Below are 72,089 nucleotides of genomic sequence, written 5' to 3'. Positions count from 1 at the left end.
GACTCTCCCAATGAAAGAACAACATATATACAATGAGGATAAATCAAGGGATGGGAGGAGGGAAGAGCCACATAGGTGGTAGATCGTGCATCTGAGCACACCCTCGACAATGGTGTAGAAAGGCCCAGGGCGCCAGAGTCGAAGGAAAGCCTCGCGGCGCTCCCGCATGCGATCGGAGCTACCTTGTAGTCTCTCAAGCTATCCTCTGAGAGTATGGATCAGCTATAGCCAAAAGTCACAAACAGTCTCTGCTGGTGGCATGGAGCGAGCCTCAAAAATGTGAAAACAGCGGGCCCGCCAGATGAACCAAAGTGTCAGGCCACTGATGAGCTCCCAACACTCCTCTCTCTCACTGCACCACTCCTGTGGAGTAAGGTCTGTAGCAGGCTGGAGTGTAGGTCGCCCCCCCTGAATCACTATCATCCTGCTAGTGGAAGATAGCTCAAACTCAAGTGCCGGGCCCGTGAGAGTAGACCAAGCCGCTGCCCCCCAAGTGTATTGTCTAGCTGTGGAGAGAGTAGGAATCAACCGAAGAACTCATAGCCACACCTGCTGGGCTGAGGGGCAGTCCCAAAGACAATGACGCTGACTCTCCACCAACTGGTCACAGGCTGCACATGGAGCCGAGAGACCACTATGCACAAGCCAGCTCCCTACTGCTATAGCTCTGTGTGCAACCAGCCACTGAAACAAAGTGACGCGCCTTGGCTGTCTGGAGTCCCACAGCCTCTGCTAGAAGGCTGCCAAGAACTCGACTGTGAGGCCCTCCTCCTACCAATGACGTGCTGCAGTGGGGTGGGCCTCTCTCTGTGATGCAAGTATATGACGTCCAAGCCAAATAGTGTACTGAAATAAGGGGACTCTTGCGTGGTCTGCAAAAGAGAAGGGTTCCCGCCATAGCCACTGACCAGGATCCCACTGTACTCGTGTCAGTCCCACGGATGCCCACAACTTGGATCCTCTGGAAACAACACTCTACTACCTGTGAGGCCTCTATTGCAACTCGCTGTAATCGTCCCCCACCTTGAAGCACGAAGAACAGGACCGGGATAGTCTCTGAGCAGGCCCTGATTGAAATAAGAACCTCTAGTCATGTGAAGGCTCCCATCCACCGGGGTACTACTGGATCGAGAGGCGTGAGCCACTCAGCTGGAACTGACTCTGAGATGTCCTGACACATGATGTGCACCCCTCTCATGCCCTGCAAGCAGCTGGAAACCCTGCACCTCCTCTGACAAACCTGTGAACTCTAGCTGGTCACCTAGAGAGCGCGCTGGACCTGCTGCCATGGGACCCCATGAAACATGAGGCAGACTACCAACCAAGTGGCCTCTGTGAGTGCTAACCATGGGGTTCCAGATGAGGGGCTGCTGTAGGCGCTCTTCCATGCACATCGGCTGTCGCTGCTCCATGCCACGCCGTAAGAGCTCCCAAGAACAAAGCAAACTCACAGTGAAGGGGTCCTCCAGTCTCCTGCTCAAACCAACTCGACGCATCTCTGTAAAGATCCATCTCATCGAAGGTTGACAAGGGCCTCTTGACTGAGGCACCATAGCACGAAGCCTCTGCAACAAGAACTCCTTCCAGGGCTCCTCACCTAGAAGAAGTCCTCTGACTATGAACTTCCCAAGAAGGGCTCTACTCTACTGTGTTGGATCAATGATCCCAAGCCCTCCTTGAGAACAAGGAAGCGTGATGACCGACCAAGCCACCTTGGCTTGGGCCATCTGAGTGTCACGTCCTGACCAAATAAAGTTCCTGATTAGCCTCTCTACCTGGCTGATACAAGAACTCGAGAAGATCCAGCATAAAGTGATGTACCACATAGTCGCCAACAGCACCTGGTTGGCAACTACTACTCTACCAGCCTGCGAAAGTCGTGCTGAGCTCCAATATAACAGCTTTCTCCTGATGTACAGGAGAAGAGGAGCAATCTGCTGCTCCGGAGACAAGTCCAAACCAAACTGACAACCCAAGTACCGAACTGCAGTCCCTGGGGAAATCCACCTGAAACCCTCTCCTGGCATTCAATCTGGAACATGAGCACTACCAACTGAGAAATCCATTGTCTTTCTCCAGTTGATCAGTGCACTCGATGCACAATAGAAGGTCTCCAAAGTCTGCTCGCATCTGTGAAGATTGGTCTCCTAGCCATCTAAGTACAAGGCTAAGTCATCGGTAAACTCAGCATCCAGTAGCTCATCTCCCTGAATAGGGAGTGCTAAGCCCCGAAGACCAACCTGCTGTGACACCAAAACTCTGCTCATCACCTCCGCATAGAACAGAAAGAGAAAGGGGGCAAGAGGAAAACCCTGTCTGACCGAGCGTGTGATCATGAAGCGCTCACCTCTCCCCCCTGCCAAAAGCACCTGACTGTGAGTCTGTCTGTACAAAGATGACACTCCTCTGATCCAAGCATCTGAGAAGCCCATCCTGCGGAGAGTGCCCTCTAGAAAGTCTCAGTCAACTCGATCGTATGCCTTCTCAAAATCGAGAAGAAGAATCACTAGGTCCTCACCACGGAGCCGTGCCAGGGCAGAGGCCTCCCAAAAAGTAAAGATGTTGTCAAGTATACTGCGTTCCTTGACAAAACGTGTCTGAGTCCCATGTATAAGGCTCTCTAAAAGTGGCTAAATCCTCAAACTCAGAGCCTTAGCAAGAATTTTGTAGGCTGAGTTGAGGATGGTGATGGGGCGCCACTGTCGAATCTCATCCAAGGAGCCACCCTCCTTGGGAATGAGGTAGATCAGGCCCTCACTCATGCTGTCAGGCATCACTCCTGTGTGCAAAATGTATTGAAAAGCACTACAAAGATCTAGGCCAAGCAGGTCCTAGTACTCTAAGGAAAAGTTGGGAGTCAACCCATCCTCACCTCGATAGCTACCACAAGCAAGGGCCCTAAGAGCCGTGTGCAGCTCCTCAAGCTGAAGTGGCATCTCTAACCTCTGGCGCATCTCAACCGACAATAACTCACAGTAAAAGTTAGTAGCAACTGCACGCATATCCTCGGGCTCACAAGCAACTGACCCATTGGGCCTCCTCGACAGAATGACCTTGGCATGCCTGTCGGTGAAAGGCAAACTCATGACGCCCCTCCTCTGTGCTAGCAAGCTTCTGTCGAGCCTGCTGTAACTACTCCTCCAAGCATGGACTCTCTGGATGATGCTCCTCCATCCTCTGTAGTGAAGCAATGCCTCGTCTGAGACGCTGCTCCGCCTCTCTCACTGCAGCCCGGCGAGCCAGAGACTCCTGAAGAAAGAAGTGGCTAAGTTGAGCTAGGCCTGAGGCCAATCTGTCTGCAGGTGAGACCTGGCTGTCCATGCCCTCTGTCCAGAGAGCCTCTACTCTCTCTCTTAGTGCTGAGTCCAACAAGACCCTCTCTAAGATGCGAAGCATCGTGCTCCCACTCCTCTGCCTGTCTGCCACGGAGAGGATCACTGGTGCATGGTCCAAGAAGAATGTCCCTGCCAGGATGCCCACTGATTCCCCCAAGTCACTAAAGTGGTCACTAGTGTAGAAGCGATCTATCCACGATAGATTCACTCCTCCCACTCTGCCGTCCGATCTAGAGAAGGCAAGACTGTCTGGGGGCCTCACAAAACCAGAGTGCTGCCATGTATCCGAGACCCTCGAAGTCATACACAACCTCTCCCAAGCTGCCAACTCGACTCCATGCACAATAACATGGCTTCCACCAATCCTGTCAGAAGGGTATCGTAGTGGCGAGCAATCTCCATGGAGCTGTGAGCTATCGTGTGAGAGCTTGGCGGTGCTTCCAGCGCTGTGCACGAGTGGCAGGGGTGGAGCCAGGTAGCATTCTGGCCAGGAGGGGTGGCACACGCGGTTCGTGCACGCGTGGGGAGCCAGTGGTAATTCGATGGCTATAGTACAGTGAACACGTGGCAGGCGCTTGTGCCTGCAACCCTTGGGGCCCAGCTTTTTTTGAAGGGAAATTTCTCCCCCTCCCCAATAGCAATATCGCTAATTCCATGGGGTAGGGGAGGTTTCATGTGAGCAAGAGAGAGAGGGCCAAAGCGGCCCGGAGATTAGGTGCTAAGGGAGCGGTCCCGCAGTGTAAGAGAGAGAGAGAGAGAGAGAGAGAGAGAGAGAGAGAGAGAGAGAGAGAGAGAGAGAGAGAGAGAGAGAGAGAGAGAGAGAGAGAGAGAGAGAGAGAGAGAGAGAGAGAGCCCGAGGGCCGCCATGTGTACAAGGAGAAGGCAAGGACCATTCCAAGGGCTGCCCAGCAAGTCCCAGCAATGGTGAAGGCAGGGCCAAGCAAGGACAAGCCAAGGCAAGAGCAAGGTGGGAGCCGGACCAAAAGGTGAAGGAGGAGAGAGAAATAGAGAGAGAGAGAGAGAGAGAGGAGGCTAGTGGGAAAAAGGTCAAGGGAGCCGGATAGAGGTGGTCAAAAAGGAGCCAGAAGGGCAGTGCAAAGTTTGGGTAGCCCAAAGCGTAAAAAATGAAGAAAAAAGGAAAAAATAAAAAAGTACCTATGGGCAATAGCGACATCGCTAATGCCCCCCCCCCAAGTGCAAAAGATAGAGGAATTGAGCAAATGAAGCAAGGAGAATAACCCTTCCAAGAGATGCTAAAATTGAGATGCCTGGTGTTCAAATGTGAGAGCAGTTTCCAAAGTTGAAACCCCCCTATAAAAGTCAAATTTTCATCAAATTAGGGGCTTTTTTCCCACTTTTTTGTGTCGTTTGAAGCCTCAAAGTGGAGCTCTCTGACAGAGGAGTGTGCCTCTCAAAGCCCTTTGTATTTTTGCCTTAAAATGGCCATGGCGATGATAGTGCAAGCCAATGTACATGCCTTTTGAAGTGCAATCAATCCACTGTTGCCCCTTCTTGCTGTCGTTTCCCCTTCCCGTCTTCTCTTTCTCGTGCTTTCATGTTTTTCCTCGGTGCCGGTTGTGTGGAAGTGTGTACCCCCCCGGACCGACGATGTTTTGTGTGAGAGAGTAAGATTGAGTGGCTGTGAGCGTGTGCAAGTGTGGAGACAGACCCTGGTAGCAGGTGTGCATTGTGTGGTGGATTTGTGGAGTGTGTGAGCTGTAAGAATTGAGCAGGCGGTGGTCTGCTAGTGAGAAGTGTTTCTTTGAAGGTGTTTTCTGAGAGGATAGGGGTGTTGTGGATACCCTGAGCTATAGAGAGGCCCTTGTGTTTGTGCCGGGTGTGTTCCCCCTCTCCGTCGTTTGGTGCCCCCACGAAGGAGCACACTGATTGCTCCCAGCTCATGGAAGAGAAGTAGTTTTTTGCGTTGGGAGTCATGGCAGCTAGAAGCTATGGACCGATTTTCACAAGTGAGGAAGCAATTGGCGAGTGGATGTCGGATTTTGAGTTGTATATGCTATCGTTGCGTATGCCAAACAAGGATAGCAAGGTGCAGGCTTTTCCTTTGGTGATGCGTGGTTATTAGGTGAAATTTGGACTCACAAAGGGGCCCTTTAAGGAGTTTGACTTTACGTCTCTCTACCAAAACGGGCGTATGGATAAATGTTTGCAAACAAACTCCAAAGTTGGCCGAGGTTTGGGAATCTCATGGCGTGCTATATATCAATAGATAGAGCTTGAAGAGGACATTCTAATTGTCAAACCTCCACCAACTTTGGAGTTTGTTTGCAAAATTTTATCCATGCGCCCGTTTTGGTAGAGAGAGGTAAAGTCAAACTCCTTAACACTAGAATGGTAACCTAACAAGACATAAAAGTGTCCTTTCAGGGTTTTGGGAAAAATTTCCAAAACCATAGTAGATCCACTCATTTTGAAAAATCCTTTCATGAGCTTATAGTTCAATAAATACTACATATGGAAAAAATGAGAAACTTGTAATTTTTCTCATCCCTTGGTCACTACAAGCCTCAACAGTTGATGGACGAGTGCATTTTGCCCAAAACAACAATTTCTTATGGTTGATTGCATATAAATAACAGTGGAGATTTTTGTAGGACATGAGATAAAATGCCCCGTTAACTTCAATGGGTTGGTGACCAAAACATATGGTTGATTTTACCTCACTAATTTTTATTGGGCAAAAAAAATAGCTACAAAAGAGTTGCATTTTTGCCATTCTGTGGACCTATCATCAAAGTTTCTATAGTCACGCTCAATATAGATACTATATACATGTTTTCTTAGTTCCCTTTGGGCCTCTGGAATCAAAAGGATCCATGGAGCATGTCAAAAGGATAATGGATCTCTTACAATTGGAACCTTGGGGGCAATGATAAAGTGCTAAATACAACAAACATGAAAAAACTGGGTTTAGCATTATGATTTCTAGAAACCCATAGAAACTACTCAATATCTAGCCAAGTTTGTAGTCTATGATTAGATATGGTTACTACCTACAAAATACACACAATTGACCTAAGAAACTAGCAATATTGAGAAAGTTATACTTGCTACTCTAAAATGTATCGTATTCTTCAACAATAAAAAAACTCAACCATCATCATGTACTATGCTATATAGCATATTAGGTCCCCCAAAACTCAAGGAAGATTAGATTTATGTTATACATTACACTTACACAATCAAAATTGAATTTGGATATCAAGAAAGACACCAAAAAAATCATAAAAGTGCTAATTTTGGCCAAAAAACAGGATTATGCAATTCTTGTAAATTGGTCATAACTTTCAATTTTAACACTTAGCTCTCCCTACAAGCATCAAACATGTTGAGAACTATAAAGGCCTAACCTCTAGCCATCTAAACCTCACAAACATGAAGTTTAGGGTGGTATAGTTGCCAAAAATTGAACACGGTTTAGGTTCAAAAATGTTGTGCAAGAGTAAGGTTAATGGTGAGATCGATACTCAAAAAAAAAAGCTTAGTTTTTTTCAGCTCATACGGCAACTTTGTGGATATATAGCACCTAGAAATTCATTTTCATACTCTTCAAATAATTCAAGCAAAATGGTGACTTAACAGGACACAAAAGTGTCCAAGGACATAAAAGTGTCCTGTTACCATTCTAGTGTTAAAGGGCCCCTTTGTGAGTCCAATTTCACCTAGTGAAAGCTAAAGCATGGTATGAAGCGTTGGAAGGGGAGCCAAGGCACGCATGGCCGTCTATATGGGCGAGGTTTCTTCACAACTTTTGCAAGGAGGCGTCCCCAATTAAGATGGATGCGAAGCTGAAGGTGCTTAAGCAAGATGTAAGTGAAGAGTTTAATCTGTTTTTGGGTCATTTTGAAGAGTGCTTGGCAGAACTAGCGACAGCCATGCAATTGGCTAATGGAGACTGCTTCAAGCTAGATAAGTTCATGGCGTGTCTGCATCCTAAGGTGAGAGAAAAAGTCAATTTTGAGAGTCCACAGAATTACAATGGTGCAGTGCCAATTGCACGATCAAAGAGCAGGAAGATAAAGAAGAAGATGGAGCATGGTGTGTCAGGCTACGAGACGATGGCCCCTGTTCAACCGCAGAGTCCAAGAGAATCTATGCACGAAGAAAATCATGGAAATCCAGGTGTAGCTGTTGTGCCACAAAATTGGGTACGCACGGTACAAGATTTGTTTGAGCAAATGTAGGAATTGCGGCTCAATGTCATGGACAAAGGACAGCCAAGAGGAGCAAGGGGCAGGGCAAGGCCGCTGCTAGGTAGGTGCTACAATTGTGGAGAATAGGGGCACTATGCATATGATTTCCTCAGCCACAAAGGGAGAGAGGAGGCATTTACTCGTTGTTTAGCAGAGGTCGAGGTCAAGGGCAGTTCAATGGTCCAAGAGAGCAAGCGATGGATAATCCTGTGCAGCTAGTTCTGGTGAAATGGAGGCAAAGTCCCAAGAGTAAATACTATCGGGGTGGATAAGCAGGATATGAAGATTTTGGCCAATAAGAGAGAAAGAGTTGAGAGGGAGACAGAGATGAAGTTGGAAACCAGAGCTCGCAAAGGCAAAGAGAAGGGGTATGAAGGTAAAGAGAAACCCGAGCCTAGCAAAAGAAGGAGGCATCACAAAATCAAACAAGCGGATTTCCAATTAGGGTGTGGCTGTCCCGAGTACAATCTGGTAAGTGATTCAAAATCAAAAAGCGAACATTACTTTTGGTCAGTTGTTAGCTTTAAATCCAAATTTAAGGAGGCAGTGGTCCACAATGTTAGCATCAGGATACCGAGAGCTAAGGGAAGTGTGCAAGCGGTGCAAAACATGGCTTTGAGTTTAGGTAACCCCATTGATGTTCTTCCATTGGTGGATGCTATTATAGAAAAGAGTATGCAAGTACACACCTACATAGACGGTGGAGCGTAGGTTTGCGTCATGATAGAAGCAGCCATGAAAGAGACAGGAGTCAAGGCAGTAGTCAAGTCGAATGTGCACATAAGGATGGCCAACCATACTAAGGCCAGGTGTCTGGGTGTGGCTCAAGATGTGAAGGTCAAGGTGATAGGCATAGAGTGCCTGATAGACTTTTTTGTGATGAAGGCAGGAGATAATGCTTATCCGATTATTTTGGGTAGGCCATGGCTTTTAGCAATAGGTGTTAAATAGGATTGGGAGAGCCAAGTGTTCACCTTGCCTGACAAAGAGAGGGAAAGGCAAATTGTGCTTGATTTGAAGACCAAGGAGAGTAGTTCTCGCCCTATGGCAGTTAAAGATGAGGGCGACATGACGAGCTATGAGTACGAATCAGAGACAGGCTATGATGAAGGCTAGACTAGCACTCACAGAGGAAGAGGAAAGCGCAGAGGATTTGCTAAACATTAATACAGATTTGTTTGGAGTCACTATAGAGGATTTTGGTGCAGATGAGGAAATCAATGCTGACCTTGATGAAGAAGAAGTGTGGAGTGAATTTTTGTCTTGCTTGCCCGATGATGTGACGGTAGAGTAGGTGTTAGAAGGGCAAATGGAGTTAGATTGTGAAAGTGAGTTGGCAATTCCAAAGCTGGAAGATGATCAGCTTTGCGCAGTCTATGGTGAACAGGTTGAAGACTTGGCAGAGCAAGTTCTTGAAGCTAAAGATCAGGATGACTAGGTGCAGGAGCTTGATGTTGTACTATTGGTAAGTATGCTGTTGAAGGTTGCTTTGGAGATATCTTTACATCCACTATGAGGCCTTCCTAGTGTGGGTCATGCTATAGAGTCTTTTCTGCCAGGCAGTTCAAATATGTTTAATGAAGAAGCATGCTATGGAGGGCTTCATGAGAGGCGCATGGCACGGTCTATGGGGGAGGTCAAAATGCATATGCATGTTTTGCAGCTAGGTTGAAAGGTAGCAAAGGATCATGATATAAAGCAACAGGAGGAGCAAGAGGGGAAGACCAAACCAAATTTTCCGGGTAGAGAGATGCAAAAAGGGTTTCGGTGATGAAGTATGAGAATTTCAAATCTAAGAAGAAGTGGATGGATCCGTATAAAGTGAAAAAGGCCTTTCCGAATGGGACCTATTAGTTGGTAAGGGCAAATGACAAGCTCCTTATGAACAGGGTGAATGGTGTACAACTCAAGCTGTATTTCGAGAAGGATCTAGTGCCCGAGGTGCATCAAATTGTAGCTAAGGGGGGTGAGAAACCCACCTAATACATGCGGTGTGCGAAAGAAGACAAAGTTTTTGTACATAGATTGTACATAAAGTTATGGTTTTGCGAGTGCTTTCAATTCTCAGTTTGGTATACTAGTTTAAAGTTATGTACATATGCTTTTGGGGCGAACATAAATGTTTGACCAGGGGGCTCTGCAATGATGGTGCAACAAAAGTTGGTCCGTGCTGGGGAGTGGTCTATGCCAAGTGAGGGTTGCAGGGAGGTGCAGTGGAGAGAAGACTAGGGCAGATACCAAGGTCGTCAGCAGCCAAAGGGGTAGCGGGAATGTATGCCCAAGGAAACCTTTTAAGCTAAAATAGCTCCAAGTTGGATCAACTGGGATAGCATATGGATATGTCCAAAATGCCAAGTCAGTTCTCTAGAATGTAGTGTTTGATGTGCTCGAGAAGCAAGTCCAGACAGCTCGACAAAGAGAGACCCGGTGCTCAAGATATTACAATTCAAAGATAGAGTGTATAGTAGATCCTCCATGGAAAGGGCAGCTGGGGACAGGTGGCCCAGGCTGATGTTACTAGATGCATGTGTAGAGCTCAAATTATGGAGTGTGTCTGTTTTCTAGGATTGCCAATCGGAGCTCTAGTTAGCAAGTTATGGTTAGTTGAAATTTTTTCGCGGGATAGGTCTTAGTCCAATTGCCCACAACAGAGGATGTGCCATCTGGCACCTCTTTTGCCTCGCCAATGTTTTCAGTGATAGTATGCATTATGTGGAGCTAGCACAAATTGACAGCACATCAATTGGATACTCGGTCAATAGGATAGAGTAGGACAAATTCGGGAGCTAATGTCGAGGAAGGAATTGGCAAGTGTTTTTTACCTTTTTTGCGGCCTCAAATTACGGGCTCAGAGAATTCGGAGTACAGTGAGCGCACGGGATTTCAAAGTCAATGATAGGTTCTGTTCGCCGGGCTTTGCGGCTTGACAGTCTGACATGGAAGCAAGATATGGGAGCTAGGGGAAGAAGGAAAAAAAATGGAGGATCTTAAATAATTTTTTTGGTGGTTTTCGGTGGGCTTGAGACCACGGAACCAATAGCTTTCACGTGGCCTTCAATGGTCCCACATGCGCATGATGAATAAAGCATGAGGGGGTATTTGACTTCCAGCGCTATGCGCGAGCGACGGGGCCGGAGCCTGGCAGCGTTTTGGCCAAGAGGGGCGGCACAGGTGATGAGCGCATGCGTGGGGAGCCAATGGTGATTTGGTGGCTATAGTACAGTGATGATGTGGTAGGCGCTTGTGGCCGTGACCCTTGGGGCCCAGCTTTTTTTGAAGGGAACCCTCCCCCCCGCCCCCAATAGCAACATCGCTACTGTCATGGGGTGGGGGAGGTTTCATGTTAGCAAGAGAGAGAGGGCCAAAGTAGCCGGGAGATTAGGTTCCAAGGGGGTGGTCCTACACTGTGCAAGAGAGAGAGAGAGAGAGAGAGAGAGAGAGAGAGAGAGAGAGAGAGAGAGAGAGAGAGAGAGAGAGAGAGAGAGAGAGAGAGCCGGAGGGCCGCCATGTGTACAAGGAGAAGGCAAGCACCATTCCAAGGCCGGCCAAGCAAGTCCCAACAGAGGTGAAGGCAGGGATGAGCAAGGACAAGCCAAGGCAAGAGCAATGTGGGAGACAAACCAAAAGGGTGAAGGAGGAGAGAGAAATAGAGAGAGAGGAGGCTGGTGGGAAAAAGGTCAAGGGAACCGGATAGAGGTGATCAAAAAGGAGCCAGAAGGGCAGTGCAAAGTTTGGGTAGCCCAAAGGGTAAAAAATGAAGGAAAAAGGAAAAATAAAAAAGTACCTAGGGGTAATAGCGACACCGCTAATGCGCCCCCCCCCCGCCCAAGTGCAAAAGAAAGAGGAATTGAGGAGATGAAGCAAGGTGTTCAAATGTGAGAGTAGTTTCGAAAGTTGAAAACCCCCCCTATAAAAGTCAAATTTTAATCAAATTAGGGGCTTCTTTTCATGATTTTTTGTTTCTTTTGAAGCCTACAAACTGGAGCTCTCTGACAGAGGAGTGTGGCTATCAAAGCCCTTTGTATTTTTTTTATGAAAATGGCCATGGTGATGGCAGCGCAAGCTAGTGTACATGCCTTTTGAAGTGAAATCAAGCCACTGTTGTCCCCTCTTGCTATTGTTTCCCCTTCCCCCCTTCTCCTTCTCCTGCTTTTATGTTTCCCCTTGCTGCTGGTTGTGTGTGAGAGATACCCCTCCCCAGGGGTCTATGTACAAAATATACAATATACACTTTTATACAATTTTCAATATTCATCAAAGTTGCGGAAGCATTTGCATAGGGGAGGCGTTCTCAGCGCCCAACCAAGCATGGAGTTTAGTCCATGAGCCGGACTGCATCCAGAGGTACCTAGCGATTAGTGCTACCTCTGAATGGGTGTTACGAATGAAAGCGTACTCAATAAAAAATATAACATTGTGGAGGGTGAATATATGTGTACACCGTTTTGTGGGAAGAGAGAGAGAGAGAGAGAGAAAATATAGTGGAGGGTGAAATAGAGTGCACAGAGACATGAGAAATTGACAACAGAGAATCTTTAATGCCCATCTAAATGGAACAGGCAACCATGTATTAATGCAATGAAAAAATCTGGGTATACCATAACATCAAAAAAAAGTTTATGACAAAACAACTAGCAAAGCACCGGACCCTGTGTAGGGATCCACCGGTCCACCCATCCACTTCCGCTCTACTATGGTCAGAGAGAATTTCGCAGAACACCTGCATCCTACCTGAGCCAGACATAGATGAGGCCGCTTCGCCTCCCTCCATGAACAAAAGCTCTGAAAGGATTCCAAATACTAGCAGGTGGTAGGGTACCAACACCAACCATACCAGTTTAGGTGCCACGCCTCTTAGATGCCCAGCACTGGGTGTTTAGGCCAAGCTAAGGTATGATCCCCAACGTGTTAGCCGTGTAGGTCATTCAACCCCCAATGTACTAACCATGTAGATGAGCCTAACAAAAAGAAGAAGACCTAGGCAACACCCTTGATCCAGCAAAGCCCAGGTCAGTGACCCTTTAGTCTAAGGCTAAGCGATATAGGTGATCCTAGTCTTGTAGCGACGCTGTCATGAGAAACATAACACATGAGTCCAATCACAATAGCACTTCCCATATGGACAAACAATTCCTTTCCAAGCAGTTAGACTGTACAGGGTCTCTACCCTTACACGTCTATCATAAACCATCTTGATCACTTCATGATCCAATCCAAAACCATAATACAATCACATCACACGGGTGAGATCTCCACCGTACTTGGGTGAGGCACTACCAATCCTGCTTAACCACTTTAGAACATAACATGGTTGCAAACATTTCGGCAGCATAACTCAATCCAGAAAAAAAACCATAATCCACACCGGCTTCCACCATAAAATATCAACCATAATACATGAGGGAATCTCATCCCTTAACCATAAATCATAATCACATTGAACCAACGCCCACACTTGGAGTTTGACATGTCCTCTACAATCTATCGGAGTCTACACACTTGTGACCCTTAATATGTGATTCTTTCATGCATAAAAAGTGTCCGACTAGCGACTAATCATGGTATAAAAATCCAATTTTGACAACATCCAACCATGCAAAGTTGATGCATCACATCCGCACTTCACCACTCTAGCACATAGAGCTAGTTTTAACCTAGAAAGGTGGAAAGAAATCATAACCATGCACATGAGGAATCCACATCAATCCATGAGTTTCCATACATTATATGATAACATTTCAACACCATAAACATGATGCAAAACAACTCTGACCTTTAGGTCAACCATAAACCATAACTTCACACATGTGCAAAACAACTTTTTGTCATTTTCGGGAGCATGCAAATGAAAGTGTTTGGCCTCAACCCAATGCATCAAGTTTAGATCTATAATGTAGACTATCACTCCATCATGTCACTTTGACCATATGATACTCACACAACAAACAGTAACCCCAAAAGAAAGTCACTTTATTCATATCTGGCTATGCGGTTCAAAAAGTTAACATATACTCTCATGTAATTTTAGGGCCATCTAATAATTGAAATTAACTCACCAAAACAAACCATAAAACATATCGAAACGGCTCGGTTAACTCAGGATGTCATATCGTACCCCCTTTGATAGAACTCCTACGCGTGTAGGTAAAACTGATAATAGAGTGATTAATAACTCGCATTCCCAAAATGATAACTGAGACCTAAATTCATTTATCATCAATTTTTATCAATCTTCTGAATTTGTTAAGTGGGTTTACCCATCCAATGAACCTATATAGTAGTTCTCCAAGGAGCCTGGAGTCAAAAAATTTGGTTTAGTGGGCAACAATCTGTTTTTTGAGCATATCTCTTAAATCGTACATGTTTTTCACATGAGACATAAGAGATAAAATTCTCTAAATGATGTGTTTTATCTATGGTATAAAGGGTTCGGGCTGATTCATAACGGTTTCTGATTTATGACCAAAACAGTATTCCTACCGCTTCTATGACGTGAAACAAAAAGCGCTTCTTTATGCACGTGCGTGACCATAACGCATCATGTGCATCAATCAACATGTAAAACATGATGAAACAATCATGAGGCAACTTTGTATGTACTTGGTTAATCCATACATGCACTCATATACAAAAAAAAAATCACCGAGAGGGTGACTACACAGAAAAACGACATAGATAGAGAGAGATATGATGACTATGGAGTTTATGGTTTCTCATCGTGCTTTCGAATCGATTTGGGGTTGTCGAAAGGCTTCTTGATTTGCCGCAAGAGAGCGGTGATGATAGCTACGTAGAGGTATCCGCCACGAAAACACCGTGAAACAAGGGAGAAGATAATAAGCAATCAGAGAGAGAGTATTCTTCTTCTTCTTCTTCATGAGAGAAAAGAGTTTATGGAGATGGCGATGAAGAGCTTGCACCACTCCATATAATAGATAAGTAATTCTGATGTCAAGGCAAGCGAGCTTCTGCATCTGAGAGTGTATCTATCCTCCTCAAAGTGAAAGAAGAGAGGTCTTTATATAGGCTCTCAAGGCCAAAAGCACTAGCTAAGAATAGAGTGAGGCAAGGAGAGACAAGTTCGTGCACGTTCGCGGCTTACTATAATATATATATATATATATATAAGGTTTTTTTTTTTAGGACACGGATTTCGATGCGCGATTTAGAGACTCTAAGAAGAAGCTTGGCTTCCAAGAAAAGAGTTCTAAACTAAGCTCCTCCTCTCTTTTTTTTTAAAGACTCTTTCTTTCCTAAAAGCAAGACTTTGCTTTTTGGTGGTCAACTCTCCTACTTACCATTCAATTTTTACATTATATTTGACCATCTAAACAATATCTACCAACTAATAAAAACCGTAGCTAGACTACGCCATACCGTAACATCCGACATAATTATGAATTTCCAATACTGTTAATCAAAATTCGATGAAATAGATATTGAAAGTTATTTTTCTTTTCTTTAGAAGAGACCCAAAAATTGGGGATCTTACATCCTCCCACACTTGAAAAATTCGAGGTGTCCTCACCTCGACATAAAGTCTGGGTAAATTAATCTCATTACATCGTCACATTCCCAAGTGGCATCTTCTTGAGGATACGTTGACCATTAAGCAAGGTGTTCAATAATGGTCCGATTACGTAGAGGCTTGATTCTGCTCTAAAGTATTTCTTCAGGATATACTTCCAAAGTTCTATCGGTGGATGTAGATAATAGAGAGTCATCAAGATTATGATGTAGATCAGGTACATACTTCTTGAGTAAGCTGACGTGAAAACATCATATACCTTTATGTGTGGTGGTAACAAGAGTCTATAAGCTTCATCACTAATTTGTTCTATGATTACAAAAGGTCCACAATATCTTGCACTTAGCTTCTAACACTTACCCATTGATAAAGAACTACGTTTGGGTTTCACCCTCAAGAATACCATATCGCCTTCTTCAAAAAGTCTCGTAGATCGTTTTGGATCAGCGTAACTCTTCTGTCTATCTTGAGCAGTCTTAATATCTTGCCGTATAAGATCGTTTTGTAGTTGCATTTTATCCAACATTTCTTTGGATGCTTGAACTCGTATGAGAGGGTCTGTCCATGTGAGTGGAGTAAGACACTCTTGTCCATACAATTCTTGAAAAAGGAGACATTCCAATTGATCATTGAAATGATGAGTTATACACAAATTTAACCAAATACAAGTACCTGGTCCATTTACTATGTTCATGCATACAATAATCTCTCAACATGTCTTCAATGATTTGATTTGTTCTCTCTGTGTGCCCATCAATTTGAGGATGATAAGCAGTACTAAAGGCTAAACGGGTTCCTGTAGCTGAGAATAACGCTTTCCAAAAATTAGAGGTGAACTTTGCATCACGACCATATATTATCCTTCGAGGTAGACCATGATACATAAAAACGCCTTTCATGAAGTCTTGAGCTATGTCCTTAGCCGTAAATGTTGTCTTGACTGGAAATAAATGGGTCATTTTTGTAAGCATATCAACAGCCACAAAAATAGATTCATATCTCAGAGATGTAGGAAGTCTTGTAATAAAATCCATAGATATGAATTCCCACTTCATTTGTGGAGCATCAATAGGTTGAAGCTTACCGGGATATCAAATTTGTTCAGCTTTAATATGTTGACATGCTAAACATCTTGTAGCATAGTTCAGCACATCGCGCTTTAGTCCTGGCCAAAAGAAACTCTATCTTACAGTAGAGGAAGTCTTAATGTATCCTCGATGTCCTGCTATAGGTATATCATCAACTTCTTGTAATATCTGAGTTTGATTTCAGCTTGATTTGGAATACAAAGATGATTATCAAAGTAAAGGTCATCACCTTCAACATAAAAGATTTTGATTTTCCTTTCCTGCTTCTCTGTGCGATTATTTAGGTTTATCAAGTATTGGATTATTAAGTAATACGGGTCATTAGTCATACCTTCTCAAATAAGGTCAATTAGAGAAGTAGTAGAGGTTGTGACAACCACTACCGTACTCTTCCTGCTCAAGTCATCAGCCACCAGATTTTCCTTCCCAGGTTTATACTCGATTCCAAAATCATATTCGCATAACAACTCCATCCATCTTCTTTGTCGCATATTAAGGTCAAGTTGGGTGTAGATCCACTTTAGGCTTCTATGATCCAAGAAGATAATGTCGCCATACTTTAAGAGCATGCACAACGGCCAATAATTGCAAGTCATGTGTAGGGTAATTCAACTCGTGTATATGTAACTTACGAGATTCATAAGCTACTGGTTTTCCTTCTTGAGACAGAACACCACCAATTGCTTGTCCACTTGCATCAGTGAGTACAGCGAATGCCTTTGATAAGTCTGGAAGCTGTAGTATTGGAGCATTCACTAAAGCTTCTTTGAGTTTTTCAAAACTAGCTTGAGCAAGTTCATTCCAAGTAAACATTTTTGCTTTCTTAAGTGTATTAGTCAATGGAGATGCAATCTTAGTGTAACCTTCAATAAAGATGGGATACCACCCTGTCAAACCAAGAAAGCATGTACTTCTCATAATGATTTCAGTGTAGGCCAAGCTTTGACAGCTTTGATCTTACTTGGATCAGTAGAAACACCATCTTTGGATACAATAAATCCCAGATATTCCACCTTGTCAGTGAAGAAGGTGCATTCGCTACGTTTGGCATAAAGTTGATTTTGACGTAGAAGTTCAAGAACTTGCCACACATGTTGTTCGTGTTCTTCTTTGCTTCTTGAGTAAACGAGGATATCATCAAAGAAGACAAGAACAAAATCATCAAGATGTTCTCGAAACACGTCTATCATAAGACGATTAAAAGTTGCAGGAGCGTTAGTAAGTCCAAAAGGCATAACTATAAATTCATAATGTCCAAAACGAGTATTAAATCTGGTCTTTGGTATGTCCTCCTCCTCCATTCGTATTTGGTAATACCTTGACCTAAGATCAATCTTTGTGAAGATAGAAGATCCATGTAATTGATCAAGAAATTTGTCAATCATTGGTATTGCATACTTATTCTTGACTGTTACCTACTTCAATCCACGATAATCAATACAGAGACGTAAAGTACCATCCTTCTTCCTATTAAAGAGAACAAGAGTACTCCACGGAGAAACCCTAGTTCGAATGACTTGTTCAAGAAGTTGTGTTAACTGCTCCTTGAGTTCCGCAAATTCGGGTACTGACATCTTGTAAGGTCTACGAGCAATTGGTTGAGCTCCTGGGGTAAGCTCTGTTGCATGATCAACATCATGCCTGGGTGGTAGATGAGAAAGTTCTTCGGGAAATACATCATCAAACTCTGTTATCCATTCGGGTTCAGGTGAATCTATCTTCTTCTCTTTAGGGTTAAGCTTTACTACCTAAATCCTCTCATTCTTCCTTTGACTCTTCATAAGTTTGGTAAACTTCACTAGTTTGAGCTTAGGCTTTTCCCTTTTCCCAGCAATTGTAACTCTAGCGTTTTGATCATTTTGAAAAGTCAATCAAGCATCTTTACAATGTATGTCAACATTGTTGGCTTTCGGCCAATCCATTCCTAGGATTCCATCGTAAATTCCGATGGGTAAGACTCTGAAGTTTGTAGAAGTATTATGACCATCCAAAGAAAAATTCAAATTATCCACCGAAGTAGAAGATCTAACCTTTCTACCCGTAGCTAATTCTACTGTAAGGTCTGTATCAGGGTGTTCAATCAGACTGAGGTTTCTGATGCACTTAGGAGATATGAAAGAATGTGTACTTCCTAAATGAACCAATAGGGTAAAATGGTTACCTTGATACTCCGCTGGGATTTGAATAACTGAAAATTGTTCATTCACTCCCTGATGTTCAATTGCAGCATGAACATATGCATTTGCCTGATTTCCTTCACCTCTAGCCCCTTGAGCTCTGTTATCTTGAGTTCTTTCCCAAGGTCTTTGATTTATCGCTCCTCTTGGACGAAGTTGACAATTAACATTCCCATTGTTGTTATTGTTGACAGGTGGTCTGTTCCATCCAATTCTTTTTCACCTAAACTTGACCCAAACAATATCTTCAGCAGTAATTCCTATTTGAGTTTCTATGAACAAAGCATGTGTTTCGGTTTATACAACGAGTGTTTTTCTTATGGTTTCCTAAGCTCAAAATGGCATGCTTATCTACTATGCATAAAATTTAAACTAAGTGGTTCCTTGGTTTGGATTTACAAAAAAATTCAGTTGTGGGGGCTCATTGCTTCGGCTATTGGGCATGGCTTGGGCCGGCTCCATCATTGTTGTTGTCACTTTCGGGGCCATCCTGTACCTCAAAGATTAAAATTAGTAGGAAAGCTCCTTGTGTAATGTGCCAGTCCAAGGGCTTGTTCAATCAAAATTAAAATACTTTAATAACCATAAATTCTAGGGTCTAGTGGACCTTATTTTCCTAGAAGTTACGGGAAAAGTCGATTTTTGAATGTAAATTGATGGAAATTTAACTATACAAACATTATGAATGCACATAAAAATCACAAAGAAATCTACAAACATTAAAACAATCTTATAAAGTATTGTGAGAATTTTTGAAAAATTATTGAATATAGTTACTATTTTTTCCTAATTTTTCTATGCTAAAATTACATATTTCTAGTGTAAATCCTATTGATTTATGCCTAAAAGTATTTTTTTAAGTTAGAAAATATCTTTTAACAATCTAGAAAAAATCACAAATAATTTTTCTCATGCAAGAATTAACTTTAAGAATTATAATCTTAGTGATAAAAAAACTTTGATTGGATGCATATTTAACTCTTAATTAGCTAATATTTAGCTATTAATTAGAAAAAAATATGTTCTTAATTGATTTTATGGTGTCTAAATACTAATTAATTAAATCTAATGGCTCATAAATGATTATGTTCAATTTGCTTGATGATACAGCCATTTCTAGGTCCATGTATGCACATATAGAGCAATTATAAGTGTGTAATGAGCATGCATGCAAGATATTTGTAATTTTCAAAGATTCTTATCATTCCTAGGGGCTTTAAGCATGTGATAATCATGCATGCACGAGTTTCATGCTACATATCATGAATGGTTACGTAAAATTCTAGAGAGAGAGAAATCACTAATTTTGATAAGAGAGAGAGAGAGAGTCATTTAAGCATAAGAGAGTGCATTTTCATGTTGAAGTTTGATTTTGTCTACCTTTGGATTCCCGCTTCGCAAGCCTCAAGGCTTTGATAGTAGATTGCTTCCTCGTTGTCTCACGTGAACCACCACTACCTTCACATGTATGTGTGTGTGTGTGTGTGTGCACGCACGCGTGTGAAAATTCAGTAGAGTCTCCTTCTCTTGAAGAGATTTCAAAGCATGCAATGTCCTTCGTGAGGTGCCTAGGGGTCCTTATATACGGTAGGGAAGCTCCCTTGCAGACTGGAGTGAACTCCAGGTGGTGGGAGGCAGGCTCGCAAGAGGACTGGGCTAGCTCTGTCTTTGTAAAAATTTGAGCATGAATGAGCTTGTCAAACAGCTCATCCACGTGTGGTAAAGGGTACTTGTTCTTAACAGTGATTGCATGTAGTGGAAATGACCTATGAACTTTGAGACTAGTGGAATTAAGAGAATTAAAGAGAACATTTTTGTGAGACTACTTTGAGAGCATAGACGGCGAACTTAATTGATGGTAGCAACATAAAGATAGTACTTAATTAACTTGGCATAAACATTACTTTTGCAAGAGAGAGTTTAGAGAACTTGACAATAGTTGAGGACCAGATTTATGTGAAGCCGGTCCCCCCTCCAATAGGCATTTGTATTATAGATTCTCCCATCAAAAGAGACTTGGTACAATACAATCTTTGTGTTCCTTGTGACCTAGGTGATGCAATGAAGATGGAAAGCTTCATGCATCTCGAGCATAACATAAACTTTGAAAAAAGAATTAACTATCCCAAGCCTCTGTCCAAGGTCTCAAACACCTTCGAAGGTGGAGAAAGCTAGCGGGGAATGAGAATAGGGAAGAGGAATAAGAAACATTCCATATGAGAAAGAAATAGTTCTTCACTTAACATCACTCTTCTTACTAGCATGCATAATATCATAATAATGAAGATGGAGAAGATGGCAAGCTTAAGCATTGAAGCATGTCTCTTGGTTGGATTTTCACTCCATAGCCAAGAGTGTTGGTGTAGGATCTCAACTTCTCTACTAGCTTGGAGAAGGAGATGGAGCTCTTGCACTTTGCATTTTACACAATGAGAGCGTGTGTGAGTTTGTGTGGGAAAGTATACCCCTCAAGTAGCCTCCCCTTCTTTCTTTGGTCGATCCCCCCTTGTAGATCATGCTTGAAGCTCATTGGACCCCTACAAGCCTCGCCAATCACATGCAGAATGCATATCAAGCAACAAGGGTAGTCTTGGAACAAGTGTCCCCCTTTCCCCTTTAAGAGAGAGGACTTGATAAATGCAAAAAAAATAAAAAATTAACTAATTTATCATTGGACCCCTTGGGAGGCCAACCAATAGGCTTTAGGCACACCATGAGGGCAACTGTGGTAGGGGCTTGACAAGTGCCCTATTTTCTTTCTTTGTACCAAGCTTGCCTTGTGTGAGGATGTGTGTGTTCTCTCTCATCCCCCTAGTTTTCGGGCTCGTCCCTCCTCTCTTGTAGCCCTATGGGATCTGACTTTTTGAACACTTACCCTCAAGAACCTTAGTCAGCAAGCATGAAAAAGAACCTCAAGCTTGGGTAGTGTTTCCACAAGCACCACAAGCTCCCTAATCAATAAGCATGACAAGCACCTCAAGCAGCTTAGTCAGCAAGCATGACAAGCACCTTCGTCATCAAGCACGACAAGCACCTCAAGCCTAAGTCGGGCTCCCACATCAAGCTCATTCCTAGCTTACCTAAGGTCATAGGACTTTTAACACTAACCTTTGGAGGTCTTTAATGAAGCCAACCCTAAGGTCTTTTAAGCTCCATTGGCTAGCCTTGCTCTTTGACAGACCATCTCTCATTTGGACCCCTTTACCATTGGCCCCGTGTTGAAATAGATTTGTAACACACGTCTATATTCTAACCCTTGTTCCCATTTTTTCTCCCACATTAAATGATTAGTTTAATATGAGAAAATCATTTGGGTTGGTTAGATATTAGATTTTCATGACACCGCATTTAAACCACGGTAGTCTATGCACATGCGCATACTACCATTCTTTTTCTTCACTAAAAGGATAGGAAAATCCCATGGTGAAGAACTCGGTTGAATAAACCCTATGCTAAGATAGTCAGCAAGCTAACGTTGTACCTCAGCAGCCTCAAAAGAACTCGGTTGAATAAACCCTCTGCTAAGATAGTCAGCCAACTAACGTTCCACCTCAGGATTCATTCTGTAGGGTGGTTTATTGCCTGTAATCATGTCTATGCCATGTTGCACAGATTGTGTCGCCAGTATTCCTTGTGGCAAATCATTAGGAGAAACATCTTGAAATTCCATAAATAAATCTTTTAACCGACTAGCAACCTTTTCTTGTTGAGAAGAGAGAGTAGTAGCCATTGATGGAAGAGAAGAGAGAGAAGCATGCGGCGTTGAGGAATGTTCAACTGATTCAGCATTTGAAAGAAAATTACACAATGTGTAACACAAGAAAATTTCTTCTATTTCATTATCGGAAGTGAGCTTCATAAGCTCTGTCGTACATATCAATGGTGAGGAAGGCACATCCTTCTAGCAAAAACACATGTGTGCCATGGAATTTAAACATCATATTGTTGTGCTCATAGATACACTTGAGTGATGGTCCTAGGCTATGAAACCACTCTCTACCAAGTACCACATCTTCCCTCTCCATGTTCATAACTTGGAAATCCAAGGATGTAGAATAGCCTTGAATTTTCAACGGTACAGCTCTCACTTGAGTATCCCATACTTCAACATCATAGTCGTTCATCATTGCTACCTTGTAGTGGTGGGAACTTGGAGTTTGGGGAAATTTCAGCCTTTTCATTAATCCGTAGTTAATGAAATTGTGAGTAGCACCGTCATCTACCAAGATACACACCTTATGCCCTTGAATAGATCCGTGCATACGCACTAGCTCATGTGGACCGAAGGTCTATTGGAAGTTATGATACAACATTCATGCACCATCTCAGTGTGTGTTACCTCCACCTTAGAGAATCACGAGGAAGACTCAATAGGCAACAATTGTACCGTGAGCACTACTTTCTCCTTGCCTTGAGAAATAGATTTCCCCTTGGGACAATCCTTTTTTCCATGGTCGTTTCCCAAGCATTGAAAACATAACTTCTCTTTTCTAGCCTTCTCAAAATCCTCAATAGAGAGAGGCACTCGAGAGCCTTTGGGTTTCTTAGCTGCTTCTAAGTTGGCCACTATAAATTTTCTTTTATTGTGCCCTTGCTGTGTGAGAGTATTACCATGTGGATTAACAGGCACATTAGTACTATGTGAGTTCTTATCATTTGGGTCATCATAAATGTGAGCTTTCACTATGGCCTCCTCAAGTGTTTTAGGGTCTTGAGTCTTGACCTGCTTCTTAAGCTCTGGTGTGAGAACACGGATAAACCTACGTACTTGTTGAAAGGTGTCTATGTTAGGAATGGGATCGTGCTAGCTAGAGTGGATGAAAGAGAAACATAGTGCAAGTGTATGAGTGTGTGTGTGTAAGAAAGATTATTACTCAAGTGATTTAGGTTCCAAGGTAAAATTAGCTTGGACTCATAAGCACAATGTTGAGTATTGACTTAGCTTAGTATAGGCTCACCATACATAAGCATGTAGTGCAAAATAGAGTTGTGTTTATTCATTCATGACAGCTTTAAGTAGCTCTACATCCTTGCTCCATATCATGTGGGATAATTCCATTCTTCTTTCCTTGACTCATACTTTAGGAAAAAGCTCACACTTTAAAATCCCCCCCTTGAGGTTTGGACTAAGACAAAATACTGAAGATGCAGTATCCACACAGGATGGTAAAATCCACACAGCCTGACAAAATCCACACAGGATGATAATATCCACACAGGAAAATAAAAGTCCTCCCCTACAAGCAGAGAGGCTGCATCTTCAAAGTACGTCTTCATAAAAGACAAGGTTGTTCTCGCTTTTGTCTTCTTCATCTTCTACCATTGTGAGCTGACCCTTTGATAGGTCTCTTCCCTTCGTAGATTCTGCACTTGCTTCTACTACTGCTACTTTCTCCACTGCTATTGCTTCCATTTGCGTAGCATCGAGAAGGAGGGTGTTCCTTCTTACCCCATTTGTTGCAAGGTTTGTTTGTGTAGCAGTCTATCGCTACGTGTCCCATTCTTCCACATTCATAGCACTTTCTTCCAACTGATGATGTTGATGGTGAATATCTTCCCCTTGAGGATGTCGTGATAAGAAGCCCCTGAGGTTAATGATCCTTTTTTCTTTCTTTCTGTTGCTTGGATTGAGTTGATGACATATTGGAAAGGTGGAGCCGGTTCTTTTTCTTCAAGAATTGTGACTAACTGGTCATAGGAAGGTGGAAGTGCACTAAAAGTATGGCCACTTTGTCGTCATTCGGTACTTCAACCTGGATGTAAGTGAGTCGCGTGACAATGCTCTTAAGCCTATTTACTAGGCTAGCAATGTCTTCCCCTTCAGTCATAATGATTTTGTAAAGTGGTCTTTTGAGACTAACTTTACTTCTTTTGGCCGTGGCTCCAAAATTACTTTCTAGGACATGCCAGGCATCATGTGCATGCTTACATTCGTCTATGAAATGCACATAGTTGTCATGCAAGGAGGTGATGATGATTCCTAACGCTTGTTCATCTTTGGCCAAATTCTGTGCACTTGCTACCAATGTAGTTGCCTTAGTGTGCACTCCATCGGGTTCGGCTTGTTGCTCTAAGACAGTGCTGATGACATACCATAAATATTTTTTCATTAGGTAACCTCTTAACTTCGTTTTTCAGGTGTGAAACCTCTCCCTATTGAATTTTTATATTCCCTTATCCCCCATTTGTGCTAATAGAGGGATCTTAGCTTAGGAGACTCTCCTAGCCAGTGTCTACCTCTTTACACAAGCACAAATAGCCCCTAGGAAATGAGAAACTTTATTGGAAAGTCATTGTGCTTGGATGGATTCATTTCATTGCAAAGTAAGAGAGAGAGGGAGAGAGAGATCCTTTTGTGAAGCTCCTCTTCACTGTAGTGAAGCTACTTTTCACAAGGAGGTAGTGCCCTTTGTTTTGATTGGTGGTGTTTTGAAAAATACCCTCCACTTGGAGTTCTTGTGAGTTATGTACAACAAATTACCCTTGAAGCCTTGTGCTTGTAGAATTTTGCTCGTGGGAGAGAGACCTTGTGGGAAGCCTTGGGGCTAAGGGGATCAATGGTTTGGGCCAATGGCCATGGGAAGGGGGGCTAAAATGGGCTCCGTGTTAGGAAATTTGACGTAGGTAAATAGATATTTGAGTAGATTACTTAATGGAGAGAGATATATTTAACACACAAGATATTATAGAGTAGAGAGAGAGAGAGTACACACAATATACGTGGTTCACCCAATGTGGGCTACGTCCACGGGAAAGAAGCCACTCAATGGCTTTAGTACTTCAAAACAAGAAGTAGTTTACAAAGGGATTATACCCTTAATAGAGCTCCCGACTTGCTTCACTCTCACCACCTCACACTCACCTTGTTGCATCAACTTCACACTATGAAATGCGTGTAGAAATGGCTTCCTTTTATAGGCCAAAAGGGCTTCCGTCTCTCATGAGAGGTAGCCATGTGTAGCCGCCCTTGTGTAGATAAGTCCAAATCGGACCCTCCAATCTGCCCATGTGTGGCTGCCCTTGAGAAGACAAGTCCACTTTTGAATTCCGCCATCGGCCATTGACTACCGGCCACTGGCCAACCGGCCACTTTCCGACCGTCGTCCAACCATAATATTCCAGTGAAAGAAAAAAAAAATATCGAGGGCTTCCCTAAAGTTGCCCCTGAATTTGGCCGTGAAAATTTTGGTTTTCGGTGAGTGATTTTTATTTCTGGTGAGTGATTTTCCTTCACGCACAATGGATTCTCTTCATAATGGGGGCCTTACAAATGTGCGTTTTTACCGCAGAAAATTACAAGGGGTATATCGGGCTCCATACTTAACAATTTCCCACTTGGAGACTGATCTCCAAAAAAAACCTGTGACTGCTTTCCATCTTGGCTTCTTATCCTTGAATGCCGATTGAAGATGAGCAAAAGCTCAACTTCTCCTTGTTGACCACCTTTGTAAACATGTCTGCAGGATTTTCACTTGTATGCACCTTTCCTAGCTTTAGATGTCCCTCTTCCAAAAGAGTGCGTATGAAGTGATATCTCACGTCAATGTGCTTTGTCCTTGAATGAAAGGTTGAGGTCTTCGCAAGATGGATAGCGCTTTGGCTATCACTGTACAAGACATAATTGTCTTGTTTGAATCCAAGCTCTTCTAAGAATCTGTGAAGCCACATAATTTCTTTGCGTGCCTCCATCATTGCTACATACTCTCCTTCCGTGGTAGAAAGTGAGACCACTTTCTGCAGCTTTGAAGCCCAGCTTACTGCTGTGCCTCCAACCGTGAACACATAGCCAGTAGTGCTCCTTCGAGTATCTTTGTCACCTGCTATATTTGCATCAGCATACCCTTCTAGAAAAATATTAGATCCTCCAAAATACAAAGCATTTGTTGTTGTCCCTTTTAGATACCTAAGTATACACTTCACAGCTTGCCAATGCTCTTTACCTAGGTTGTCCATGAACTTACTCACAACTCCTATGGCATGTGCAATGTCTGGCCTTGTCTAGACCATAGCATACATTAGAGAACCTACCACTGCAGCATATGGAACTTTAGACATATAGGCTATCTCCTCTTGTGTCTTTGGACACATATCCTTCGTTAGTTTAAAGTGACCAACCAAAGGTGTAGAAACCTTTCTACTAGCTTCTTGATGTAATCCTCTTGAGATAGCTTTATTGCCTTCTTTGTCCTGTCCCTTGATATTTTGATACCAAGTATCCTCTTTGCAGGACCAAAATCTTTCATTGAAAAATATTTAGACAGCTCCTCTTTTAGGTCTTTGATGTCTTGCATGTTAGCACTTGCAATCAATATGTCATCAACGTACAACATTAGGATGATGAATTTCCCATCTCCCAAATTCTTCGTGTAGACGCAGTGATCCGATTTGCATCTTGTGAATCCATGATCCAACATCCATCGATCAAACTTCAAGTACCATTGTCTTGATGCTTGTTTTAAACCATACAAGCTCTTCTTTAATCTGCAAACCATTTTCTCCTTACCTTTTACTTCATACCCCTTTGGTTGAAGCATGCAGATTTCCTCCTCTAAGTCACCATGAGGGAATGCCGTATTTACATCCATTTGCTCGCGATTTAGATCATGAGCAGCCACAAGGCTTAAGACAAGCCTGATTGAGTTCATTTTCACAACAACAGAAAATATTTCATTGAAGTCAATACCTTTCTTTTGAGAAAACCCTTTTACCACAAGCCTAGACTTGTACCTTTTCTTCCCACCTTCTTCTTCCTTCACCTTGTACACCCATTTGTTTTGAAGTGCCCGCTTACCTTTAGGCAACTCAACCAACTCCCATGTTTGGTTGCGATGTAGTGAGTTCATCTCCACTTGCATGCTCTTTGTCCATTATTCTTTAAATTCATGTTGCATATCTTCTTCGTATGATTCCAGCTCTCCAGAATCTGTGATCAAGAGATGGTTGAAGGAAGGAACAAACCTTTCTGGAGGTCTACTTGCTCTTGTAGATCTTCGGGGAATAGGTTGAGGCTCCTCAATTGGTTGACTTTGTTGCACATTGTCCCCGTTTGCAATCCTTGAGTCTTCATCGTCCTCAAGATCCATGTACTCATCACCTGTTTCTTTTGTTTGTTTTCTTTCCAAGTAATCTGTGTACATATTTTGTTCGCTAAAAGTACATCCCTAATCCTTAAGATTTTACCATCTTCAGGATTCCATAGGCGATACCCCAAGTCACCGTCTCCATAGCCAATGAAGAAACACTTTTTGGACTTTGCATCTAGCTTTGATCCTAAGCTTCTATCTATGTGCTTGAAAGCCTCACACCCAAACACTTTGAGAAATGCATAATTCACCGATTTACCTATCCATGCCTCTTCTGGAACTCCCCCATCCAATGCCGTTGAGGGTGACCGATTGATTAAGTACATAGACATACTTACAGCTTCCGCCCAAAGCTCAAGCAGTAGTCCTGCATGTAGCCGCATGCTTCGTGCTCTCTCCATGATTGTTCTATTCATCCTTTTCGAAATCCCATTTTGTTGAGGTGTCCTTGGGGTTGTCCTTTGCCTTCGAATGCCATTGCTAGCACAAAATCTTGGCTGCAATATTCGCCTCCATTGTCGGATCTGAGGCATTTAACCTTGGTACCTATTTTATTCTCCACAAAGGCTTTCCACCTTTGAAATATGGAAAATACATCGGACTTATTCTTCATGACATAAACCCATGTTTTTCTAGTCGCATCGTCTATGAATGTTACATAGTACAATGAGCCACCAAGTGATGGTGTACTTGCAGGACCCCAAACATCAGAATGAACCAACTCAAGTTTTTTATTTTTTCTTTCATTTCCTGATATTTGAAATTTTACCCTCTTTTGTTTACCATAAACACAATCTTCACAGAGCTCTAAGTCCACTTCTTTCAAACATGGCAGAAGCTTCTTTGTTTGAAGGATTTGCATTCCTTTGGCACTCATATGCCCAAGCCGGTAGTGCCACACCGCACTGTCAACTTCTGTAGTTTGCTGCACAAGATGAAGGTTGCGTGCTCATAGTACACAAGTAAAGTGTACTGACTTTTCTCCCTTGGCAACCACCAAAGATCCCTTCGAGATCTTCCACAGTTTGTTTTTGAATGCAATGCTGTGACCTTCATCATCCTATTGTCCTGTAGAGATCAATTTTTTCCAAAGAGAAGGAACATGCCTAACATCTTTAAGCTTCCATTCATTTCCGTTAGCAGTTTTGACAGAAACTGTACCTTTGCCGACAATCTCACAAGCTTCATCATCTCCCAAGTATACATACCCAAAATTACCTTTGGTGTAATCTTGGAAATGTTGCTTGTGTGGTGTTGCATGGAATGAAGCCCCGGAATCTACTATCCAGGAATTAGACGCATTGTCTAATGAGAGAATTAGAGCATCTTGATCTACTTTACCTACCACATTGGCCTCTAATGTTGGCTTGTTGTCTTGAGACTCAGTCTCCTTCTTCTTCTTGGACCAGCAATCCTTCTTGACGTGGCCCTTTTTGCCGCAATTCCAACATTCAAGAACTGACTTTGTGTGTGACTTGCTCCTTCTTGAGCGATCACGACCCTTTGGTTTTTGAACCTCTCCTTAGGCCTTCCTCTTGTTTCCATTGATACTGCAACACTTGATGATTCTCCTGTGCTTCTCCTTCGCATTTCCTCGCTTAGGAGAACACCCACAACATCATCAAACTTAAGAGTATTTGTGCCAGAGATAGAACTACTTACAGCCATCACAAGGCTATCCTAACTATCCGGTAGAGATGATAGTATAAGGAGAGCTCACACTTCATTATCAAAATTAGTTTTCACCGATCGAAGTTGACTTATATTTGTGTGAAAGTCATTTAGGTGTCCTGCAACTAAACCATTCTCTGCCATCTTTAGATTGAACAAGATTATCATGAGAAATACCTTATTGGATGCCGATGGTTTCTCGTAGAAGTCATCAAGTGACTTCATCAAGTCCTCTGCGGTCTTCATCTCCAGAACATTGAAGGCCACCGTTGATGCCAAGCTTAAACAGATTGTTCCTAGTGTCTTTCGATCAAGGACAATCCATGCTTCATCTGCCATCGTTGCAGGCTTCTTTGCAAGATTGCCCAGTGGCAAATAGAGGTCCTTCTCGTAGAGATAGTCTTCAATCTGCATCTTCCAATGTTGGTAGTTTTTGCCGTTGAACTTCTTGAGCTTCCCTTCCTCTGCCATGACTCCCACTCAATTCAAGGAATTCTTTCCTTCAGATAATTTAGCTACGAGCAAACCTTGCTCTGATACCGTTAGGAAATATGACGTAGCTAAATAGATATTTGAGTAGATTACTTAATGAAGAGAGACATATTTCACACACAAGAGATTATAGAGTAGAGAGAGAGAGAGAGAGAGAGAGAGTACACACGATATACGTGGTTCACCCAATGTGGGCTACGTCCACAGGAAAGCGGCCACTCAATGGCTTTAGTACTTCAAAAGAAGAAGTAGTTTACAAAGGGATTATACCCTTAATAGAGCTCCCGCCTTGCTTCTCTCTCACCACCTCACACTCACCTTGTTGCATCAACTTCACACTATGAAATGTGTGTAGAAATGGCCTCCTTTTATAGGCCAAAAGGGCTGCCCTCTCTCATGAGAGACAACCATGTGTAGCCACCCTTGTGTAGATAAGTCCAAATCGGACCCTCCAATCTGCCCATGTGTGGCCTCCCTTTAGACGACAAGTCCACTTTTGAATTCGGCCACCGGCCACCCACCGGCTATTGACTTCAGACCACCGGCTACCAGCCATTGACTACCGACCACCGGCCAACCGACTGGTCATTTTTCGACCACTTTCCAACTGCCATCCGGCCATAATATTTCGACGAAAAGGAATATTTTGGGGAAAAAAACAATTCTCGAGGGCTTCTCTAAAGTTGCCCCTGAATTTCGACCGTGAAAATTTTGGTTTCCGGTGAGTGATTTTTCTTTCTAGTGAGTGATTTTCCTTCACGCACGATGGCTTCTCCTCATAATGGGGGCCTTACAAATGTACGTTTTTATCGCAGAAAATTACAAGGGTAAATCAGGATCCATACTTAACACTCCGGGGTTATTGAGGTTAGTGGATTAAGGGGTGGGGCCAATGTCCGCGGGACAACACCTTCCTAAATCACCATAATAGGCATACAGAATCTTCAACTTTTTGAACACCCTGCAGCCGGTCAGTCCAGTATAATGCAAAGGTCTGCCTGGTCTGGATTCATCACCCAACCCCCCATATATAGCCCTCGGCCCTTGAATCCCTATTCCACACTCGGAGTCGGCCACCTCGCCTGGGCCTGTGACCCCCCGGGTATGCCCTTGGCATGACAGTTTGAAAATTCACACATATACTATGAGTATTGATGTTTTTCCGAAAGCCTGAAAGGACACTTATACGCATACTAATTCTAAGCAGTTGTGGTTAGCATAGATTGAATGTAGCTCAACTTAATAAGCATATATTAAACATACAAACGGGTACACTAATTAAACATGCAATTTCCACTTACCCTTATGCAAACATTCTCATTAAAGGGGATTTTAGAAAATAACACCCGTTTTCATGTGGACACACAAAGAGACGCAATTAATCTAATATAAAGTTCTAAGGAAATGACTATGATATAAAGTGCAATCAATGTATATTTCCATCTGTGTATTTTATGACAACCATGGCTATCTCACAGTCAAATGTATTGCAATAAGTATACTTTTCTATCACCCAAGCGTGATAGATTGTTTATGCCATTTCCCTCTTGAATAACAAGTCTTTGTAATAAGTATACCTTTCTATCACCCAAGTGCAGTACATTGGTTATGCCACTTCCCTTTCGAGTAACAAGTCTTGAGTTCAACTCTCCTAGTCGTTTAGATCTTTAATTAAGGTCTCTTGGGATAATTTTCCTAAGACATTAAAGTTCTCGTCTTCTTCTTCTTCTTCTCTCTCTCTCTCTCTCTCTCTCTCTCTCTCTCTCTCTCTCTCTCCTCCTCCTCCTCCTTCTCTCTACTCTACACACACATAACAAGTCTTCCTGTGTGAGCACCATCTGATCTAGTTCTGGGACTCAAAAAAACACAAGGATCTTTGTACCAACTCCCATGTAGAAAAAAAATAAAATATAGCTATATGTTTGCTAACTTAAACTAGCAAGAGTGAAAACTAGAAACTATGAGAATTTGCTAGATACTAAAGTAGCAAGTCTCTCACCATATAGTAAGTGACTTACCATATACCAAGTACACATTTCCCACATGGCAAGTATATGGTAAGTCAATGACCACATAGTGAGAAATTGCTAGTTAGATCTCAACTAGCAAATTCTCTCACTTGCTAGTTTGCACTCCTAGTTTAATCTAGCAACGATCTAGCTAATTGAACAGCTTATTTGCTACATAGCAAATAATCTAGCTAATTGGATGTCTTATTTGCTACATATCAAATGGTAAAAAAGTTTAAAAATATCAAGTTGGTTTATCATGCTTAGAACTTATAATTAACTTGGAGAGAGAGAGAGAGTGTGTGTGCTCAAAATTAAGACTCTATTTAAAAAAATAAGCAATCTCAATGAATCAAATTTATATTATCTCCAAAAAGTCCATGAATAGCCTTCCTAATCAAATCTAATGTGACATCATTTAAAGATAGACACCCAATGCTATTGGCATTTATAAACACTATGCCTTCGTTAAATAACCAAGTGAACATATCACTACACATAATTTTAGTGTTAATTTCACTTGATTTTCTAAACAAAAAACCTGGAATCTTACGCATGGTCATATAAGTGGTTTTCAAGAGACGATAAGTCTCTTCCACCTACTTTGCTCCCAACCACTTCATTATGATCCTCTCTTAGTCAATTTTAGACAATCATTGTGTCTGAAATAAAGTAAGGGATTAATTAAAACATAAGAAAATATTTTAACATGATTTGACAAATGTAGAAAACATTTATAAAGTACACATCACAAACCTGCTCTTTTGGTGGAGAAGATAATTCGTTTCTATCAACACTCGCATTCTAAATAAGAAGCCAAACTTTACTACATGAATAGAGCTCAAAATAAGAACTCATCAATGAAGGTAATAAAACAAAGAAGATCACCTTGGGACACTTATTCTTTGAAATGTCACTCGTATCTTCTAATAATTGCGATAATTTTGCACTAGGCTATAAGCAAAAAAATAAACTCCTCAAATGAACTCATTATGATTTGGTTAAGAATATGTTTTTTAAAAGCATTTAAAATTCTCAAATTATAACCTTTCTCTTGCGTGCACTCTTCCTTTGATCCTCTTATAATGGTAATGTGTGCATGCCCACCTCCTAAAAATAGCAAGGAAGTCCACAAAATTTTTTTAAGGCTTTTAAAATGCAATAAATAAAGGAAAGCATATTTAGCATTTTATAAGAAATACCTCAATTTGCTGGATGGAATGGTCACTTGTAGAAATATTTGACGACTTTTCAAGTAGATGGTCATGAATAAAAGTTTCATACTCCTAATAGGAGTATCACAAGATTCTCCACCAAAAAACAACATGTGCTCATTTCTATGTTGCATTGAAAAAATTGTAGTTATTCTTGCCTTCCAATGCCCTCTGCAGTTTCTAAGGTTTTCATCTTGGTCCACCTTCACAACCACATGGTCCCCAATGCCATAGACCTCTCCTCTGAAAAGCACCTTCTTATACATTGTAACGTCATTTATACAAAACGACTAAGACTCAATGTGCCAAAATGACCTAAGATATGTAGCTTCATGTATGCTTGGATCCCTGAATGTACATCTCTTCTTTGATATTGCAATCTCTTTTGTTAAGAGATTATCAATACAAGGCCCATATCTCCATACTTCAAGAATTTATCCCAGATGGATCTAGCCTTCCCAATTGAAGAAACAACTAGTAATTCATCTATGTGCCAAAAAAAACAACTGTTTCAATTAAGATCTTCATGCTTCACTTCACAAGATAGAGGTAATGAGCCATGGAGTTCTTGAATGAAACGCTCATTGTGTAGTAGCCCATCCTTGTCTTCTTGGATCACTTCGAATGCTCTTGTAAAAACACTCCTCAAATAGAACTGCACAAAAGTTGCCTCGTTGTTAAGGTTATTGGATTTGATGCCACTATAAATTTTGACCATTCGGTCAAATATGTAGCACCAAAAGCGATCATGTAGGCCATGCCACAAGACATCATCTAACAACTCACCATTTCCTGTAAGTAGGGAAAATTTCTCATAAGACATGAAAAAATATGAACATTAATAGGAAACATATGAATAGACCACACTAACATATTGGGTCCATATACGCACCAAATCCATGCTCAACTGGTGAGGAGTTTGAAGGAAAAGGGTCTACTTGCACGGTGTTTTGCAATCCAAATCCACTCTTCATTACATGAAATTTGTGCATGATTGCTTGATGTCTATAAAAGGTTGATAGATGAACATGTCGTCCACCTTGACAGTTCACTTTGCAAGTACAAAAAACAGTTTTGTTTGTTGCATTTTGGGTACTACCAATCGAGTGTACATTTGCTTCTATGTCGCCTTGCAAGGGAGTAGCATCTCCCTCATAGTCTATATGTGTGTGGGTTGGGTTTTACCAACCGATGGATGAACTTTTTCTAAAGAGTCCTGAACTTGATGGTTGTAATTAAAAGGTTCTCCTTGTTACGAACTCCCATCCCACACTTGAGTGCTTGCATTTATAATTGCATTGACACTTATGGGTCTCCATACTACCTACTGTTGTAGCCATCCTTGCCTAAAAGCATAGGGTTGAATAATTAGAGTTTTATTAATTGAAAATTTTTAAATTACTCAATGGTTTACATGAAAAGGCGCTTCCAATCCAAGATACAAAGAGAGACTAACCCATTTCATCAAAAAGCAAATTCTATATCCATGAAAAAGGTAAGCACATCTATCCAATGAAAGATACACAAATATAAAAAGGCACAAAATACTTTAACTTCAAAAAAATTGCTGATTTCATAGAAACATTCCACTATTCCAAATTTTAGGAGATAATGGGGGATGATCTCTAATTATTATCTTTCTCCTTGGTAGCATAGTCATCAAATAGCTCAGCCTAAGGCCCAATACATAGGTGGGTACAATGTTGCAACCACAAGAAGAAGTCTTGTAGAAACTAATGAGACCTAGTGTCTCTTTAATTAAACTGGTTCCTAGGTTAAGGTACCAGTCCTTTGGATCGTCCATAAAAACGGTGACTCCTATGATTGCGGGTTTTCTCTGTCCAAATAAAAAGTACCGTTCTCTGGCCATGGATCATACTCCGCATCATTGTGCCCCAAATTGGCCACAATATTTTGCACCAGCTCGGAATGCACCTTATACAATGCTTTTTTTGCAACCATTGTCCTAGCTACCACAAAACAAAAAGCATAAATTTAAAATACCTCTCTCTCTCTCTCTCTCTCTCTCTCTCTCTCTCTCTTCGCACGCGCGCGCGTGTGTGTGTGTGTGTGTGTGTGTGTGTGTGTGTGTGTGTGTGTCCCCAAATAAGTTCCATTTATAATCAAATTGACGCTCAGATAGGGATGGATGGATGGATGGCTCCAATTAAATCAGTGTGTCTCTCTCCCGCCCTCCCCCCCCCCAGCCCAAATTTTGCATAACTTAGTCTTTTTTAGTCATATATAATTAAAACAACTTTAACAATGAGCCAAATGAGTGGCGTAGTTTGGATGGATGACCCTAGTGTCAAAATACCCCTGTGTGTGTGTGCGTGCCCCATAATTAATACAATTTCAACAATTAGCCAAGTGAGTGGCGGAGTTTGGATGGATGGCTCCAAATGAGTGTATTTGTGTGTGTCGCCCCCCTAAATACCCTTGGTCTAGTTATGATGGATGGCTTTAAATGAGTGCCATCTATTAAAGAAATTTGAGTGCCATATATAATCAAATTGACACTGCTACATAAACGACACACATTCAAGGAGACTTGTGTGACCTGCCTAGGGATAATTTATTCATAACAAATTCCATTGTTATGCAAATCTTTCAATACTTATGTACATTAGGGGGTGACACTTCCGTAAAGATTAGGGGCCACAGTAGTGTTCGGGAAAAATCATTTTTCCAAACATACAAAATTCTTTTTCTTGAATTTGCCAAGAGGAAATTTTAAAAATTTTGATCTTTTTTGGAGTTTTTACATTATTTTTCTCTATTTTGGGGTGGAATTTCTCCTTTTTCCCTTGCCCCCAATCGGCATTTTTTAAATTGAAAATGGCACGATATTAAGCTAAGACACATTTTTCCCGAATAGTAGCCATTGACAAGTTCCAATAATACGGCTACATAACCAACTCAAAATCTAGTTTTATCATCTTGTATTGATATACAAACAATCTTCTTATCAAAAGCTATGAGTTTTTTTATCTTTGGAAACATTTAATCTCAGAAACAAGGTTTTTTTTGCGAATTTTGGAAAATATTAAAGGTGTTTTTGGAATTTATGATAAAATATTTGGGGGGGCCTTTTGGGAATTTTTGAAATTTGATGGGTATTTTGGGAATTTCCACAAATTACAGGAGCTAAAAGATTAGCGTTAAAAGATTCAATTAATTTAAAAGATTCACAAAGATTCTACGTGGAGATAATTAACGTCCGGCGCGTTGCAACTGCACTAGCGAGCTCTCGATCAGAGTGAGGCTGAAGAGGGGGCAAGAATAGCTGCCACGTAATCTGCTTCTCTTTGAATGATGCTAAATGAGGGCTGGCGGCTACAACGCTCTGAGTCGAAGCAGCAGTGTCTGTCTTTCTCTGGCTCGGTAGCGTGCGCGTGCCAGCAGCTGTCTCTCTCTCTCTCTCGGTGGACTCCGGCCGGCGAGCACCAATGGTAGCACTATCTCTCTCTCTCTCTCTCTCTCTCTCTCTCTCTCTCTCTCTCTCTCTCTCTCTCTCTCTATCTCTCTCTCTCTCTCTCTCTCTCTCTCTCTCTCTCTCTCTATCTATCTATCTATCTATCTATCTCTCTGTATCTCTCTTTGTGTGTGTCAGTGTGTGTGCAGACCACACCGTGCTCTCTCTCTCTCTCTCTCTCTCTCTCTCTCTCTCTCTCTCTCTCTCTCTCTCTCTCTCTCTCTCCAGTCGCTCGAGCGTGGCGGGAGTAGCTGCAGTTTCTTGGCAAACCTTTGTCAGCATGATATTTGCCACGCTAAATCCTAAGCCTACATAACCAACTCAAACTCTAGTTTTAGAATCTTGTATTGATAGACAATAGTGTTTGGAAACATTTAATCTCATAACTAGGGTTTTTTTGGAAAATTTGAAATTTTGAAGGGCATTTTAAGAATTTATGAAAATTTTTTGGAAGTATTTTAATTTATTCTATAATTTCAGGAGTATTTGGGATTTCCACAAATTAGACGATATTTTGGTTTTTTTCTTACTTGAGTGCTATTGACCAAACCCTTGTACCAGCTGCATTTATGTGCTTTTGGTATCTAGTTCATCTCAAGTATCTCATGTGGCACTGAGGCCTTAGCCCGAATCATTCAAGAGATCATAAAGACTAAAATTTTGGGGGTATTTGAATTTAATTTTTTAATTCAGGAGTATTTTGGGAATTTCCACAAATTAGAGGAGAGTCTGGTTTTTTTTCTTACTTTTAATTCCTCTACAAGTTGGAAAAATGAAATGGGCTATGCTCATAACCACACATTTGCTAAGCTTATTAGTGAATGGAACCTAGAATTGTACACAAGGCCATACTTAGAGGCTCCATAAGTGCTAAATTGCAAAAAGGTAGCTGTCGAATCTCGAAGCTTACCAAACAAGAGCCATACAAATTAGTACAACAAACAAAGTTGAAATAGTGTTAAGGAAGTAGTCCCGAAAAACCCCTTGAGTGCTATTGAACAAACCCTTGTACCAGTTGCATTTATGTGCTTTTGGTATCTAGTTCAACTCGAGTAATCTCATGTGGCGCTGAGGCCTTAGTCCGAATCATTGGAGAGATCATAGAGACTAGAGACCTCTCCATACATATCCATCCATCAGTGCTACCATATTTGCTCTGGTGGTCCAATGGGGGCCGAGTCCCTAAATCTGAACCCCATAGAGCATAGGTGAAGCCACTAGAGTGTCAAAAAGGCATCGCTTTGTTCTAGTTTCTTGAAATTGAACCTATGAACACATCTTCTCCAATTCTCCCAAATTTGCATAGGCTCTCGTCAATCTAGTCTCTGCTACTCTCCTCAATGAAAACATTGGTCCACTGAAGACTATCCCAAGATAGGTGTATGCGTCTGTATACTCCACCATCTCTGGCCATATGTAAAAGTAGGTGCAGACCTCATGGCCCACTGTAGTGTGTCCTTGAACACCATAACCTTGGTTTTCTCAGGTTAACAGACAATCCACTATTGTGCGCAAATGTGTATAAAGCATCTAGATGACGTTGCATCCCCTCTGGGAGTTAAAAATTAGCACAATATCATTAGCATATAGCAATAGTGAGATCCATGTCCCTCCCATCTGTGCTCCTCTATCACCATCCCTCTCAATGTAGTTAGTAACCTCATCCACATACATGTCAAATAGTGTAGGAGATAGCGGGCAACCCTGTTTCATCCCAAGAGTGGAGTGAACCAAATCAAAACTCCCCTCTGGAGTGCATACATGCCCCACTACTGACTTGTATAGAGCCATGATCCCCCAAGTCAACTCTTTGGGTACCCCCGTCTCCCACAATATGTGCATCAATCTAGTTCTAGGCATTGTATCGAAGGCTTTGCGAAAGTCCACAAAGCAACAATAGAGAAGTCTCCCACGTAATCTCCCCTCCTCAATAATGGCTCTGAGTATCAGAATATGATCAAGAGTATAGAAACCTCTCCTGAAACCCATCTATCCTGCTACCCATACATCCTCTCTCTCTGTTTATCTACTCAATTGTTGCTTAAGGATGGATGTGTACAATCATGCCAATGTGTGTCCAATCATGATAGTGCGGTAGTTCCCATGCTCCATAGGGTCCTCTGAATTGAAGATAGGTACAGTCATGGATAGACTCCAAGTATCAGGTAGGACCTCGCACATGGCATGGTTGAACATCACTTTTAAAAACTCTGCAAGCAAATCTCTAGCATGTATAAAATGCTCTTCTACCGGGCTATGGTGATCATATACTCTCCTAGTCTTCATCTTGTCAATGGCTTTCTTTACCATCTCGACGGTAAAGAAAGCACATGTGTGTGGGCATGGCTCTAGTGGGTCTGGAATCGGTGGCTACCCCGACATTGTGTAGAGAGATGATGCATACTGACCCCCTACCTCCGTATAAGTGTGACCGATGGGGGGGAGTGCTCATGGAAGGGTTGCCATGCCTCTCTTGAATCCTGGCTCAAAAACAACTAACATAAATCCTTCTCTAATTGAGCTAGAAATTCCCTCTTCTTCCGTCCTACCAAATGCCGAGAAGCAATCTTTGATTGCCTATGAGTAATGAATTCTAGAAGTACCTCCCTTTGAAGGCAGGCTCATATCTCTCTTCACTCCTCATCATACCAGCTATTTTGGAGTGTGCTCCCAGAAAATTGTTGCTACCCAGGCTCAATGTGTGGGTATGCCTCTATGTTTTTGTCAATATATAAGTGAGCTCCCCGGCTAAAGGTCTCCTCGGATCATCTGTGCATAAGCGTCTGTAGATACCATCTATGTAGACAGAATCAGTCTTTGAAGAAAAAGTGTATCGAGTATGTTTAGGTGTTTGTGCCAATCCAGCTGTGCTGAATTGGAATGAGACAATAAAGGTGAGGAAAGAATGATCTATCGCTACCCCAATAGGCATGGGCCTGACTGTAAATTCTTGAATAGAGTGTATGAAACTGGGCTTCCAAAACATAATCCACTCTGTTGGACCCATGTCTATGAGGAAAACAAGTGAACCCACTCGATGTTGGAAATCTAGAGAGAGAGAGAGAGAGGCATTTAACTTACACACATTTTTCTATACAGAAAATGAAATTTTTTATATCCATCGATCTACTTGCACTAAATTACTAGATAGAAAATTTGTAGCAACTATTACTATGTAGAAAATGTTACAACCTATGAGTTACTATATAGTAATCACTTACACTAAATTACTAGAGATCAAATGTGTAGCAACTATTACTATGTAGGAAATGTTGCAACTCCATTTTTCTAGATCTATCTACCATTAACATTAGATTGCTATATAGAGATCTTGTAGGAAGCATGATTTTACTAGTTCTATCTAGCAAATACAAGCAAGGCCTCACTTTTGGTAGTTGCAACTGCTATATTTGCTAGAGATTTGTTAGTTCAATTTAGCAAAACAATAAAATGGGATGATATTTACTAGGTGGCAATTGGTCTAAATCTCCTTGTGTGAAACTTGTGAAACATAGCTACAAAAATTTAAGAATTTTCCACGTTTCAGGTATTTAAATGTTTTGCTGGTGCTTCCGCTTATAATTAAGAAGGACACTTCTTTCACTCCGGTCCAGGTCAAAGCCGTCGAGGTCTGTCAATTATGGCGACCTCACCAGCTCGCTGGCCTCATTGGAGATTTCTCAAGTACTGATCCTCGAGGTTTAGCCTGTCGGCCATGATGACCTCGTTTTGTTGGTGATTCCGCTCCACGTCGAGGCCGTTGAGGTCTGTCAATTCTGGCGACCTCGCCAGCTAGCCGACCTCATTACTGATCCTCGACGTCGAGGTTTAGCCTGACGGCCATGATGACCTCGATTTCCTGCATCTGTCATGTGATGACTTGCTATAGCGCGGGCGAGGATCACTTGCAAGTGTCATCGTGCAGACGTAGCGGAGCTGAGAACCGCTCCTGTTGATATAATAAGCAGGATATTATATAATAGTCTGAGCCTTGCGCTGCAAGCATCCGAAAGACTCGGCGGGAGAGAGATCAAAGGAAGTTATCTGCATAATATAATGAAATTCTGCTTCTTATTCATGCTAGTTGGTAGAATAGTCGAAATTCGAAGTAACATGCATTTCTGGTCAGCTCAATAATTCGTTTAGGGAACAACTGATTTAGTGAGTTTGTTTTTGTGTCTCAAAATAATTAGCAACGATTAATTTGGACAAATCGCGAAGTATATTGTCAAACTGATTAGCAGCGATTAATTTGGACAATTGGAGATAATGCATTTCCAAGTAATTAGCAACGACATCTGCACAATTCCAGCTCACGTATGCAGAAGCGTTTCTAAGCGTCTTGACTCGTTGGCAGCAGCAGCTCTACGTACTGGTCTTAATTATTTTCTCAGCCTTGTAGTTATTGTATATTGTTTTGCTTTCTCGGCTGCATTAACTAATGTGTGATACGTTAATAATGCGTTAATCTGCTCCTGGAGTTTTATTGGCTGCAGTGATGTCTGCACCGGCTAGCTTGAAACGTTAATTTGAAGGAGATTTCTCAAGTACTGATCCCCGAGGTTAAACCTGACGGCCATGATGACTTCGTTTTGTTCGTGCTTCCGCTTATAAGGACAATTCTTTCACTCCAGGTCTGTCATCTTATATGGCGACCTCGCCATGCAGATGACATTGGTTTGTTGATGCTTCCGCTAATCATAAGGACACTTCTTTCACTCCAGGACAGGCCAAGGTCGCCGAGATCTGTCAGTTTATATGGCGACCTCGCCACGTCTAGCTATCAGGCCTTATTGGAGATTTCTCAAGTACTGATCCTCGAGGTTTAGCCTGACGGCCATGTCGATGACCTCCATGACTTGCGGAATAACATCCTTCAAACGTGGCAGAATTAACAACCGCTCGGCCTGTTGATATATCAGTCTGATCCTTTCGCCGTCCCAAAGACTCGGCGTCGGACTAGAGATCAAAGGAAGTTATCTGCTTAATGAAATGAAACTCTGTTGCTGCTTATTTGTGCTACTTGGTGGAATAGTTGACGTAACATGCATTCCTCAGCTTAATAATTAGTTTAGGCAACAGATGTAGTGAGTTTTTTGTGTTTAAACATAGTTAGCAGAAATTAACTTGGACAAATGCTGATGGTGCATGCCGAAACATATTTTCGAAGTGAATATTAGCAGCAACGTCTGCACAATTGCAGAGTTAACGAGTTTGTTGTGTTTTAATGTAATTAGCAGCGATTAATCTGGACAATTGTAGATCATGCATTTCCGAGAAATTATCGCAACAACTTCTACGAAATTGCGTTTCTCAGCGCTTTGATTCGTTAGCAGCAGCTCTAGATCTACGTCCTCTCTTTAATTTCTCCGCCTTTGTGGATTGTATATTGTATTGCTTTCTCGGCTGCGTTAATCAAATATTAATGATGCGTTTCTCCTGGAATTTCATTGGCAGTATTGTAGCCAGCACACAAGGAGCTTTGGACGACTTACCATATGGAAAAAAATATATAATTGCTAGATATATTACTAGTTTCAATACACACATCTAGCAAAAGTGCAAACTAGTAAGCGTGAGAATACTCCTAGATGCTTCAAGTAGTAATTTTCTTACCATATAATAAGTTGAGTAGCTATATGGTAAGATAATTGCTAGATGAATCAAAAGAGCAATCTCACTTACTAGTTTGAGATGTGTTATGAAACTAGCAATATATCTAGCAACTCAAATATATGAAATAGTAATTCATCTAGTAACTTCAAAGCAAGAAGTAGTAATCCATGTAGCAACTACAATATCCAACTAGTAAGTCAATTAGTAAATAATTGCTAAATGAATCAAGAGAATTCAAGATCACTTGTCAATTTCATATATGAAGTTAATTGAGAGTGCTCATCTAAACATAAAGCATATTACTCATTTGACCTCAAGCTAATAAACATTGGAAATCAACAACCATTGAGAATGTCCATTTAGATACATTACTTAATCATCATTACACAAATGAACGTCTTTTAAAGTTAAAACACCAAGCTTTGCAAAATCGATATGCACTACTCCTTCAACTAAGAGCCATGCCACTAAGTCCTCACACATTGTTGAGGAAGTAGTGTCATTCACTTTCCTACCAAAGAATGAATGTGTCTTCTTCAAAGCACAGTAAGTGGGCTTGATCAATTGGTAGATCTCTTCCACTTTTTGAGTATGAAGCCACTTCATTAGAATGACTTCTTTGTCTCTAGTAGACAATGTTCTTGCCTACAAGAAAAAATGATGCAAGTGTAAGATTCTAAAATGCTATATCTTTCTCATGTTTAAAAAACTAATGCAAGCAAGACTTCATATGATCTAAAACACACCTTGGTTTCCATAAGAGACTTCTCTCCACCATCTTCTCTTAAGGACTCCTATACCATTGAAGTAATAAAGTTATTTATAAGCAATCAAAGACTATTCTTAAATGAAATCCTAAGTAATTACCTTTTTCTTATGTTTTGCCGCCTTAGAAGCTTTGTCTTTTTCTTCTAACAAATCTTTTAGCTTACTTGTAACCTTTTAAAATAAAAATGACTCAATAACTTAAAATGCTAAGAAGAGCATCACATTAACTCTAAGTAAGATAATGAGAAAATTAAGTATACCTTTCTCTTTCGATTGCTTTTCCTAGAGCTCGCATCCATATCATCCGCAGCACAAGACTCGCTTAAACTTTTATCCTTCATTTTCTCACGAATAAAAATCAATAAAGACACTACATAACTAAAATATAGCATGAATCTCATCAACAGATAAGGTTTTTACAATCAAACCTTTTTCGTCACATTATCACCATTGCCACCCCCCTCATGATCTATATGTGTCTCTTTTCCTTGTAATGAGACTTTTGAGCTTTCATCTCTTATAAAATGTTGATACTCCTATACAATTGTAAAGAAAACATAATCTTCACAAAGAGAGAGAGAGAGAGAGAGAGAGAGAGAGAGAGAGAGAGAGATTGATTAACAAACCTCATAAGCACTTTTTGGATCATCCTCTTCCATCCATGACATATCAGGAATGTACACATCCTCATCTTTCTACATTCACAAAAAAGAAACATAAATAAAGTAAACTTATTACTACCTCATAGCGAGCATAAATAATTTAAATGTCATAGCACAAAAGAACCTACACGATTTGATATATCATCAGCTTTATCATCGACAACAAACTTCGTCACTTGCTCATCAACATGAGAACTCTCAATCTGAAAGAAGTTTAATGTGAATAACATATAACAAATCAAATAAAACCCCTGTTATAAAAGAATATGTACTCACTGTTGCATGAAGCTCTCCTTCTTGATCATCTTTCTCATCCTTAAGCTCAATCGTTATATTATCATCATCCATACATAAGACCTATAATTCTAAATATTATTTAACAAACTTGCAAAGATGTCAAAACAAATATTAGCTCAACATAAATTACTGTACCATGGAGTTGGTTGAGCAAAGTGTCGCTTGGCTTGTCTTCTTTTTGCTCCACTTACGTTTTGCCGCTAATGGCTTGATACACCATGTGTATAAATCTTCATCCTTCCATGGATAAGCCACACCATCTATTGTGATGGCCTTGAGCGTTGCTATATTCTCTTTAATGATCCTCAAAACTACATTCTTTCGCTCATTGTTGTTACGAAGATCATCAATGGCTTCTCCTTTAGCAAACCACTTTCTCACCTCTCCATAACTGACATATAATACTCTATATTGCTCAGGATGCTGTTTTAAGAGAAAATCTCGACCATACAACTTATTTTTCTCTCTCAATTTTGGTGGTGGTGGCCTAAAAATTTGATCATACACAACAGGATCATATCTAGGTGGATCACTGATTGCAGCGATGCTAGAGGGATCCGAAGTTACCCTCTTATTTCCAGAATAATTTGCTCTCCACACATTGAGAGTTTTAATAGCCTCTTCACTAGATCCTCCTAGTAGCTTCTGTAACAATGATTGTGGGCAACTCATACTTGCCCTAACAAAGTAACAAAATCATATTTACGATACAATATTTATAAGTTTAAATCAAATAACTGAAACAAAACAACATAAAATCAATTTTAAAGAGTTTTCGATCAAAATTCTTACACATCACAAAAGAGAGAAAGTTTTTGTGTAGAATCAACTTTAAAGAGAGTCCTGAATAAAATAGTAGATACAAATGCTTATACATCATGGAGATCGCCACATAATAGGTATCCATTGTTCAAGCACACCAGGTTTTGTAACCTTTTTTTGTCTTATCACAGTCCAATTTTTTATTAGAATATGACAGCTATCCCAACTTCTCCAATGATCTTCTTCGGTGTGAATAGTCCACGTATTTCTTTGGTGTACATCAGGCTTCAAGATGGCAACTCTTGCCAATTTTTCCTCAGGATTTGATTCCCTTACCACAGCATGTTGAAAGACTTTTTCAAGTCCACTATTCATAGAAACTCTCACTATATCTTGTTCCTCTAACCATAAAGGAACATTCCCACATTCTCCTTCCATAAGCAATCTATCTTTGTGCTTCAAGTCCTTTACTTCATAGGCAATGAGCTTTTGGCTTTTAGGTAGTGACATTGGTATAAATTTATGAAGAAGAGAGTAAATAGGTTGGATACAATCCCATGTAAAGGGCATTGGTGTCTTCTCAAGGACACTCATTCCTGTGATTGCATCAATGAGTAACCTTTCAGAGTCATCATCACCTACGATGCATTGTCTGTAGTATCTTCCTCCAAAGAAAAGCATAGACTTCCCATTGAACTGCATTGAGAAAAGAGAGGTAATACAAGCCTTCCAATTTCCGCGTTTATCTGACATACTATTTGTATCCTCAGCTCTCACTACCACATGGGAGCCAACTTTATATATTTCTCCTCTGTACAATACCTTTTCGTATATCTTTAAATCTGCAATTGGAAAGCTCTCTTTCATATTCCAAAACCTCTTTAAAAATATGGACTCCTCAGTTGATAGCTCTCGATAGATGCATCTTTTCCTTGATATACAAATTCCCTTCAAAAGAAGACAATCAATACAAGGTGCACTATGGCCATATTTCAAGAGAGCATTCCACAGGGATCTTGCCTTGGCCACCGATGAAACAACTAAGATCCCATCCATATGATGTGCAGAACACTCATGCAATTGGCCTTCATTACATGGGACATTGCTGAGTCCACTCATTGAGGAATGTAGATCTCTCAAGAATCTTTGATCAGGTAAGAGACCATCGTTGTCAGAGAGGACAAATTGAAAAACTTTAGTGAAAAACTTCCTCAAATAGAATTGGACGAATGATGCCTCATCGCTGAGATTATTGGTCTTGATGGTGCTATAGATCTTCACAAGACGCTCGAATATGTAGCACCAATAACGATCATGTAGCCCATGCCGAATTATATCGTCCAGAAGCTCACCATTACCTACAATCAAAATGGAAATAAATAGTTATGCTCACACACATAGAAAAACCAAGTAACTCTCAAAAATGAGAGAAATATATATACCGGCGATATGCTCTAAAGGCGATGAATTAGCCCCAAATGCCTCTTCCCTTCGAACTCTCCAAGATTGCAGTAGTATCTTCATAATTCTAATATCCTCCATGGACCAACCATGATCTCTACTGTAGTTATAAAAGTTATGAGCTATATCTACCAAGAGAGTTCCCAAAACATGCATTTCTGGCGAAATACCATTTACAGTTTTTAGGATATATGGAAGGCACCATTGAATAAACTTTTGATTCTCTTCAGCTTTGAAGCACTCAAAGTAGTTACTGGGAGAGTTTGGCCACCTTCCGTAGCGGATAGTGTTGGGCACATCCTTTGTAAGTGAAGACACTGCTGAATCTATCTCTTTCTTAAGAGCGTTGTTAGAGCTTTCAAATAACTGAGCAATATATTTCTTGAAGATGTTTAATGCTAAAGTGTGCATAACATCATACACACAATCAAGAGATATATCAAATCCATATAAGTCAGAGAGCCTCCAAAGTATGGACTTGCTTGATAGGCCTGCTTGTTTCCATGCAGCTTCCTTCTCTGCTTGTGTGCAGCAACGCTTGGCCTCTTCTAAGGCAGATTTCATCTCCTCAAATGTTCGTTGTGGTGGTGGATATCTTGCCTGGTAGCGATTTCCATCATAGACATATCGTCCATGTCATAAAATCTAATATCTAACCAACCCAAATGATTTTCTCATATTAAATTGATCACTTAATGTGGGAGAATAAACGGGAACAAGTGTTAAGATATAGATATGTGCTTATAGATCTATCTCAACACGGGGCCAATGGTAAAGGGGCCCAAAAGGGAGATGGTCTATCAAAGAGCAAGGCTAACCAATGGAGCATAAGACCTTAGGGTTAGCTTCATTGAAGACCTCCAATAAATGTGTGTAAAAGTCCTTTGACCTTAGGTAAGCTAGGGCTGAGCTTGAGGTGGGAACCGAGCCCAAGCTCGAGGTGCTTGTCTTTCTTGAGGTGTTTGTCGTGCTTGAGGTGTTTGTCATGCTTGAGGTGCTTGATTAAGATGCTTGAGGTGCTTGACTGGCTCCATGCTTGAGGTGCTTGACTTGCTGCATGATTAAGGTACTTGAGGTGCCTTGAGAATCTTGCCTGAGATGCTTGTGGGAACACCCCCTAGTTCAAGTGCTTTGTCATGCTTGGTGAGTAAGGTGCTTGATCACCTAAAGTCAAAAGCATTCCTACAAGAGGGGGGGCGAGCCCTTTTCCTAGGGGCTAGAGAGAGAACACCCACTCACACACACAAGGGAAGCCCCAACTTGAAGAGGCAGCAAGGACACATGTCAGGCCCCTACCCATGTTACCTTCATGTGTTGCTTGAAGCCTATTGGCTAGGCTTCAAAGGGGTCCAATGATAAATTACATGAATTATCTAATTGTTTTAGCATTTATCAAGTCCTCTCTCTCAAAGGGGAAAGGGGGACACTTGTCCCAAGGCTACCCATGTTGCTTGTAATGGCTCCTGCTTGTGATTGGCTAGGCCTGGAGGGGTCCAATGAGCTTCAAGCATGAGCTACAAGGGGGGGTCGACCCAAGAAAGCTAGGGGGGTGCTTAGGGGGTAAACTCACCCACACGCACTCACAAGCACTCTCATTGTGTACTATGCAAAGTGCAAGAGCTCCCTCTCCTTCTCCAAGCAAGTAGAGGTTGAGAGCCTACACGAACACTCTTGTCTATGGAGTGCAAATCTAACCAAGAGCCATGCTTCAATGCTTAATCTTGACATCTCCTTCTTCTTCACTACTATGCTATTATGTATGCTAGCAACAAGAGTATGATAAGTGAGGAACTAGTTCTTTCTCCTATGAAATGTTTCTTCTTCCTCTTCCCTACCCTCATTCCCTGCTAGCTCTCTCCACCTTCGAAGGTGTTTGAGGTCTTGGGACTGAGGCTTGGGACAATTAAAGCTTTCTTCAAGTTCATGTTATGCTATGATTGTGATGCATGAAGCTTTCCATCTTCATTGCATCACCTAGGTCACAAGGAACACAAAGAATGTATTGTAACAAGTCTCTCTTAATGGGAGAAATCATAATACAAATGCCTATTGGAGGGGGGACCGGCTCCACATAAATCCGGTCCTCAACTGTTGTCATGTTCTCCAAATTCTCTCTCTTGCAAAAGTATTGTTCATGCCAAGTTAACTAATTGCTATGATTATGTTGCTATCTTCAATTATGTCTACCCGCTATGCTCACAAAGTTATTTCTCGAAAGTATTCTCATTAATTTCCGCTATTCTCAAGTTGAATAGGCTAATTCCATTACAATCCATCAGGCCTGGTGGCATCTCTTACCAAAGTTGCATGAGCTTTATCACGACGACAAAACTCTTGTCCTCCATTCTTGAGTAGACCTATTTTGCACTGAGCCGGATGGTCGCCGGTAACCATCATGAGCAGTGCACGTATCTTGCAAGACTTGGAAAACCCTTGTGGATTGTCGAAAATCCTGTCTAGTGGATACTCATATAATACATCTATCCCATCCAAAAATAAGCTTTCAAGTTCATCCACCAATGGAGTTAGGAATGTTCCAAATACATCTCCTGAACTTTTTATAATCTTTTTGCAATTTTACGGAATAAACAAAACTGGTAAAACATCTATGGAAGAACTACATCCAACATTAAGCAGCGATATTTCCACAACACCACAGCTCTTTTGGGTCGTCTTTGACATTTGAAAGCCGTCCCAATGTAGTAAAATTGCTATATTGCGAGGATCACCCTAACCAAATGATGACATATATTACACATAAGCAGAATGCAAAAGGAACCTCTAAAAGAGAAGCCAAACTCACCACTTCAATTTTCTTGCGACATTTGATGTCCTAGAAGCACTCAATGCAGATAAAGTTATATACTTCATTCACAGCATCCCATCCGGTTTGTAGTGTTGCATGGCGTTTAAAGACTGGAAATGTGGTGTATCACGTTTTACATGCTGAATTTGAGCAAACCACAGGCAGTTCATATGATGTACTTGGATTCCAGAAGTCCTTCACTTCTTGAAACTTTTTTCCATCCCAAAAATCGATGATCCTCTGTTCATTGTTGAGTGCAGATGCAATGTCCCATCTATGTTTGTGACGCCATAGATTTAGCAACTCATGACAGTAGGTACTACTCTTCGTCAGAAGCTGTAACTGAGGACCGATCGGAATATAATCAAAAGAAAGCATAGAATTTCTTATCTTTTCGCAAATCGGACACTTCTCACAACACTTGGAGCAATCCCTCTTAAACTTCCTAGAAGAGGATCCAGCATTGCATACACATCTTGGAATTTCTCCTACATAGTTATCCTCTATGCTTGGTTGAAGAAGCTATGGTGGATGTTTTACTCCTAGATTTCCTGTGCAGATACGCTAGCGCCGAGCATTAACCATTCCAAGGCCTTTAAGCATGGTTTGCATTTGATCCCAACATGCTGGAACTTGAATACCCCCAAGGTCACCATCCCATGTAGATGGAAGTTGGACTAGCATTTTAGCCAGACTTCTTTTGAAATAATTGTGAGTGACTCTTGGCCCCCCAAAGTCGCCAAAGAGCAAGCGTAACATTTTATCTTGAACGCCAATTGGTAGTCGATGCTCATCCCACAAACTTTGAAGCTCTACTACTCTCTCCACTAACTTCATAAACAAAGTAGAGGACTCATCCTTCTGACTCTCATGGATGTCCATGTTATCCTCATCATTAACTAGCTCCTCCTCACAAGGTAGCTCCAAAGAGGTAAGAGTGGATCCTTCATCTGGTTGGGCATTAGATATAAGATCCATGTCACCAACTTCAAATAGATTTGATAGGCCAAAAGTTTTTTTAAAGCTCTCATATTTGCGTATGAGATCTTGATGTCGATAGTAAGTAGACAAGTGCACTTGACGACCTCCTCCAGAATAAAATGTGCAAGTGCATTGGATGCTCCGATCAAGCTTCTCAACACTCCTTAATTCTCTCTCAATTTGGGAAGAGGATGCCTCTAGAGTTGAAGGCGTTGCTTCGATGATGGGAGCATGATGCGATGGAGCTGTATCATGAGAGCTGGGCTCCGATTGGACTCTTCTTCTTTTATTTACTGAGGGATGAAGCTTTCCTAGGGAGTCTTGTTGTCGACGTTGATAAAAAGTCCTCTTGGTCACCAAAGCCCAACCACTAGAAGAATGTCTACATAAATAATTGCAAGAGCACTTCCAAGACAAAGTCGAACTCATAGCTGCTAAAAAAATAGATTGACACACAAAAATAGAGAGTTGATAAGGGTAACACTACGAGAAAACTAAAATCAATTAAATTCCTCCATTGTAACCAAGGGATACAAAAAGCATGGTTCACCCCCAGGAAAGAGTGGTGGAAGAACACATGTAACAATTTTTCTTGCAGGTAAGAGGCTCAACAAAAGGTAGAATCTATATTGCAGAACATCGTGAGAAATACTTTGGGTTCCAAGATAGGAAATCTTGTAGTAATCTACAAGAGACAAATCTTTCTTCACTAATAGCATTCCTAAATTTAAATACCAAGCAGTAGTGTCATCAATATAGATAGTTGTTACATGTGTTTCTCGGCCTTTCTTGCAAAATAAAAAGTACGAGCTCTCCGGCCATGGTACATAAGAGACCCCATGTTGCAATAAGCCCTTACAAATGTTTTGAAAAATATGGCATCGAGCATCGCGAGGAAGAACACAAGATGGAGCCATTGAATAGACTTTGAATGATGCGCAAGGAACCTATGAAGAAGTAATTATCAACTAAACTGATAGCCAAAACTCACATAAGAACAAACATCTCTCTCCTTCTCTCTATCTCTCTCATGCATACCATCTTGATAGAAGCAACCACAATTTACAAATACAAATAAAGAGTATCTTAACCTGATACAGAATCCTAGGGTAATGATGGATCTAAAGTGCAATGATGAATTTAAACGGAGCAATTCCATACTCTACAAGGCCTGTAATTAGCCTCTACCTCGGTTTAGTGTAATCCCACCCACAATTTTCAAAGCGACGTCCAAACTTGTGTGGATTTTCCCTCCCCCATTTCTGTATTTAGCCCTATTGTACATATGCTGGTTTCTTCATTGGGAGAGTCTCCCATCATGTTTGTTGTAGCCCTCTCTTGAAGAGGTGATTGTAGCCCTATGGGTAGTTTCAGTAACTATAGAAGCTCGAAAGGCTCTGTTTCGCTTACACATCAATTCGGGAGGGATGGAGACAGACACCATGGACACTATCTAGTTTTCTGTGCAAGTAACTGGCTTGGAAGGGAAAGCATGGCAGTCATGTACAGGGAAGCAAGACTCGAGGGGAGAAGATGATGCGCAGGCGTTGGGGGAGAAGGTAAACATGGCACAGCAGAGAGGCAGGGAGTATGGCGACGAGGCATTAAGAGTGGGGAGGGAGAGATTCTGTAGAATCTTCTCACAAATGATTTTTTTAAAACATATACCAATATGGAGTATCCACAATGAGAAAATGAATGCATAACATATATATTAACATAGCTTCATTGAAGAGGTCCAAGAAGAGGGAGTGATGTAGCAAGTTTAGGAAAGAGTTAAAGTGTAGGAGACTGAGTAGTTGCCTTGCCAAGTATAAGGGAAGTATGTGCCACTTCCCCCAACTTTCCAGCCCCGTTTTCCAGTGATTGCTCGCGTCCCTTGTATTCGGCACTTTCTTATGATATTGATCATTCGTTCGCGTCCCTCATTCTCGTGTCCCTCTTGCGTTCAGTTTTCAAGTTGTGCTTTTGTATGTGCGTTCGCTTGCCTGCAGGTCCCGTTTGCATCGCAGGTGAGCCGACGCGGCCCCGTTTCAGCGACGCCCCGAACGAGGGCGTCACACTTGGTATCAGAGCTTCGGCTCGAGTCCCCGCCGACCCGACGTCGGCCCACGGCCCGTGGTTGTAACCACGTTTTCGGCCCGTTCGGCCTCGTTTTCCACGTTTGCTCCGCGTTCTCGGCCCGCGGGGCCCTGTTTTGACCCGTTTCACCGCGTTCTTTGCGTGATCGCCCCGTTTTGCCCCGTTCCGCGCGTTTTCTCCACGTTCTTTACAGTTTTTCACCGTTTTGCCTCGTTTGACCCGCGTTTCGCCCCGTTTTCACCGCGTTCTTCGTCGTTTTGCCCCGTTTTGCCCCGTTTTTCAGCGTTTTACATCGTTTTGCCCCGTCTTACACCGTTTGGGACCGGTTTTCACCGTTTTTGAGCAGTTTTTTCGCAGTTTTCGCCGTTTCGGACCCAGTTTCGCACTGTTTCATAGTTTTTCAACGTTTTCAAGCCGTTTTGCAAAGTTTGTCAGTTTTCGACATTTTTGAGTTTTTTCTTTTCGGTTTCGGCCACAAAAATACAGGAATGGCTGGAGATCAAGAATATGATGACGGCTACAGAACCGAGCCCGATCTAAATAAGAAGAAGAAGAAAGAAACGAAGACAAAACAAGATGCACAAGACATAGTAGAAAGAAGACTCGAGGCCCGCATCATGGCCTCCGTGGAACAACAAATCAGCCTGATGTCGGCTAACCTGGGGGAATTGATTCAAACACAGCTAGGCCAACGGTACGAAGATCAACCCGGTCCCAGCAAGGTCAACACGCGACGTAACACCCAAAGACGGACACGACCCGAAGACGAAGATGATCAGGATGATCGAAGTGAAAGACGCTACTACAGCCCGGACCGACATCTAGAAGACGAAAACCGACTTGGAAAATTCAAACCCAGTCCCCCAGAGAAATACAAAGGCAACCGCTCCTCACTGGCACTCAACAAGTGGTTCAGCGAGGTAGAAGACTACATGCAGTGGAACAGCATAGGCAAACGCAGATATGTGCAAGTGGCCAAAACCTTCCTGGCCGACGACGCCTATGTCTGGTTCCTCACTGAACAACAATCTAAGCACTGGGAGGATTGGGAGGATCTACAAAAAGACATGCTAAGCTACTTTGTCCCAGAAAATGAGGGCAACAAAGTCAGGGATGCGTGGCGCGAGCTACACCAAGACGGCCACATATCAGACTACATTGTCAAGTATCGGCGACTCATGCTCCAACTCCCATTAATGCACGCAGCAGACAGGCTGCATGGGTTCCTGTACGGCCTTAAGCACTGGGCCCGCCGAGAGGTAGAGAAACAGAGTCCCAACACCTGGGAAGTGGCCGCCAACATGGCAGAAAAGCTCCGGGACACAAACACCATACCAGGTTTGCCCCCAAACAACCATCCCAACAATTTTGCACCCAACCACTGGCCTAACCCACCCGTCGGGCAAGGTCGCGGATTTGTACAGAATAACAGAAGCAATGTTACCCGCCCCCCACCGCCCCATCTCCACCCGGGACTAGGCCGCGCAAGTGGCGCCGTAGTCCCACGCAACGTTTTTGCAAGCAACTCCTACAATCACACACCCAACAGTTTTGCCTCCCAGAACTACAACGGCAATAATAACAACATACCCCCTGACCGCGCGTGGTGCAACGACTGCAAGAAGCATCATGGTCCCTACTACGCGTGTGTACGCACGCGCGATTACGCCTCAACATCATATGGCAGAGCCAACACCATACAAATCGAAGAACCACCCTCCCCCCCCCACCGAAGAATCGAAGAAACGGCTGACGCTAGCGCTGACCAACAACTTCGGATTGGAGCTGTAGCCCTCCACCCTCAATGTATGGCAGCATCAATCACGGACATTCAGAATTTGTACGTCCAGACAACGATTGGGACCCAGCAACAATGGATCACGGTAGACTCAGGTGCTACACATAATTTCCTGTCCCCTCAGTGCGCTGCGCGCCTGGGCCTACGCCTCACCACTGTCAATGAAACGACCGTCAAATTTGCCCAAGGAAAGGATAACAACGTACAGGCAGCACGTCAAGTCAGAGTCGAGATGGGTGAATTCACATGCCGCTTAGACTTCATAGTGGTTCCAATGGACGACTTTGAGGCCATCATTGGGCTGTCCTTCAACGACAAGTATCTCATTGCCCTCCTCGGCATGAAGGTGGATCAGTTACTGCTCAATAATCAAGGCAAAGCAGTGACAGTGCAAGGTGCCCGACTCACAACGAAGCAAGCATTCACCCGTCAGGCGCACACGCAATCCAAAGTCCTTACCCCCAACCGCCAAGACCCTGCACAGTTAGCAGCGATGAAAGGAAAACAGAAACTCCCAGAATACTCGTCCCCCAAACTCAACCTCATGAGTGCCAAGCAAGCAGAGAGGGCTATCAAGAAAGGAGCTCAGGTTCATCTCTGCATCATACAAGCAAAGAAGCAACCCACAGCAAGGCTCAACTCTATCACCATCGAGCAAGCTAAAGTGGGCGACCCCTCCCTTACCCCCATCCTCCAGAAGTACAAGGATGTGATGCCCCCAGAACTCCCCCCCGGCCTACCTCCCCCTCGGCAAATTCAACATGAGATTGACCTCATCCCAGGGAGCACACCCCCGGCAAAGGCCCCCTACCGCATGAACGACACCGAGCTCAAAGAGCTCAAGAAGCAACTCCAAGAGTTAGAAGACCAAGGGTTCATCCGACCAAGCAGCTCCCCTTTTGGCGCCCCAGTCTTGTTCGTCAAGAAGAAAGACGGTTCGATGCGACTCTGCGTGGATTACCGGGCTCTGAACAAGATCACTATCAAGAACAGGTACCCAGTCCCCCTCATGGAAGATCTGCTGGACAGACTACAGGGTGCCCAATACTTTACTCGCATTGACCTCCGATCGGGCTACCACCAAGTCCGCATCGCCTCTAAAGACATCCCGAAGACTGCCTTCCGCACCCGCTACGGCTCCTGGGAATGGATGGTCCTGGGATTCGGTCTCACCGGCGGTCCGGGTACTTTCTGCAGAATCATCCATGACAGTTTCCGCGACATGATTGACGACTACCTCATCACTTACATCGATGATCTGCTCATTTACAGCAAAACTTTAGAAGAGCACCAGAAGCATGTCGTAGCAGTACTCCAGCGCCTCCGGGAACAACAACTTTATGCCAAGCTGGAGAAGTGTGAGTTCGCGGTCCAGAAGATCGAGTTCCTTGGTTTCATTGTCACGTCCGAAGGCATTATGGTGGACCCCAAGAAAGTGGACGCTGTCATCAAGTGGGCCCCACCAACATCCATCAAAGAGGTCCGAGAGTTCGTGGGTTTTTGTCAATACACCCGCCGCTTCATCCGCGACTTCAGCAAGATCGCGGCGCCACTAACAGAGATAACCAAAGGCCACAAACCTTTTCAGTGGACCTCTAAAGAAGAAGAAGCATTTGAGAACCTGAAGATAGCCATGTGCAGTACTCCTGTCCTCTGACTCCCCGATTTCACCAAACCCTTCGAAGTTCACACCGACGCCTCCGATGGTGCCATTGGCGGTGTCCTCATGCAAGAACATCAACCCATCGCCTACGAGTCCCACAAGTTCACAGATGTGGAAACCAGATGGACCACCCATGAGAAGGAAATGCTCGCTGTCGTCCACTGCCTCCGAAAGTGGCGACACTATGTCCAAGACAAACACACCAAGGTATACACGGACAATATCTCACTCAAGTATTTTCAGACACAACCCAAACTCACCCCCAAGCAAGCGAGATGGCAAGATACTCTTGCAGAGTACGACATCGACATCATACACAAACCAGGTACTACAAATGTCATGCCAGATGCTCTCAGCCGCATGCCCCACCTCACGGTTATCTCCACAGCAACCAGCACTCTACGCCAACGGATCCTCGACGCTCAAAAAGCTGATCCTGCTGTCCTCCGCATGCTCAACGACCACATCTCTGGGAGAGCGGCAGTGGGTCTTTTTGAAGTCAAAGATAACCTCTTCTACGCACATGGAAAAATCTACATCCCCAATGACCCAGAGTTAAAGAAAGACCTCATGTGGGAAGCTCATGACTGCAAGCTAGCTGGACATGGGGGCCAGAAGAGATCTTATGACAAACTTCATCAACACTACATGTGGCCAAAAATGAAGGACGACGTAATCGACTACGTGCGTACCTGCCCAACCTGCCAACTGGTTAAAGCTCAAAGAGTCAAGCCTGCTGGCCTCCTCCACCCAATGCCAACACCCTCCCGGCCTTGGGACATGGTAAGTATGGACTTCATCGTCGACCTCCCCCCCTCCCACGGCCACACCACCATCATCGTGGTCGTCGACTACTTCACCAAGCAGGCGCACTTCATACCGGCCAAGCCTCCCGTCACAGCCTATCAAGTCGCCAAACACTTCTTCGCCAAAGTATTCAAATACCACGGCCTCCCATTAGCCATAGTTTCTGACCGCGACACCCGCTTCCTCAGCGACCTCTGGCGCGAGCTCTTCAAACTGCTAGGAACCCAACTCCGCTTCTCCTCCGCCTACCACCCAGAAACCGATGGCCAAACAGAAAGAGTCAACCAAGGCATTGAAGACTACATACGCAACTACGTCAAAGCAGATCAAAAGGACTGGTCCGAATACATGGACATCATGGAATTCCACTACAACAACTCCATTCATAGCAGCACTGGCTACACCCCCTTCGAACTCTCCACAGGTAAAGAAGTCATCACCCCTCTTGCACTGGCAACCGGCGACGTGCATGCCCAGGATCTGGAATGTGAAGAGTTTTTGCAACAATGGCAAACACGCATGCAAAGCGCAAAGAAGAGCCTGGAGCAAAGCAAGGTACGCATAGCCAAATATGCCAACCAAAAGAGAAGACCGGCCGAGCTGTTCCAAGAAGGTGACTTGGTACTGGTAAGCTCCCAAAATATCAACCTCCCTCAAGGCCTCTCCCCGAAGTTCAACCACCGATTCTACGGGCCATACAAGGTGCTCAAAAGCTACAACGACGTCACCTACAAGCTGGAGCTACCCCCACAAATCAACATCCACAACGCTTTCCATGTAAGTCTCCTCAAGAGGTTTGCACCGGATAGCACCTATGGTCGGAATGTCCCCGAATATGTAAAGGATGGCCCGCCCAATGAGCCGGAGGCCATCCTAAAGTCGCGCTTTGGGCGCCGGGGACAACTATTCTATGTCAAGTGGCGCAACCGACCCATGACGGAATGCACTTGGGTACCTGAAGAAATCATGCTCCGTCTCGGACGACCCCTTGTGCTCCGATTCTACAACATGCCCACTGAAGAGGAGGACATCGATCAACATGAAACCACATAGAATAGTCCTCAACCCCCTTGTAAAATAGCAACACCCTAGGTAGCTAGACATTGTGGCAACAACAAACTCTCATCTTTGTAAATATCCACCCCTCAACCTCGGCAACAAATTTTGTATCGGCACGCCTCAAAACCCCGGCTTGACGTGGGCGTCAAGCTCTCTCAACCCGGGGGAGTATATAAGGGAAGTATGTGCCACTTCCCCCAACTTTCCAGCCCCGTTTTCCAGTGATTGCTCGCGTCCCTTGTATTCGGCACTTTCTTATGATATTGATCATTCGTTCGCGTCCCTCATTCTCGTGTCCCTCTTGCGTTCAGTTTTCAAGTTGTGCTTTTGTATGTGCGTTCGCTTGCCTGCAGGTCCCGTTTGCATCGCAGGTGAGCCGACGCGGCCCCGTTTCAGCGACGCCCCGAACGAGGGCGTCACACCAAGAGTTACCCCAGGCACTTCATTCGATTGAAGAAAGAAAAAAATAGTATTTAGTTACTCCTATAGAGTTAGATACCTTGGCTTTACCAAAAAATGTGCTATGCACGTAGATAGCTAAGGATCAGTGTGTGGGATTAAGGGATATGTCGGATATTGAGTCCAATTTTCATAAGCACAATTGCACAACCGAGTGTGACAGGTGTTACAATGGCCATCCATGTTTTCTAAACTTTTAGCTTTGCCATTATATTTTGAAATAAACATGCTAGAGATTTTTAGTAGCGAGAAGTTTTGATCGAAACCAGGGAACTAAAAGGTCATGTTGTTTGAAGTACACATTATCCAAGGAGAGTCGATGCAAATGAAATCAAAGTTCAATCCCTTGTCTAGTCCTCGTGCTGTAGTTTCTTCATATCTTGTAGTTCCCTATCTTTTAAATGTTGAATACACTTGAATGCTTGAACATGTTGAACCTAGAAGACGAATTAAAGGATCTTTTTCTCGAAAAAAAATTCGTTGAAATGAAATGCCTTGAAAATGCAATGCTTTGAAATGAAAAGCTTTACTTGTTGATAAGTGAACGAATTACGCCAGGCACTGCTCGGAAAGCCCTGAAGAAGAGGTTCTCGGAAAGCCCTGAAGAGGAGGTTCGAGAGACTCTGTCACAAAAATTAAAGAGCAAGCCTCAATATATATATTATGCTTTGAGCAAGTTGAGTCACTTTCACGTTTTGATTATGAATATTCTGCAAGCTCAGTACCTGCTAAATCGAATTCGAAGGCCAGGACGTGGATGCTAGCTGGAAACGACAGCGCGCGCAGTACTGCAACATGCGGTCTTCAATACCCTCCACACCAGCGCCAGCTACTTAGGACGTCGAACAGCTTCAAATTCAGAAGCCCAACAGCGGCATCGAGAAGCGGGACTGTAGAGCGCAGCAGCAACAGATAATTAAAGTCGACGTGCAGTAGGCCTCGATTGTGAGCAACAAGGCTAGGGAATGAACGCGATATTCCGCAAGGGCATGCTAGCGCGCGAGTTCAGGGAGCAGGCTAGAGCTAGGCGAGCTCCATATTCGGCGCCATGGCTGAGTTTAGCAAGCGTATAATTTCCCGCCTGGATGAAAGCTGGAGATAGGATAGAGAGAGAAATGAAATGAAATGGAATGAAATGTTATATTAAAAGACCTATGACCTATGACTCTTGATGCTTCCTACTCGTATATTGATGGCTTCTCAAGTTTATTGGAGAAAATCTAATAAGATCCCTTACCTAAAGTAAAATCGTGCACCACCAAAATCTCAAACAGTGTGGCGAATTCGAACCTGGGAGCTGGCCGACCCTAGAGAGCATTTCGCATAAGCCATGCCGACGAACATCCATGTTGTCAAAAACTCAACAACCAACGTTAAAAAAATAATAAAGGACCCCCTTTCTCTGTCGCGCGCTCGCTTCCTAGCCTGCTGCTCATGCCACCCCCTCCTCCGGTGTTTACAATTGTTCGTGACTCCGGCTCAGTTGTCAGCAAAACTGACCATGCGCCATCATCTGCGCCAAGCCTTGCCCCATCCCTCCTCCTACCTTGCATGCCCGACTTTTCTTCTGATATTCGACTTTCGGTTTGAGGGTATCTCGGGTAGATACCCACTAATAAAAAAATTTGCAAAATTGTGACGACATACTGGTAAGTGCCAAAAGAAATTCATTTGCTGGAATATTCTGTAGAATCCCTACTTCCTTCCTTTCTGCCAACACAGACGCATAGCATGCCTTCCCTTGCCCTTGCAAATCTAACACACACACACACACACACACACACACACACACACACACACACACACACACACACACACACACACACAGGTCTGTGTAGACCAAGCCAGCTCTTACGCACGCTGCCGCGGACACACACGTGGAGAGAGAGAGAGAGAGAGAGAGAGAGAGAGAGGAGAGAGAGAGAGAGAGAGAGAGAGGAGGAGAGAGAGGAGAGAGAGAGGAGAGAGAGAGAGAGAAGTGGAGAGAGAGAGGAGAGAGAGTGAGAGAGAGAGAGAGCGAGAGAGAGAGAGAGCGAGTGAAGAGATGCAGATCGACCCCCTTGAACGGCCCTGACCGGACGGCAGATGAGTTATTTTTCCCACCACCTGCATCTAGAGAGAGAGAAGAGGAGAAGCAGAGTTTGAGACAGAGACGGAGAGCTTTACGACTTACAGGCAAGCCTGAGTTGCGATTTCACCAAGCCACTGCTCTACGTAGATGGCAGAGTGAAAAGGCTTCGTTTGTGAAGGCAGAAGTTTGAAGCCATGCATGATCCATATCTAGAGGCCACGATGTATTAGTGAGGGAATCTCTTTGATCGCATGCAGACTCAAGAGAATTGTGTTGATTCTGCTTTTTCTTTTTATTTTCCGAAATCGTTGGTACATACTTGCAGGTTCTTTCAATTTATTCATTAGCTCAAGATTATTCCATCTCTTAACGTAGGTATTTTCGTCTTGTAAACTCCTCTTCTAAAACGATTAAGCATAATTGCAGGTATCGCAAACGCATGCGTATCAAGGTATTGATAGCTCTTGACTCTAAGCCAAACCCGAGCGAATGCACTGCGTGATGTAACTCGCCCTAAAAAACTAAAAAAAAAAACTTATCAGGCAACAACATCTCTTAGAAAAACTATCGTTCGAGCTCAGTCGATCCTGCACTTGCCCCGCGAATGCGACTACCCCCATGCCCCCCCCCCCCCCCCACCCCCCCCCCCCCCCCCCCCCCCCCCCCCCCCCCAGGATATCAATTCATAATTTACATCTTAGGATATTTGATGACTGTGTCAAATGATGTCAAATATCAATTCTCCACGATTGATGTCCAATAATATTTGCTAGACAACCCCAAACATGGAGGGGAATAGAATGATGAGGTTTGAAAAGTCTATTCTAGTATATCGCTAAAAGCCTCTGCTAAGAAGAAGGATCTGTACGAAGTTAGTTAGGATACACTAATAAAATTAGTGGGTTACTGAAGCACGACACATATTGAGCATCCTCGGGGTCAATATGTATGCAACGTGACAGCTGCTTGCCAAAGTACTCAATTAAATGATGTTTATTGTCATAATACTCAATATCTAATTGATCTCTAAATGATTTCCACATGTTAAATCATCATTTATATTATAGGGGGAATTGCCAAGGAGAAAAAGCTGATTATTTGTTTAAGCTAGCAGAACACGGCCAAATAGGGTCTAAAGGAGGGTAAATAGGGATCCAAAAGGGGGACCATCTGCAAAGGAGCAATGTTGCACCAATGGGCTTCAAAGAACCTAAGGTTCAGCCCATTAAGACTTCAAAATGCTAAGGTTCCAAAATTCAAAGGTTCTGTTCGAAGGTCAAAAGCTAGGGAAATTGGATGCTTTGTGTGTGTCCCAAAAGTCTTCAACCATCCCTACATAGGAGGTGGGTGCTCGCCCTAGAAGTAGGAGATGAGAGAGAACCTCACACACACACAACACACACACACACACACAAGCTCCCTTTGCACAAAGGGAATGAGGGAACATGTCAGCTCCCTAGCGCAGATGTCCACAAGGTGTACTTCAGTTCTATTGGATGGCCTTCGACGTGGGACCAATGAGAATTAAACTAGAGTAAAATATAGTTTAATTAATTTAAAAAACACTTAATAAAAGAACCAATAAGAATTAAGCTCTCTTTAGAAGACTATTGTGACAGTCTCCCAAGGGGTCCAATGAGCATTCAACAACCCAATGGCTTTGCCTGATTCTATTGGCCAGATTGAGGCAAAGGGGTCCAAATGAGAGTTGAAGTTGAATTAAGTAATTACGGTAAAGATCTCACAAAAGGGAAAGGGGGACACATTGTCAGAAGACAATCACTTATGTTTTTTTATTTTCATTGGTAGGCTGGGGAGGGTAAATGATGGTGTGAGAATGAGCAAATAGCAAGAGGGGCTCGATCAAGAGAGAGAGGGGACTGATTTTTTTTGGAAGGCATTATCATAAACAACGACACACACACACACACTCACACAATCTCATGTGTGAAGCAAGAAGACTCTGTTCTCCTTCTCAAGCTTGGGAGAAGGAGGCCTAAACAACAAGAAGGTGTGTGAGGTCTTGGGTCTGAGACCGTGAGGCAATTGATGTTGTGTTTGATAAGTGTTTTGCTTAGTGTATGAACTTTCCATCTTCATTGCACTAGCTACTATTGAAGGAACACAAAGAATTGCATTGTAAAATGTCTCTCTTGATGGGAGAAACCATAATACAAAGCCTTTTGGAGGGGGGACCGGCTCCATGCAAATCTGGTCCTTAACTGTTGTTAGTTGCTTAATTTCTCTCTCTTTTGAAGTATTATTCATGCTATCTAACTAGGTGTTATACTTTTCGTTGCTCTCTCCACCCAAACACTCTTGTTATTCTCATTAGGAAGCTATTCTAATAAAATGCTCACTATGTTCATGCTATTTTCCGCTACACACAAGTTATTAGACAATTAAATGCTACATTGACGTATCAAAGCACAAAAATTACTGATTAGATTTTAGTTTCATTTGCCATATCGTGTACTACATCTTGATTCGAGATGTCATCTCTTGGCAACATTTTGAGTGCATATGCACTATGTAAGAGGTTGACATAGCTAAAATATACATGGTGAGATGAAGAATCAGCACGCCAAGTTCTGGATGTGTGTTATGTCTTAAAGGGCATCTCTTGGATTGTCCATATGTTTGAAAGTGTCTCAATTGTTGTCTCTTGGACTATGGTTACCTTTGAGAGCACAACAAGTTGTTGATGAAATTCCAATCCCAAAGGTCATCTCTTGACATGTATGCAAGTGTGGTTTACTTTTGAGATTCCAAAAAGTTGTTAATTGGTTGAGAAAGATGTATATTTCAAGCACTTATTGGTCAATATGTATGCCTAGTGCGGTGCCCTTCTAAGAAGGACATGACCACATAGACAACGAAGCTTTTGGTAGTTTTTGTTAGATACAAAGCGAGGCTGTCTCATCAAATTCAAGCATCTTGGCTTGCATATTCAAGGCCAGTGGCATTATGCAAAAAGCTAATATGGTGAATATACACAATGTGAAATTATTAGTCGAGGATGATCCAAAAAAAACGATACGCTTGGCAATCTTCTGTTGAAACATATGACAATAGTATGGTATTTGCAAAAGCACGAAAGTGCTTAGCTACCTTCCTATTCAAAATTGACTACATAGTATGTCCAAGTGGCGAAGGACAAAGAAGGTCTAGGTTGTTTTTCTCGGATGCAAAGAGAGGACCTCTTAGTAGATTCAACATCTTGACTTGCATCTTCAAATAGCATTATGCAAAAAGCTGATATGGTGAACATATGGAGTGCGAGATTATTAGTCGAGGATGAATCACGATCCAAAAAAAATAGAATGCTTGCCAATGTTCAATTGAAACATATGACAAATGTACGGCATTTACCGAAGCAGTAAAAGTGCTTGGCTAGCTTCTTGTTCAAAATTAACACTAGCGTGGAGTCTGCAAAATGACTACTAATGGGATGTTCAAGTGTGAGAAAACTCTAGTTGTTGCAACAAAACCAATGTGAGAGCTCTTCCTAGCTATAGATGCAATCACCGATGCCAGCATCTTGAAGGATAATGCGTGTCTAAGAGTGCATTGATTGTGGAGTATGCCCAATATAATGTCAAAAAACTCTCTCTCTCTCTCTCTCTCCTCTCTCTCTCTCTCTCTCTCTCACACACACACACACACACACACACATACACACACACACAATCGGGTTGTATTTTGTGTACATAAAGACCTTTGAATGCACAATGCCTATATGACGAATGTAAAACAACCATTGTGGGGGTGCATACTTCTATGTGATGTACCAGGCTCTCGACAGAAAAAACTGATAATCTCACCCATCTGTCAAGAAAGACATATCGACGACCCCCCCCCCCCCCCCCCCCCCCCCCCCCCCCCCCCCCCCCCCCCCCCCCCCTCTCTTTCTCTCTCTTCACCTCCCTCCCCCGTTGAGAGAAAGGGTCACATGTTCATAGTTGTATAACATGAAAAGATGAAATGCTTATGAATAACAACTACATGTCGCAAGGATGAGTAACTGCAATATAGTAAGTGCATAGGAACAACAATATTACTTGTTCTATCTAACAACAACATCTAATTGCTATATGGGAATTTCAAAGTGACTATGATTTTGCTACTTCTATTTGGTAAATATACAAAATTGCTATATAGCAATTGGTTCAGAATGAAGATTCTTTTTTCCATCTAGCAATTAAGTTAAAAGGTAGTCTTAATTGCTAGTTCAATTGGGCTCGCACACAAGGCTTGCTATTTGCATCTAGCAAATAAATCAAATGTTGGAAGGATTACTATATGGGAGTACGTCTAAAGCTCCTTGTGGCACCGGCTAGCTTGAAAACTTACTTGCAAGCGGGGGTTGGTCGTAATATAGCTACTGTATCTTCGTACTAGAAGCTGGTGAGGTAGTTGGAGAAGGATCTGTTGCATATTATTGTATCTAATCCTGAGTTTATCCTTGCAACATGAAGGATGCTGAGGTCTGTCAATTTATATGGCGAAGGGACCTGACATCACGAACACCATGAATATCGAAGTGGAGGCAGCTCAGGTGATTTCTCTCAATTTGCTTGCTCAGCTTTGCAAACTTGCAGTAGTATGAGTCGTAATTAGCCAGACCCCGTTTTTCCAACTCGGGTCCCAATTTGCTATTCGAGAGTCATCCAAATCACTGAATGTAACACATTGCTATAGCTTTATACCACTTCCGCAGATCATTTGTCTTCTTTGCCAAAAAAACTTGCAATAAGTAACCATTTTCTGCTGCAACTTTAGTTGAGCTGCTCTGTGCAATATATCTGGCCACCTCGGTGCAGCATTTCACAATTACAGCTTATTCTGATTGTTGTTTGCATGCGACGCTTTAATAAGTGTAAGTAATGGTCTGAACTTATAAGCTGTAATTGTTGTTTGCATGCGACGCTTTAATAAGTGTAAGTAATGGTCTGAGCTTAAAGCTAATTGTGAACTGTGATTAGAGCTTGAAAGTGGCCTTTCAGGATTTTGGAATTTGTATAAGCTGTAGCAGAAGTAGCCGTCTGCATACGTGGCTAGCTAGCTATAGTACGTGATCTCAACGTAAAGCTTGTAGGCTGTAATAATTAGACACTCACCTTGGAAGTCGTATAAGCTGTTTCGTATGAGGTGTCGCATTTGATCACTTTCATTAATGCAAGCAGGTTAATTCGAGGAACTGGCTCAGATGAGCAAGCAGGCAAATTAGCTTCATGTGCTGTCATTAATCTTAAAGGCACGCTCATCACATATGGCTTCCTTTGCTTGTTAAGCTCTTTCCTGCTGCCCTCTCATCATGCCCGTGACGTTGCTCCTTTTCACACAGAGAGTCACAAATGCGCTGGTATAAGACGATCACATGGAGGCCGACTAACTGGTCGAAGCATTGGAAGCCATCAAGCAGAGCTTTCAGCACCCAAATGGAGCGGTCCGAAGCTGGAATTTCGAGTCTCGGAGCATGCCTAGCCTGCAAGGCAAGTGGGAGGGTGTAAAATGTGCGCAATGGCAGCTGGTGATCGTCCTTTAAATTGAGTTTGTGGAGGGCGAGAATTAGTTGGCCGACTTGTGCAGGCAATATTGCGCCACCTGCAAGCCCTTTTTGCGACAAGCTGCATATTTCGAACAACATTCTGATTACATGAATGTGTGGCTTAATTAATATAGCTGTCATTAATCTTAAAGACACACTCACTGGAAGTTTCTTCCATGGGACTCTGCAATATTACAATGTTATTTGGCCGATCCATTTCGGATCGCATTTTCAGTAGTTATCAGAAGACTAGTTGACAAAAGGATATTGACTTCAGATCAGAGTAACAAAATAGATGGTGCAGATCATTATTGAGTTTTTATCTCTACACGTTGATCATTTTTCAGTTTCTCAGTTGTACAAAATGAAGTGCCAGGTCTTTCTTCACTCTTATGGGGTAGGGAAAGGTCTTTTACTGACCTTTCCCCGTAAAAAGTGCGACCCCATGGCGACCGGCGGGGAGCCAGGAGCCATGACGGGAGCAGTTTTTACGAGGGAAAGGTCAGTAAAAGACCTTTCCCGGCCGTCAAGGTCTAGGGAAGGGGGGCCAAGCACTGGACTCTGACGACGAGCATGTGCAGTCCTGCAGCGCAAGTACAGGCAGCCATTTTTCCGCATGCTGAGGTGTCATAAAATGATTGCCAATCATTGCCATGAGTGATTACGCGTGCTGATTTGTCTCACATCTGACGGCCATGCTGAAATTACTATCAGTAATGGACAGTAGATGAGTGGCCGAGATCCCCTGCCCCACGACCCTGGACCTTGACGGCCCGGTAATACATCGTGCGTGTCTAGTGATTGGGTTTCCTTCGAAGGATGTTTGTAATGATTCCGTGTATACTCGACGTTGGACTGTCGGAGTACTCCAACTCTATATTAAACTATCCCTTCTTCTATCATGAGTAGCCAATTTTTGACTTATAGCCGCATTCAAATCATTCAAACTATCCCTTCTTCTATCATGAGTAGCCAATTTTTGACTTATAGCCGCATTCAAATGATCCAATGTAGAATTGAGGAAAGGCATGTGCGCACTTCTACAAATTATTGGCACTTAAATTACTTAACCTAATTTCATTTGACATCGCCATGGTGGATATGTATATAGGGCCCTTTATGCTTTGAGTTACCCCCCTCCCCTGAAATAATTACACATCTCACAATTGGGAAGGTTTTATGTGACATACAAGTCATGTTCGGTTTAGTATAAAGTAACAAACCTTTTGCAAATTTTACAGTTTTTAGGTAGAAAATATAGTAATGACTTAATCTTCTGAGTAAAGTGCACGATAATATCACTTCAATCGATAAGTATTTCTTATTAGAGGCATCTCAAATTATTAACATAAGCAAGTTTTATCTCTATATGTGTGTATCCTTTTTTTTTTCCACACATAGAACCATGACGATCACTAAGCACCATGATTTTTCCACTTATGATGACGATGCTTTAAGGATGCTGCCGCATCCAAGATATACCTCTCAATGTCACACAATGTTATGCCTAAAGTTATCACACGTTTTCGAGTAATTCAACTATTCTCTCCTAGTCACTACAAATGGTTTTCTTCAATATGCTTCCCATTCCCAAGACAAAACACGGAACCGTATTTATTCACATGTTAAAAATATTTTTGAAAGAAACAATTTCGAGTTTGTATAGAACATCTTGTTGAATACTTTAAGGCTAGTAGACAAAGAGTCTAAAGGCTACATCTCATTGTTGTGTGACCATTCTGGTATTAAATGAACTATTCGTTATACTTTTCTCTCATTCGAACTATCTACAGCACATTCCTGTCCTTTACGGATGCGATGGCACATTGTTTGTTAGGCATTTTATGTTTTGTCCTCTTTTTTATGTTTGTCCTAGGTGTCTCCATTTCTACAATTTTATGTCCACTTTTATGCAAAACAATAGACAAGAAGAGGTCTTGAGAGTCTCTCAATCCCATATGCATGGACCCAAGAGAGCACATGATGGAGATGGAGGCTCAAAGATAGTGCTTCTAATTCACTACTCAAAAGGATAACATAATTTACAATTCGTAAGCGATAAATGTGAAATAATAAGAACGTGCAACAATCAATCTAAGATCGTGAGAGACTAAGTTTTCATGATAAGTAGCCATTACTTTCAATGGGGGTAGACCACACGAGTGAAGTCCAACCATCGACAATGGTTCCTGCGTTTGCAACCTCCTCCTAGTACACAAGTGTACATGTTAAGCTTGATATCTCAACACTCTCCCCTCAAGTTCAAGGCCATCGCTCATGCTCCAAAAAGGGAATGTTTAGGTTCTCAAAGGGACCTTATAAGTATGTTAACTTTCTCTCTCTTCTCCAAAATAAGTGCATATTAAATTAAATTCCTTAAGAGACTCTCATTTTTCACATCTTTTGGGGGTTACCAGCCATATCTAGTTGTTGACTTGGTTGCATTCAAGCCATTGAATTTCATATTATCCAAACTCAAAAGACCTTGATCTATATTTGCAAGGCACTAAATTCCCTCAAGCGCTTTAGTGTAGAATGGAGGGAAGCAAAAGGTGTAACGAGTCTCTGAAACTGAGAGGAAACTATTTGAAAGAGAAAGAAGATAGCGTTCAAAGATTTGTTAAGTTCACATGAACCGATAGAGTAGATGAGATTTGTCCTAGGGCGTGAGATTTTATAGTTCATAATTCTAAATCTCTATACCGAGGAGAAAAATGAACAAGTATCTATATTAATTATATGCACATTAGTTCAAATACAATGAGGTGGCCCAAACTATACTCCTAATGACCATATATAGTACTAGATATACTTGCTACATGTGGAGACATAGAAGATCTTGCAAAATAGCAAAAACTACATGATGCAAGCTATAATACAAACTAAATTGAATACTTGATGAATCTCGTAGCACATAAACGAAGCAATACACAAATTGAGAGCGAGAAAGAGTGAGAGAGCATGTGCAAGTGCACCTCCTAGAGTGGAGTGCTACACCGGCACTATGAGAGAGAAGAGGGAAGAACAATAGACATAGGGACTGGGTGCAATCTCCCCCCGTGAAAAACTAATCATTTCCTCTTGCAAGTATTTATTTAAAGATTCCTTGAATGCTCAAAGTGAGCATATATTGGTCGGCCAAACATAAATGGCCATAGCTCATAAAGAGCACTTGAATAATAAAATATACATATATGTGGCGTCCTTTTGCATAGTCCATCAATTGATAATTCTTTTTCTAACTATCAGCTATAGTAGACTGATAATTACCAATTTCCATTACACACCTCTCTATTAGAAAGCAGTTGTCCTCACTTGCAAAGATGATGAGAATCTGCAAACCATACTTGTAAAAAACACGTACAATGGTTAGTGTACGATGTCAAAAATATCACATAGTATTAGACAACATTGCTTATGCCTATCATCATCCACATACTGCATATTTTCATGTCCTATACCACTAGAATAGGCACTATATGCCATAATGGATGAAGATATCATTGGTCACACTTGTTGTTCAATAGATCAATTCTCATAAATCTCAAGTTCAACTCGATGAACACTATCATCATATACAAATTCCAATCCCAATTCCAATTCCAAAATACTAATCCAAATCCAAATAACTTTCATTTGGTACCCGGGTTTAAAAATCATTCTAAGGACAATGGTGGTGGCCATCCACTACAACATGATTTTGTGATTTGTGTTACCTAAATTGTAGGTCATGAGGGCAACAACTTCCCGGGAGGTCACCCATCCCAGTACTGTTCCTGCGCATATGCGCTTAACTGTGACGTTCCACAAATTGGTCTAGCCATCCAGACCCCAAAACCTTAAGGTGTTAGGGACCTCCGGTCTAACCAATTTATGCAAGCCTCATAGATAGAAACCACTTTGTCACCACAAGTTGGGCTTACCCCAACAATCGCCCCCTTAAGCCAAACTTGGGACTTTCCCGTCCCCTTGAGTACCAACGTGTTCCGCCTTTTTCTAGGCTCAGAGGTTGAGAGCTTCAACGTGGCCGGGAGCTAGCTCAGAGGTTGAAGTCAACATCAACATGTCCTGTTCCACGGACTCAGAGGTTGGACTTTGAACCATGGCTCTGATACCAGTTGAAGGGGATCGGGGAGCACCACAGACAGAGAGTGAGAGAGAGAGAGAGAAGGAGACACACAACACAGATATGGGTGGGGAGACTCAGAAGAGTGAGCAGCCCCCTATACCAGTTGTAGGTCATGAGGGCAACAACTTCCCGGGAGGTCACCCATCCCAGTACTGTTCCTGCGCATATGCGCTTAACTGTGACGTTCCACAAATTGGTCTAGCCATCCAGACCCCAAAACCTTAAGGTGTTAGGGACCTCCGGTCTAACCAATTTATGCAAGCCTCATAGATAGAAACCACTTTGTCACCACAAGTTGGGCTTACCCCAACATAAATTAGCGAATCTACACCAATAATATTTGCTGCATAGATCAAAAAATATGCACTAATTCCGTCTAAATCATGGATCTACATTCAATATAAAACTTAATGAATCTATAGTTTATTGATGTATTGTCTGAATCGACGAATCTGCACTCGTGTTGCTTAAACAGGTGGATTTGCACATATAACTGGTGTTGCCTAAATCGGTGAATCTACAGCAAGATGAGTGTTTACACACTATCTTAATTGAAAAATACGTTGTGAGCAGAATGGAAACACACAGAACGCCTCTATAACAACCCGACACACACTCTTGGGAAGATACACACACACACACACTATGGGGCACCACTCGGCTCACACAACACACCTGGACGAGACAGGAAACACACCTCTAGAGTGAGAGGAGAGAGACTATCCACTTACCCATTCCATACAGACACACACACACACATACACACCCAAAAAACTCAGCTCAAAAGAGGATAATTTCTAATGTTTAGATACAATTGAGCTTGGGCCAACACCAATAGGGAAAATAGCTCACACAATATGGGTAAAAGATACCAGATACAATCACAAATTGGAGCAGAAGCTTCGCTCATAGGAGAAGCTTACACAGCCAAAACAGCAGAAAAATAATGAGGAATTTGGAAAAATGGACAGCTCCACGCGTCCGGAACGGCCCAAAACCCCAGTCTACAATGTCAAAGTGCTCAAATCCGACATCGGATGAGCAGTTTACGGCCAAAACAGGCTCCAAAAACCTCAAAAACACACCTACGACTGTTTCTCCTCTCTTCTCCACGTTTTTTCTGGTCTTCTCTCAGTTTTTTCAGTTCCCACACTTTGCTTTATTAGTTGGGCACCCTTGGCCTTTTAGATGACCTCAAACAGACCCCGAACAGGCCAAAAACTGACCTCGTAGTGCATAGTTGTCACTTGTTTGCATCATCCGCACACCTGGCACTCAGTTTTTCCCAATAATACATCCCGCAACCACGTGAAGTGGCCCCAAAAAGTGATCCTCATGATGACCTTTCTGCATAAGTATCACAAGAAAACACCCACGTCGTGTCCGTACTTCTCCGCGTGCAAGTATTGACCCCGTTCGACCTCCTGACGCCACTCGATGCCATCTGACGCACCTGCTTACCTCATGTCGTCGGCCCGCGGATAGCTTCATCGAGAATTTTTACGCGCTACCAACTTCTCCTTGTTGTAGAAAAAACACACTGGTACTGGTAATAGTGAAAATCGATGCACTATGTACATGTTGTCCTACCTGTACACATATGGGCCCCACGTAACCACCTGGCTCTGGAAAATGGGCAATCCTTTATTCGATGCACCATGCATGTGTAGGTACATATGCGCAATCCCTTGCTCCAAAAAACTCCTGACATAATTTGCCCATCCCCTAGCCTGCTAGATCATTCATGATCAGCAGCAACAAAAATCGATATGAGACTCGCAGTGTCACAAGTCTCCTCATCCTTCACCAACACTCCGTGATCCACATACAGCTCATCTTGCTCGACCATCATCAACCTGACATGATACAATTTAAGACGCAATCCATTTACCCTTGACTTATGTAGAAACCCATCCAGGTTAGCCAACTGATATGTACCATTCGGGAAACACTCCACTACCTTGAAAGGGCCTTCCCACGTAATTTTAAACTTCTTTTGGAAGGTGTTGTCCAGCTTACTGTTGTAGCGCAAAACCAAGTCATGCTTCTTGATACCCTTACTTTTGACCTTTTCATTTATCTTTGCCAAAGAACTATCTTGCATCTGCACATAATGTTCCAATGCACTCATCCTATCCAGTTGAACCTCTTGTAGCTGTAAGAGCCTCTCTTCGAATGCATCACTAGGCGTCCCAAGCAACTTCTCTAACATCTTGACCGCAGGCAACTCTACTTCCGCAGGCAATAGTGCTTCTTTTACATACACCAAATGAAATGGAGTAAACCCTGTACCTGTCTTCACCGAAGTACGGTAAGCCCATAATGCACTAGGGAATTCCAAATCCCAATTCTTTCCTTGGAGCTCTGTCACTTTCGAAAGAATCTGTACCAACTCACCATTGAATCTTTCATTTAAGCCATTACACTGTGGGTAATAAGGAGTGGTATATTGGTGCCTAATCTTCATCTTTGCACATAAAAAATCTAGCAGTTTAGCTCTAAAGCCAGGCCCCTTATCTGAAAGTAGCTCCAGTGGCACCCCAAACTTGCAACATATTTCATCATACATAAATTTTGCCACATCCTTTGCAGTGATGTTTTTTACTACTATAGCCTCCGCCCATCTAGAGATATAGTCCACTGCAGTCAAAATATAGCTTTTTCCCCTGCTTGTGATAGGTAACGGGCCTATTGCATCAATCCCCCACTTTTCAAACACATCAAACGCCATAATGGTTTTTCGTAGCTCTGGCTTCAACACTCTCTTCCCAAATGCTTGACACCTATTGCAAGACCTACACCAATGGTGAACATCCTTGTGCAAACTAGGCCAT

At 42.4% G+C, this 72,089-nt stretch overlaps 2 protein-coding genes and 1 pseudogene across 2 annotated transcripts; 2 read left to right on the top strand and 1 right to left on the bottom strand.

Moving 5' to 3' along the window:
- The first annotated feature begins 39,892 nt into the window (after positions 1-39,892).
- Positions 39,893-41,457, top strand: LOC147422176 (uncharacterized). The gene is made up of 3 exons (XM_086503487.1): positions 39,893-40,726; positions 40,819-40,917; positions 41,008-41,457. Exons 1-3 carry the CDS (start codon positions 40,553-40,555, stop codon positions 41,110-41,112), a joined length of 378 nt encoding a protein of 125 aa, XP_086359613.1. The 5' UTR covers positions 39,893-40,552; the 3' UTR covers positions 41,113-41,457.
- Positions 41,458-42,271: 814 nt separating this feature from the next.
- Positions 42,272-49,033, bottom strand: LOC147422175 (uncharacterized; annotated as a pseudogene).
- Positions 49,034-52,206: 3,173 nt separating this feature from the next.
- LOC147422174 (uncharacterized) lies at positions 52,207-55,173 on the top strand. Its single transcript, XM_086503032.1, has one exon. It carries the CDS (start codon positions 52,207-52,209, stop codon positions 55,171-55,173), a length of 2,967 nt encoding a protein of 988 aa, XP_086359158.1.
- Positions 55,174-72,089: the final 16,916 nt, after the last annotated feature.

This window comes from Adiantum capillus-veneris, chromosome 27 (assembly GCF_014529385.1).
Source record: "Adiantum capillus-veneris isolate H3 chromosome 27, ASM1452938v2, whole genome shotgun sequence".
Classification (NCBI taxonomy): Eukaryota; Viridiplantae; Streptophyta; class Polypodiopsida; order Polypodiales; family Pteridaceae; genus Adiantum; species Adiantum capillus-veneris.
Note: the sequence above shows the minus strand (reverse complement) of the source record. Positions and strands in the feature narration are given on the sequence as shown.

Bases quoted from the DNA above. Each gene is read 5' to 3' on its own strand.
- LOC147422176 (XM_086503487.1), top strand. From the start codon at position 40,553: ATGCATTTCCAAGTAATTAGCAACGACATCTGCACAATTCCAGCTCAC. The intron at 40,727-40,818 runs GTGTGATACGTT...GTTAATTTGAAG, and splicing joins TCTCGGCTGCATTAACTAAT to GAGATTTCTCAAGTACTGAT. The intron at 40,918-41,007 runs GTCTGTCATCTT...CTTTCACTCCAG, and splicing joins GGACAATTCTTTCACTCCAG to GACAGGCCAAGGTCGCCGAG.
- LOC147422174 (XM_086503032.1), top strand. From the start codon at position 52,207: ATGGCTGGAGATCAAGAATATGATGACGGCTACAGAACCGAGCCCGAT.